Source organism: Herpailurus yagouaroundi, unplaced genomic scaffold (genome assembly GCF_014898765.1).
Source record: "Herpailurus yagouaroundi ecotype Mexico unplaced genomic scaffold, PumYag 181, whole genome shotgun sequence".
Lineage (NCBI taxonomy): Eukaryota > Metazoa > Chordata > Mammalia > Carnivora > Felidae > Herpailurus > Herpailurus yagouaroundi.
In genome coordinates this window covers 21,361,938-21,434,026 of record NW_024412412.1, presented here as the reverse complement: position 1 = coordinate 21,434,026, position 72,089 = coordinate 21,361,938, and the positions used below count along the sequence as shown (strand labels likewise).

The following is a 72,089-nucleotide window of genomic DNA, read 5'->3' as shown; positions in this document are numbered from 1 at the left end:
GACATGCTGTTACTCTAAATCAGTACAACCATTTTAAATTTAAATGAGTATTCCCCTTTTATTACCATAAATCTTTTATTAAAGGTCAAATTTGATGGAAATGAGGAAAGACCAACAGAAAATGGTGGTAAGGATTAGGTGAAGATTCAGCCCTGACGTTTCTCCTCTGTTGCTCAGCCACTGCATTTATTCTGCTTCCAATTTAAAAGTAGTAAATCTCTAGATAATCTTTTGAATGGCTTCCAGTCACTGAAATATATTTTATAGCTTCCATGGAAGTGTAACATTGATTGTAAGTAAGATTTGTGAAACATCCAGCAGCATTAGATCCTCAAATTTAAAATGAGGATTCGTATTCTACAAGGCTGTTTGAGATAGCCTTAGGCCAAATCAGCTGATTTGACTCAAGGCATATCTGCCCCAGAATTATTGTAGACAGACTTTTTCGGAGAAGTTTCACAGACTTGTCCATTCAACTTTCTAACAGCTTTCCCTCAGACCCTGGCCACTATACTCCAAGGAAGCAAGCCAATTGGAGAATAAAACTGTTTCACTTTGAATAATAACAATATTAATAACGGCTTTTATTTTTAACACTTATTAGACGCTAGGCATTTACTATGTACTAAAACGTTCAACAAATATTAATCAGGAAATTGAAAAATGATTATAGAGTTAGAGTCTTCAACTAATCTCCCTCGCTATGGTCTCAGGTCTACCACTTTTAACTAAATAATCTTGGCCACAACATTTAAATTCTCGTGTGTAAAACAGGCTAAAAAAGATAGTATCTACCTCACAGATTGTGAGAAACACAAGAGTGTGTGCAAGACGGAGGCCCCAGACGGCAATGTAGAAAGACAATGAACTCACCTCCTCCCACTGACACACTGAATCTATACCTATGTAGACCAAGTCGTTTGGAAGAACTGAGGGCTGAATGAGCAGCATTTGCAGAACAAAAGGTAGAGGGACCACACAGACAGGGTAGAAGAGTTGGGGACAAGTAATGATGGGAACCCTACCCCCACGGTGGGGAATGCAGTAGAGAGGAATATCACTGAGCAGTGATATCAATGGGCAGACTCACCCACACTGGGACACAGTGGGAAAAAAAAAGACACCTGTTTAAAGGGAAACTAGACTTCTAAGTAAGGAAAACCATTTACTAACCCTAGGGCATCTACCAAACTGGGAGGAAACTGTTGGAATTCTTTCTAGAGTCCAAGACACTGGTGAGTGCCATTTTTTTACATTCCCCTCTATCTTGGGTGCAAGTGGGAGCAGGGCCCAAATGCCTTTTCCAGCCTGCTAGGGCTGCCTCAGTGCATCCCAGGCCTAGCCTACACCAGCTCCAGCCATCTCCACAAGGTGGCTCCAGCACCATGAGCCCCAGGCCTCCCCAGCTGTGCCCACCCCAACTCCAGCCATCCTGCCAAGGTAGCCCCAGCATGGCACACTCTGAGACCAACTTGCCTGTACCCGATGCAGCTGTACCACCAAAGCAGCCTTGGTGCAGCACATCCTGGGACAGACCCGCCACCCATGCCCACTCCATCTCTAGTTGTCCCACCAGGGAAGCCCTGGTACAGCACACCCCAGGACAGTCCCAGACCACTTTTGCTCCAGTCTTAGCCATCCCACCAAGGCAGACATGATCCCACATGAACATGCCCCCCACACACACTTGCTCCAGCACTAGCCATCCAACCAAAGTGCCCTGACTGGGCACACCCTGGAACCCCTGCCTCAACCCGCCAAACTGCCAGGCACATGCAGTCTACACAGGGGATGCTCCTATACAAGGCCAGTCTTTCCAGAACAGAAGTAGTTTTTCCACCTAATTCATAGGAACAAACACAGAATGTCAAACCAGTTCTAAGAGGGAAGCTCATAGCCATACAGGCCTACCTCAAGAAACAAGAAAAATCACAAATAAACAATCTGAATTTACACCTCAAGGAACTGGAAAAAGAAGATCAAACAAAACCCAAAGTTAGCAGAAGGAAGGAAATAATAAATATCAGTGTGAAAATAAATGAAACAGAGACTTAACAACAGAAAAGATCAATGAAACTAAAAATTGGTTCTCGGAATAGTTAAACAAAATGGCTAAACCTCTAGCCTGACTTAACAGGAAAAAGTGAGAGAGGACTCATATAAGTAAAATCAGAAATGAAAGAGTAGAAGTTACAACTGACACCACAGAAATACAAAGGATCATAACGAATAAATCCCTGGAAAGACACTACCTTCCAAAAGTGAAGCATAACCTCCCAGGGCTGAATCATAAAGAAATAGAAAATCTGAATAAGCTGATTACAAGTGATGAAACTGAATTAGTAATTTTAAAGCTTTCAAAAAGCAGAGTCTAGGACCAGATGGCTTCATAGGTGAATTCTACCGAACTTAAAGAAGATAGTAATTATCTTTCACAAATTATTTCAAGATTAAAGAGGAAGAAATGCTTCCAAATTCATTTTACAAAGCCAGCATTACCCTGATATCAAAACCACAAAGATACCAGAGAAAAACAAAATTACAGGCCAGTATCCCTAAACATAACATAAATGTAAAACCCTCAACAAAACATTACCAAACCAAATCCAGTAATGTGTTGGAAGGATATACACCAATGATCAAGAGGGATTTATTCCAGGGATGCAACTGGTTCAATATTCATAACTCAATCAATATGATACATTACATTAACAAAATGAAGAATAAAAATCATATTTCAATAGATAGAGAAAAAGCATTGACAAAATCTAACAATCGTTTGTGATAAAAAGTCAACACAATGGGTTTCGAGAGAATATACTGCAAAATAATAAAGGCCATATATGACAGGCTCACAGCTAACATCAAACTCAATGGTGAAAAACTTTTGAGAAAGCTTTTCCTCTGAGATCAGGAACAAGACAAGGAAGCCCACTCTCATCACTTTTATTCAAAATGGTATTTGGTATTTGGGCAAGAAAAAGAAATGAAAGCATCCAGATTGGAAAGAATGAAGTAAAACTATTGCCATTTGCAGACAACATGATGCTACATATAGAAAACCCTAAAAACGCCACCAAAAACTATTAGAACTAATAGGTGAATTTAGTAAAGTTGCAGGATACAGAATTAACATACAGCAATCTGTGACATTTCCATATACTAATAAAGAACTATCAGAAATAGAAATTTAAAAAATAATCCTACTTATAATTGCATCAAAAAATGGAGTATCTAGGAATAAATTTTACCAAGGAAAGGAGATATCAGTCCTCTGAAAATTATAATATATTATGAAAGAAATTAAAGATGACACAAATAAATGAACCAACATAGTATGTTCATAGATTGGAAGAGTTAATATTGGGGTTTTTTTTTATGTTTATTTATTTTTGAGAGAGAGAGCAAGTGTGAGCACAAGCAAGGGAGGGATGAAGAGGGAAGGGAACAGAAGATCCAAAGCAGGCTCTCTGCGAGGACAGCTTTGGCACTGACAACAGCAAGCCAGATGTGGGGCTCAAACTCATGAACTCTAAGATCATGACCTGAGCCAAAGGTGGACGCTCAACTGACTGAACCACCCAGGTACCCTATTAAGACTTAATATTGTTAAAATGTTCATACTCCCCAAAAAATCTATGGATTCAATTCAATACCCATCAAAATATCCATGGCATTTTTCACAAAACTAGAATAAATATTTCTAAAATTCGTACAGACCACAAAAGACCCCAAACAGCCAAAGAAATCTTGAGAAAGAACAAAGCCAGAAGTATCACACTCCGTGATATCAAACCATATTACAAAGCTATAGTAATCAAAACTATAGTACTGGCATAAAAACAAACATATTGATCAATGGAACACAAGAGAGAGCTCAGAAATTAACCAACACATACATGGTCAACTAGTCTATGACAAACAAGGCAAGAATATAAAATAGGGGAAAACAGCCTCTTCAATGAATGATGTTGAGGAAACTGGACAGCTACATGCAAAACATCAAACTGGGCCATTTACTTACACCACATACAAAAAACAAATTCAAAATGTATTAAAGACTTGACTTTACGTAAGACCTAAAACCATAAAAATCATGGAAGAAAATATAAGCAGTATTCTTTTTGACATCGATCTGTTTGTAAAATATTTTTTGGGCCAACTATTTTCAGGCAAGGACACCAAAAAATTAAAATAAACAAATGAGATTACATGAAAATAAAAAGCTTTTGTAAAGTGAAGTAAGCCATAACCAAAATGAAAATGCAACCCACTGAGTGGGAAAAGTTCACTGCAAATCAAACATTCAATTTTGGTTACCACCCAAAATATGTAAAGAACTTACATAATTTAATTTCAAAAAACCGACCTGATTTTAAAAATGGGCTGAAAACTTACAAACGTTTTTCCAAAGAAGACATACAGGTGGCCAAAAGGTACATGAAAGTGTGTTAAACATCACTAATCAGGGAAATGTATATCAAAACTGCAATGGAGTATCACCTCATACCATACACAGTGTATATATGGCTATTACCAAAAAGACAAAAATAACATCCTGGCCAGGATTGGAGAAAAGAAAACCTTCATACACTGTTGATGGGAATGCAAACTGATGCAGCCACTATGGAAAACTATATAGAGGTTCCTCAAAAAAATTAAAAATAGAACTACCATATGATTCAGCAAGTTTACTAGTGAATATTTATCTGAAGAAAGTGGAAACACCAATTCGAAGAAATATATGCACCCTCAATTCATTGCAGCATTATTTATATTAGCTAAGGTATGGAAGCAACCTCCATATCAAGTGATAGATGAATGATACACATATAAATGTGTATATGCACACATAGGTATATATCCCACATCTTCTTTATGTATAATAGATATATAGATATATATATAGTATATAATAGAATATCATAGGATATAATATATATTATATAGAATTATATGTAATGTATAATAGAATGTATATGACATATAATAGAATATTATCAGCAATAATAATAGAATATTATCCAGTCATTAAAAAATGAAATCTTGGGGCGCCTGGGTGGCGCAGTCGGTTAAGCGTCCGACTTCAGCCAGGACACGATCTCGCGGTCCGTGAGTTCGAGCCCCGCGTCAGGCTCTGGGCTGATGGCTCAGAGCCTGGGGCCTGTTTCCGTATCTGTGTCTCCCTCTCTCTCTGCCCCTCCCCCATTCATGCTCTGTCTCTCTCTGTCCCAAAAATAAATAAACGTTGAAAAAAAAAAATTAAAAAAAAAATGAAATCTTGCCAATTGTGACGACATGGATAGAGGGTATTGCACTAAGTGAAATAAGTCAGACAAAGAAAGACAAATACTGTGTGGTTTCACTTATATGTGGAATCTGAAAAATAAAACAAATGAACCAACAAAACAAAAAAGAAACCCACTCCTAGATACAAAAACACTGTAGGCTGCCAGAGGGGGACAAGATGAGGAGGAAGGGCAAAATAGATGAAGTGGGATTAAGAGGTACAAACTTGCAGTTATAAAATAAATATGTCATGGGGATGTAATGTACAGCATAGGAGTAACAGTCAATAATATTGTAACTGTATGTTGACAGATGGTAACTTAGAGTTACTGTGGAGATCATTTCGTAATGTATAGAAATATCAACTCACTATTACGTACACCTGAAATAAGATATCGGACATCGATTATATTTCAGTTTTAAAAAATGAGGGTGCCCGGGTGGCTCAGTCGGTTGAGGGTCGGACTTCAGCTTGGGTCATGATCTCACAGTTCGTGAGTTCCAGCCCCACATCAAGCTCTCCGCTGTCAGCTCAGAGCCCACTTCAGATCCTCTGTGCCTCTCTCTCTCTTTGCTTTTCACCCGCTCAGGCTCTCTCTCAAAAATAAATAAACATCGTTTTAGAATGCATACACACACAAAGAACATGTGCACGTAAAGGACTTGAAGGGGGCCTGCCTACCCCAGCTTGCAATAAATGTAGCTGTTACTGTGCATGACAACTCTACTCCACATGATTACTGGCCCTGGAGATAGTGTGATGAACAAGATACCCAAGGTTTTTTTACCTCAAGAAACTTACATTCCAATGGGGGGGGGGGGGGAAACACACAAACTAGAAAAGAGTAATTTTGCAAAAGATAACTTTGTATTGTGATGAAGAAAATGAACGTGGTGATTGAATTGGCAAGAGCTAGGGGAGATCAACTGGGATAAAGGAGTACGGGAGGGCTGTAGGTAGAGGGATCATTTAAGGTGGACCGGAGAAATGACAGTGAGCCTCCTGTACCCGGAACCGGCGGGGGGGGTGGGGGGGCGGGAGGGGGGGGTGTGAAAAAAACCTTCCAGGCAGAAGAGGCAATGGGTGCAACAGCCCGAAGCAGATGAAGTAGACGAGGAACCAAATCTCTGACGTCCCTGCTGGTCATGGAAAGGCGTTTAGGTTTTATTCTACGAGCACAAGGAAAACGTAGAATGATTTTTAGGTGAGAGGGTAACACAATCTGACCCGGTTGTTTTGGTTTTCTCAATCACTTTGGCTGCTGTGTGACAGGATGGCAAACAGAGAAAATCAAGACAGGAATAAGAAGGACCAAGAGGGACTCAAAGCAGTGTCCAAGAGAGAGAGAGATGCCAGGCAATTAGGTCAGGACAGTGACGACAGATGTGCAGACATGTCCAATCACAAGATGACTGGGGGTAAAAAGAAAACCAAATAGCAATAATAAACCTGTGGAATGGCTCTGACAGTTATCCTAATTTGGTAGATAAAGCAACTAAGGCGTGTAGAATTTAAAACATGGCCAAAGAGAAGCTGGGGTTCAAGCACAGGAATTTCTGACTCTGCCAGTTTAGATGTTAGATGAAGATGTGTCGTTTGTGGGGGGGAAAAAAAATAGCATTCACTTTAACACTTCCTAAGCCAGCCTGTTCAGAATCCAACTGAACACTTTACAATATTTTGTAAGGATGCGTCTGCTGTGTGTTTGCTAGATGGAGAACTCCAGTTTTGTTTTAAGCTGTGTAAGTTGTCAGAGTTGGAGGGAGGTTTTGTGCTCTTTTCTTTCCTTCCGCCTTTCCTTTAGTCTCTTAAGATGTGCTCTGAAACGAGGCACTGAAGGATAACTCATTACCATTTGGATTTGACTTGAAGTGAGACTGTTTGCATTGCCAGGCTCTCCAGAAAGTAGATTGCTTTCTGAAACGTGTGGACGTCTGCGTGACAAGGGGAACTTGGAGTCGCGTTTATCTGTGACCCTGCTTACCCACACGGGAGAACCAGCATTACAGGGTTATCACTTTGCCATATGCTGATGCTCACCTGCAGCAGAATTCTCGTTGCAGAGAAAAAAATCTTCCGAAGAGACTTTCTTTCAGGGCTGCCTGCATTCCTAATCTATCCACCCAGACAGCTTTCACAATTTGGCACCGCGTCTTCCTGAACACACTCTCATCCCAAAAATCTTTTGGCCAATATGCTTGTCCTCCGTTGTAGAAGTTCATGCGGGCAAGTGCTGAGGAACATTAGAAAGATTCTCTGTGGTCAGTAGCGGAAGAAAGGTGCTTTTCTGAAATACATTTAGGAAAGGTAGGTAACTTGGCCTGATGCTTCCTCTCCAAATTTTCTGGAAAACATGAGTTTTAGGATCTGGTTAGTCGAAAGGAGGACTAGGGGACACAAGAGGGGAGAGTGTGCTGAATTACGTAAAGCTCAAAATGAAGACAGGAGAGGGGGGAATGATCAAGTCCCCTTTAGTAAGAAGTGTGGCGATAACTCACTCGGACATCTTGAGTGTAATTTCACCTCCTTCTTGTAAAAAAACATTTCCAGAGTAACGCTGTTGTTTTCCTCAAAGTATAGTCGACACCCAATGTTACGTTAGCTTCAGGTGTACGACATAGTAATTCAACAGCTCTGGGCACTATAGTAGCTCACAGGTAGCTACCATCTGTCTAAAAAGGAAGGGGTTAGAGGGCAATTTTTTAGGCTGACAATATTTTACATATTTTTTATATCTAAATTGACCGGACTCTCTACTTAGGAAAACATTTGTAGAAGGAAGGCAACCAGAAGGACACGGAACAGAAGGGGTGAACGTTTCACAGGTCTGTGATTCTATTAATTTTGCTAAAGTCTCTTATTTTCCCACTTTCCTCTTCGCTTTACTTCCTGAGTCCAGAGGAAGATTGTAGTTTGTGTCAACACAGAAAAATCCAACGGCAGAAAAACATGCAACTAGAATTGAGACAAAAATTATAGGCAGTAGTGAGCCATACGTAACAGTCAGGAAGGAACACTTAGCCTTGCGTACAATACAATGAACTTCACCCTAACTTTATTACTGGGAAGGGGGTATATTTGCTTTTCGGTGTTGTTGAACTCCACCATAAAATCCTGCAGGGTTTAATTTGTATGGCTCTGGTACAAACCCATTTTTGTTAGTCATCTCAATGTTCTTCAGGAACGTGGTAGGATTTGCAACTTCAGTAATGATTGGAGGATCCTAAATGAGATGGGTCAGTGACGAAGCTTATCTGCAGCTTTGTGATGCTTTCATTTCAGCTATGAATTTCTTTCAACACCTCACACTGGGGGCTCTACCTACGTAAGAGCCTCTGAAATAATTCTCCAACGCTTACCATAAAGGCTGTACAGAGTGTGGCACATTTTGACCGGCACATTATTTCCCCCTCATTGCCATATAGAAAATTGTCAGTGGAAATGAGGAGACAGGATTGGAAAGGGGACACAGTTATCTCTTATTCCCATGACTTCTCTTTCCCTATTATAATTAACGGTGGAAAAATCAAGCCGGTCACCTCCATGTCTAGGGGTATGCTCGTCAGTGTCTAACAGTCCGCTCTCTCAAAATAAAACAACCTTGATGTGTAGAGCTTTACAATTGTTTGGTACAAATACCTGCCTGTGGCCAATTTCAAGCTCCCAACGTGATGACATTGAACACGGAGTCGGGAAATGATGCACAGTCTGCCCTGGGGAACTACCGTGAGCGCTTCGATACAATGTAACAGGATCGTCTCTGCATGGCAACAGGGACAAAGAGGATGGCAGCAAGGACAGGGGTGAAAAAGCCAAACTGTCAGCTCCCATGGTGCTTGCCATTCTAAATCGCCATAATTCTTTTGTAAAAGCCACATTTATCTCTTATGGAACGCACGCCTCAGTCACTGGATAATGCCAGAATGCTGTGAATAGCTATGAAAGTACATAACTAAAAATGTTCATAGAAATAGAAACTCATTTCAATAGCTCATATTTATATTTGCACGTTTTTGCATTTTTTTCTTGCCGTAGTATAAATGATGTGCTATGAAAAAAGTGTTGGTATCTTCATGAGAGTAAGAGAGGCTGCGTTCTCCCTTTCATCCTGAAAGAGCGACATGGTCGGCTCTTGATCTGAAGTGACAGTTTGGTTTGCCATAATATAGTTAAAACACGGACACAAAAAGTCATGTAACAGAACCCACTGGAATAATAAACTGATCGGGGGGGAAAAGACATGAGAAGATCTGCTATTTGGCATTCAATTACAAACGCAACTGCAACGCAAGGAACCCAGCACACCTGAAGCCTTCCCTGCATTCTTCTCATCTAACACCTCGACAGTCCTCCTGGCCTGTTGGAGAAAGCAAGTTGAATCCAGAACAAGGCTGAGACATGGCAATTTTCTGACAATTTGCGTTCAATCACTACTGGGTGTCACGATACGTCTTCTGCAGGGCAAGTGCTTCCCTTCACATGATTCGGAGATCCATTGCCTACAGAGAGTAGGAGAAGGAAAATCATCCGTGAAAGCATAGTCCCTAAATTGCCTACCCTATCTGAAAATGTACACTCCTCCCTTGGTTTAAAGGTAAAAGGCAAAGTAGCGTCATCTTTGTGCAGGTGGCAACACTATGTGACATTTTAAGTCTGATTCTGGCGTCTAAGAATTCTAGTCAATGAAGATAAATGCGGCACCCATGGCTTTGTTCCGTCTCTCAGATCTCCCTGTCAAGGGGGTGGCCACTAGCAACATGTAGCTATTTAAATTCAAATTAGCTAAAATTAAAAAATATATATAAAATTGATTCCCCAATCACATTATCCACCTTGAAGGGCTTAACAGACGCGTATGGTTACTGGCTACCATATCGTACGGTGCAGATACGGAACATTGCCATTACCACAGAAAGTTCCATTTAATGCCATTGACGTGACGAAGCCTCACTACACCAGCACACCAGAAAATGAAGCAAAGAGAAAAAATTGGAAATCGCCCTTTGCTTTAGCCTCTTACTCCATTCTCACAGAAATCATTTTGGCCCAGAAGCATCTTTTGAATAGTCAGATGTCATAAGCATCTTAATCTGGAACCCAATATCCTTAAGCAGGTATTACAACTCCTTCTTTCATATTTAATTATAATGGGAGGAAATGGAGAAAATATTGATCAAGCCATGCTTAACAGTAATTCCCAAGCCTGGCATTTGTCAGCAGGAGAAAGAAGTTTCTGGCTGCAGAGAATTGATTCCTTACTCTCAGTTTGCTTTCCCCCTGACCCTGCTATCATAGAAATCTTTGAGCAAGCAGTATTTTAGTCCTTAGGAGGAACCGCCCCCAAATGCTCCCCAACCCCCTTAGTAGCCCAGATGCTGCTCTACTGAATCCTGACTCTCTCAAGCTGGATGCTAAAGCAAGTTCAGAGAGCCTCCTCTCTTGAGCCTACTAAATGAAGCAGAATTTTCTGTCTTTGACAGGCAAGGTCTCATTATTGTACTTGAGTATGAAAAATTTGCTCAAAGCCCTCTGAAAGAGAAAAAATATTCTAACTTAAAGCCAGAAGTTTCTGAACTGAATTTTACAGGGCCTCAGATGGATTAATCTCTAACTCATTCAGCAACAACTCTGTCCTTGGGCATAATCTGCAGCCTTTCAATACAGTGGTTATCACAGAAGTAAAAATAACAGCAAAACCAGTGCTGTGATAGCTAAAAGGTAATGTTTTGTAATCGTGTATCTGCTGGTCATGGGTTCACTGTCTAGTCAAACAATCTTTGGATAGAAAATAGGTGAGATGGCTAAATAAATAAATAAATAAAGGGAAAAACTTCTTGTGTGCACCTAGATAAGCTCTAGATAAGCTCAGAGCAGCCTAGCTTGACACATAAAATTAGAAAGTGACATTTCAAAAAAAAAATACACTACAAAAACGTACCGTCGTCTGAAATAAAAGATCCTTGTCTGAATTATTTTTTTCACTTCACCCTTTTCCTATGTGCCTACCACCCCAGTCCTTATCCACTGTTTCTTCTTGTCAGGCACCTGTTTGGCCTTTCCTAGAGGCTATACAACCTCCCAGCCAGAATCTGAAAGTGACTGATCACACTGTAATCTCCAAAAGGGATCTCTTACCAGTAACAAATTACTATGAATGTATCACCCATTAAAAATATATAAATTAGGGAGAATTTCACCATTTTTCATAGCCTCCTTCATTACAATTGGAGAAAAAATATAGGGGATTTGAATCAATGGAAGATAAACTAATTGTCTTCTCATTTAAAAAAAATTTTTTTAACTATTGCATCCGATATTTTTTTAGCTCTTATCTGGTTCCCTTTTCTCATTTGAAACTATGTGTTCTCTTATGATTAAGTGAGCAAAAACACTTTTCAAGGGAATCCTACAATATAGTGTTAATTTTATTTCCCTTAAGTCATTTCCACTGCAGAAAATCATGAGCACAGATCGCGGAGTAAGTGTTTAAAAACTGGATTCCGTTTCCTCCCTGAATACCATGTACCTAGGAAAACGTGAGTGTTGTTCATTTACGTAAGGGAAGTTTCCATGTCAGTAGTGGCATGAAGTTCTTTCACCTACTAGAAAGAGGAGATTCTACGTCCCATTGGTTTCTGGTTTTTCTAACCTCTATTGAGTCATGAAAAATCCATGAACAACTTTTATTTCTTCTCTTCTATTTGCTCTGTCATCTGTGGGATTTAGCTGAGGTAAAGAGGCACTTTTTTCTCATTAATCATTGTAAGCTAAGGAATAATTTTATTGCTGTGAATGTTTTGGGCAGAATGCCCATCTCAAAGTGGAAGATGTTAAGCCGACCCATTTTCTCATAAGATGTATGTTTCTACATCTTCAACCAATATGCCTTAGTCTGCTGAAATGCATTAAAGATAGGAAAGATAAATAGACCCACCTAGCTGTTTGAGGTAGTGGATTGAACTATAAGGCATGTGGAAGAGATAGCTTCATGCCCGCTTATAGTCTAATAAATAACTTCAGAAATAGACAGATTCTGGGTAAATAAAATCTTGAAATAAGCCAGAAGGCAAGGAATATAAAAAGCTAACTGATCAAGTTGAAATAGAGATACCTCGCTTCCCTTGGTGACCGAACCTGATTAAGAATAAAGCAAACGTGAAAGGTGCCAGAATGTTGAGTAGAAATACCTCTGAATAAATACAATGAGTATTTTCTTTGGAAATTTTTGAAATCTCAAATTAATAGAGCCCCCAAAAAAGGTTTCATTATAGAAAATCTGGCGTTAAGTTTGCCTCTTGTTAAAAAAAGAAACTGAAGAATCATAATATATCTTTGAACAGAATGTAAACCCTATAAGGGCTGTGTGTGTGTGTGTGTGTGTGTGTGTGTGTGTGTGTGATTCACTGATGCATGGCTGACATACAGAAGGTGTATAATAAATATTTGCCCAATAGAGTTTATAAAACAATTTCCTGTATATGATCTCATGTGATCTCACCTGACCCAGCAGTCTTGAGGAGTAGATACCAGTCACATGCCTTAGCCTGTAGATGGAGACTAATGAAGGACAGCCCCTCAGGTGATATCATAGAAATGGAACTCCACCGGGAAACCAGGGGAAGAACTTTTGGTAAAAGACACAGTCATCAATGGGTGTCAATACCAGTGCCTCACAGATACCAAATCAATGTTGACTGAATGGTGAAGCTCTCTGTAAAGACACAGGCTGACTTAACTTAGCCCCCTTCCATTTACTATCAGAGTGTCTGATTTTGTTTTCTTCATACTTCTTTGTATAATAAATAATTAAATCATTCAGCTATGCATTTACTTGTTTATTGTTTCTCTCATCCCTCTAAAATGTAAATTCCATGAATGAAGGCTCCTTGTCTGCCTTAGTCCCTCAAGAAGTGTCTGGCCCATAGTAGGTACTCTATAAGAGTTGGATGAACAAATGAATCAACCAGTCAATCATCTACCTGAAATGACTGACTAGATTACTCTTTTTTCAATTGCTCTCTCTCTCTGCGTTACTTGGGTAGGGCAACTGTTTTGTCTGTTTTAGTTTGTATGTGTTCTATGTGTGCTGCTTTGCTTTCCTTCTCTTTCTTCCACTGTAATTTGAACTACATCCTTCATGAGGAGGTGAGAAGCCCTCAGAAAACCTAGCAAGATTATGGTAGAATCCAAGAAAAAGAATCATGATTTGGATGGCTCAAGCTAGCTCTTCTCTAATAGCTTGAAATGCTATAGATGAGATCCTGAGGCTCAGAGTGGTAATGAGACCGAACATCGAACAGGTCTCCCAACTAGAAGGCATTGTCTTCCCTCCTATGCCATGCTTTAATCACTTGTCTCATTGAGAATATGAAAAATAAAAGTTTTAAAGAAGCTTACTATGAAAATATACACTTTTTTTATTTTTTTTATTTTTAGTTTATTTTGAGAGAGAGAGAGAGCAAGCAGGTGAGGGGCAGAGAGAGAGAGAGGAAGAGAGAGAATCCAAGTAAGTTCTGCACTTCCAGCACAGAGCCCAACGTGGGGCTCAAACCCCCAAATTGTGATATCATGACCTGAGCCAAAACCAAGAGTCAGATGTTTAACTGACTAAGCCACCAAGGTGCCCTGAAAATATACATTTCTTACAATCATTTCTTCTTTAGTCGAGAAGTAAATTACATGATTTGTTCTTAAGACAACCAGGCAATACAAAAGATGTAAAGCTTTAAAATAATGGGAAAATCCTATCATCACCTCGACTCTTTTGTCATCTTCATTTATTGCTTCCTTTTCTCCTTCCAGGCGATTTTCTGGAAATACTGAAAAGTTTTTGTTCTCATTTTTTTTTTCAATATGGCAGTAGTCTTAAATCTCGAAGCAATAAAAATAGTCACTATAAATTTAAGTAAAGACTTGGAATATTTTTTATAAAAATCTGGCTATGTCTTCTCATTCATGTCACTTAAAGAGTTATTTGTGAATAACTCCTGCTGCTTTTTGAAATGGCTGGATCTCTAGTTGAGGTAATATCTTTCCTTCTTCAATTCTACACATTTCTTCCCCATCCCAGTCAGCACTGTGGTCAATACTCATGATGGGATTTACTGGTCTCACCCCCAATAATTATGACTTTTCTTCCATCTGTGTGTTTCTTCTCTTCTCATATTGTGAAAAACATGTTTTGTACTTACCTCTTGTTCCCTCTAGAGCCTTAGTTCTTTAAAAGCAAGAACACTCTATTATATAGCTTTTGATCTCCAACAGGGCACGGACTATATAAATGAAAGCAAGGGTTAATATACTACAATTATGTCTTCCTGTTTGTTCTATTCATCCCCAATAGTTTAATATGCTTGTGATAATGTGATAATTAGATTTGCATTGAAAATGGAAATTGAGAAAAAGCCTTAGACTAATAATGGACATTGTCCCATTATTGGACATTAGTTGTAACAAGTCTAGGCTAGATCTTAAGGAAATAACCAAACACCCTGAGCACTTTCATCGTCAATCCCATTACATTTAAATGGCTATCTGGGTTCTTTGAAATTTTAATCACCTACAAAGCTGCTGCTAGTATCCTAGAGCCTGCTGGGTGAAATTATTATCCCACAGTTTTTATTCTCCAAGTACTCAATGCTCTTGGAGCAGTAGATCCACATAACTTTCTCTTCCCCTTACAGTCAAAAGTGGCAAAATCTCCAAACAGAAGACTCAAAGATCAGTCGTGGAATTATGCAGTAAATACAGTAAACTCATGAGTTGGTCAAGGGAAAGATTGGCTCCTGACACAAACCCAAACAGCTTTTTCTTCAATCCCAGCATTCTGGGAGAAAAGGAGAATGATAGCTTTGTGCAAAGTGGGTAGACAGTGCCTAGTTCTGGGTGCTGATATACAGACTTAAAAGTGAAAGGGAGGAATTTAGTTTGGGTGTGAAAAAGTTCTTAACTGTAGACATCACTTGACTGGATTATAAGCTAAAGAAAAATGGCAATGTTGAATCCATAGGATTTTAGGTTTTTAAAAGTGGGCTCTCTTAGGTTTTTGAAGTGGGCTCTCTAGGGGCTACCCAGACACAAAGAACCTCCTAAAGAGGAGTTCTGGGATTCTCTAATCATACTTAAACATACTAGTTTCCTAACACGAGATTTTTAGGCGGTGGCACCAGTCATGGGACAAATGAAGAATATCCTCCTGGAGGTTGAAACACAAAAATAGATGTATGCTTCAATCCCAAATGGTTTTAAAACACACTCAGTTTTCCAAAATACAGCCCTGCCCAAGTCCCTCTGGAGTCAACACCACCAATCAACACTCTGTACTCACAAAATACCTGACACTAAGCAAACGTTGCCAAAATGAAGCGCTTGCCCTCTCTGGGTCCACATTCTGTACAGAACGGCACAATCCAAATATTTCACAAGGTCGATCTATATTCATTTTAAAGTGTGAGTTATAAATCACTTTTATTTTTTAAAGTTTACGTATTTATTTTGAGAGAGAGAGAGAGAGAGCAGAGGAGGACCAGAGAGAGAGGGAGAGAGAGAGAATCCCAAGCAGACTCCACACTGTCATCCCAGAGCCCAACACTGGACTCACACTCATGAACCATGAGATCATGACCTTAGCCAAAACCAAGAGTCAGATGCTCAACTGACTGAGCCATCCCAGTGCCCCTATAAATCACTTTTAAAATTAGAATTATAAAACTTTTGAAAGGAACACTGATCACAGCTTTATAAGACTAAAAGCATTTTTCCGTTTGGTCTTTTTTTTTAAATTGCTTTTCTCTTTTGTAAGTACAATACATATATTAACCTTCTGAAGGAATGTCATGGTCACATTTTAAGTGAAGGAGTAAAACAATCCACATCATTTGGTGGGCCACAAGTGAATTAATCCAGTTTTCCCAGAGACAGTCAGGATATTCTCATCCCACTGTTACCAATCAATAACAGAGACCCAAGGGACTCTCATTTAAATGCAAACAGCATGTGAAGCTCTTTTTCTTTTTTTTTTTTTTTTTTTTTTTTTTTTTTATCATTTCAAGTAAATTGTTTCATTAGGAACCTCACGAAGGAGGCGGCTTCCTGTGTTTGTACAGACAAAAGTGCCAGGAACAGATAGATTAGTCAGTGGAGCCCCAATTAACTTACTTCATTATCTCATCCACTCACCTACACAGAAGCATCTACCTTTTGTCTCTTCTGTCCTGCCCTCTCCTTCCTGCTGCTATCGCCTCCCATCAGTGAGAAAAAGGCCAGTGAACAGGTCTCAGTTCATGCTCTCCGAATACCCCCCTCCCCCCCAAGACTGTGTTCACTCCACGATGTGCTCACATGCTATTCAGCAACAGCTGCTGGGCATCATGTTGGGGCAATATTTAAATATTTTGCCTACAGCTGTGGGGTTTGTTGTTTTTTTTTAATCGTATCTTTACAAATCAGTGGCTCTGTTTGGGGCACACTCTCCAAGACATGGACTATGCACTGAAAAATCATTTTCTCCTCTAGAGGTTTAATAGTTCCAAAAATGGCTTTACAGCAGTAAGAAAAGTTTGCCTTTCTTCAACGCTTCCCCCACAGATAACTGAGTTAATGAGTGTTCTTTGCTTGCAGCTATCTTTCCAAAGGCAGGTACCAAATAGGGAAAAACATTCATCAGTGAAACTTTAAGTAAGAGACTAAGCCCATCCGTTGAAAGCTCGGTGATGGGTTCAGGGTGACTGACGTTGAACAAGAGGAACTAAGGGGGCTGGGGGCCATTATGATCACTATTAATATAGGTGACGTTAGCTCTAATAGTTCTTTGATCATTTTTTGGGCTGTAGCTCACAAACTCCTGTCATGAAAAATTCTAAGAATTACTATGCAGCTGACTGTGCAATGAATTTTTTTAATACATGGTTTTTTAGAGCCACTCTTCTTAAGGTAATTCTAGAAACCACACTTAAAAAAGGTAAAAAAAAATCTAAATTAGGAAATGTGATCACAAAATACTGACTCACGTACAGTATTCTCTGAATTCAAATGATCCCAAAGCACATCATAAAACAGTTAAATGAGTGTGGAAATTTATGTAGGAAGACAGATTGGTATCTCCTCACTATAAAAGGGAAAGTGACTCATTTCCCCCCAGGGTAAGCTAGCATCCTGCTACATTTTTCAAATGCTATAAAGTTAACTTACTTCCAGTCCCCAGTGTCTCCAAAAGCTGCAGTCATGGTAGCTGCTTCGGATGAGCAGAACGGAACAGTTGGACAAGACCAGGGGCTCGTAACTTGTGAGGTGATATCTAGAACTGGTCTGACTTAGAGGCATTGAATTCCCACCCTACCGCATCTTCTACTTCCGAGATCCAGTGCCCCTTCCTTCCCCTTTCTTGGAATCTTTTCAAACCCACCCTGTCTTCACCTTCTATACTAATTGTATATATTCTGCCATTTGTCACATTTTTCGCACGTTGTCAAAAGTCCCAAATCCCTTGTGTCATTGTTCTTCCTTACCCAAGTTGTAGTCATTATAAATTAATGAGAGACGCTCAAATCAGGCTAGTAGCTGCTTAACACATGAAAGTTCCATTTGTATCAAATCCTTCCATAGTCCCTGTGTAGAGTACATTTTAGCCAATCCCAGAATTTGCAATTTTTCTGCACAGTGAGGCTATACTACATGCATTTTTACCTTTTATCACTGTTATCTCTGGTTGGCTGCTGAGAAAAGGATATTTTCTTCACTTCCTGAACCCTGATGACCTTGTTCATTTGATATTGGTGGCTAATGAATTCATAATGCTAATAATCTTAAAACAAATACACCTAAGAATCTTTAAGACGCCATGAGCTGACCTTTCAACATGGTTCAATATAGGAGATATATGCCCAGCCTCCGACAGCTCTGGCTGAAGATGTGCAAACATCATCACACAATTAATAAATCCTGTGCCCTTGGGGCGCCTGGGTGGCTCCATTAGTTAAGCATCTGATTCTTGATTTCAGCTCAGGTCATGACCTCATGGTTTGTGGGTTTGAGCCCCATGTCGGGCTCAATGCAGGCAGTGCAGAGCCTGCTTGGGATTCTCTCTCCCTCTCTCTCTCTCTGCCCCACCCGTGCTCGCTCCCTCTCTCTCTCAAAATAAATAAAATAAACTTAAAAGAAAGAAAGAAAGAAATCCTGTGCCCAGTGACTTGGGATTTTTTTTTTTTGGCAGATTCAGGTAAACTTTATAGCATTTCAATGATACCCCAAAAAGCCAAAATCCCTCTACAGGAAATGGGGATGACAACAATCATCAATTAGCAACATATGGCAGGAAAGGACAGTCGAGTTTTTGCTCATTCACAGTAGAAGCAGAAGAGGGTTGACTGACACTAAGAAGATTATCCCTGAGTTTCAATACAGCAGGCAAATGAATATTGCTGATAAATGCACTATCAACCTTCTTCTTACAGCTCTGATAGTGACTTTAATCCTGACCTTGAAATGGCTTCTCCTATACACACAAAGCCTTTTTGAAATGGCATTTTACGGAAAAAGAAAAAAGAGAAAAAGAAACAATAATTGATCTAGTGATGAACTTTTATTCGGGTGGCCACTGTGGACCAGGCAAATAAGTGCTTAATCCTTAGAACACTATGATGAGAACAACTATTAACTTCCACATACAGATGGGGAAACTGAGGTTTGCTGCAGAATCAGGTCTATCTGCTACCGGGGCCTGAACTCCCATGCCTGTCTGAGTTTGCACCCCCATAGTATGCGTTTCTTCCATCAGCATTTAACTGTCCAGGCATTTGACAATTACTGATAATTCTAAAAAGCAGTTCTAAAAATAGTGCAGGGCAAATGCCAGCAGGTAATTGATTGCATTCAGGCTCTAAGAAAAAGGAAAATTACAGAAAGTTCCAGCCTTCTCTATAGGAAAAGCAGGCCTTGTAAAAGACTATGTAATGACATTTACAGAGACCTTAAAACTTCTTTCACACAGATAGTAAAGACCTTTCTTGCTAGTTTTCTTTAGAGCCAAACATTCTAAACATCCTAGTGGGCTTTTTTATAAGGACACACATGTCTTAACGGGGTCGGTTGTTCTGTTTTGTAGGAAATGGAACGCGTTAGCTAATAAAATGAAGGAATTAATTCATCCACTACTCTCTCTTTGTGATTAACAGAGATACTTACAATTTAATCTTAAGTATTAGGATTTCTAGAAAGAGGTGTTTTCCCACTCGACTTTTTCAAGTCCTATATGTGTCCCATATTTTTACTGAGACTCTCTTGCAAGGTCACCCTATTGTCAGATCCACTGGGTATTTTCAGGCCTCACTCTCTACAGCCTTCAACACTGTTGACATCTTCCTCCATTTGGAATAGCCCCTTTCTTTGGTACCAGGACATCACAGCTCCTTGTTTCCTATTTCTCTGCCTCGTTCACACCATTTCTCCTGGGGGCTCCTGCTCTTTGGCTCATCCACCAAATGTTGGATTTCCTCAGGCCTCTTCTCTGTGGACCCAGTCTGGGCCATCTCATCCATTCATGTTGTTTTGGGTTCCACATTTATGCAGACAACCCTGAAATCTCTATCTTGAGCTCAGAATTCTATTCAGAAGTTCAGATCCATACAGCAAAATGTCTACCAGATCTCTTAGATATTCATCGGACATTTTATTCCACAGTTCCCAAAATTCAGTTATCAATTCCCCACCCCCAAAACTTAACCTTCCTCTGGTATTCTGTATCTCAGTAAACAGCCCACCATGTACCCAGCTACCAGAGGAGAAAGCTGGGTATTACAACCTTTGTCTTTCTCTCTCATCCTTCATATCAAATCAACCATCACCTGCTCTGTATGTACTTCTTAAATACCACTACGACTCATATCTGTCCTCTACCCTGCGCATCCTATCACTAACTCAATAAAAGATATCATCTCTCCTCCAGAAGACCGCACCCCCGTGCAGCCAAGATCCTCTTGCTACGCGGCCTCCTTCAGTCCATTCTTGGGAAAACCATACATCATCAAAACAAAATTTTATGCTTGAAAACAGGCACTAATGACATTTACAGAACAATAAACGGAAATTAGATCCATCCTGGAAAGCTAGCACATGTGGTCATACTATCAGACTGCAGTTAGAGAGATGTCTTTGTAAAACACGTCCTTCACCATGTCATGTCTCTGCCTACAAGGTGTCATTGGCTCCCCAGGGCCGTCAGGAAGGAAGCCAAACTTCTTAACAAGGCTCTTCATGGTCTAGTCTTGCTTGGCTCTCATGCTTTGTATCTCACCCTTATTACCTGTATGCACCACACTTCTACCACAGGTTTAATTCCCCCCAATTCACCTACTCTCTCTTGATCCTGCGATGCTTGGGTGCTCATGAGTCTTCCCAGAAGCTTTGCCTACTCTCTACTACCATGTTTCTATGTACATGTCTCCTAACCCTGAGAACTGGCTCACATGCCCCCAGGGGGCTGCCAACACACCTAATACTTATCCCTACCCATGTGGTGCTGTAATTGCTTAGTTTCTTGTTTTATTGACCACGAGACCATGTTAGTGCCATAAGTTTCCTATCTATAAGGCACTTAAGAGCAAAAAAAAAGTAATTGAGGGGGTAGAGGGAGGGCGACTTCTCTTGAAGCTGAATTTAAATAGTAAGCGTACCATTTTCACTTATATTTACCATTTACTGTTTACTGCATGTGGGGGGATTAATAAATACTACAAGGAGACAGAGGGTCCAAGATTTCTCATAAGCCAGAGGTTAGTACCACTAATGTGCTAAACCAGAGGTCTCAAAATATTTTTGATTGAAACCTCATGCACTTTTCATATTGGTGGATTTTATGATTTATAAACTATACATATGTTCTATTGTGCTAATGTATGATGTATGTTCTAAGAAACAGAAATAAAGAATTTTTTTCTGAAAAGGTAAATAGAGGTTCTAAGTTTTCCTGTACCTCAGTTGATCATTATCTGTTTATTCTGTTTTGAAGATCATTTTCTTTTTTTTTAATTTTTTTTAATGTGTATATCTGAGACAGAGAGAGACAGAGCATGAGTGGGGGAGGGGCAGAGAGAGAGGGAGACACAGATTCTGAAGCAGGTCCAGGCTCCGAGCTATCAACACAGAGCCCCATGCGGGGCTCGAACTCACAGACCACGAGATCATGACCTGAGCCGAAGTCAGACGCTCAACCGACTGAGCCACCCAGGCGCCCCAAAGATCATTTTCTTTTTTTGTTTTAATTTTTTTTTCAACGTTTATTTATTTTATTTTTGGGACAGAGAGAGACAGAGCATGAACGGGGGAGGGGCAGAGAGAGAGGGAGACACAGAATCGGAAACAGGCTCCAGGCTCTGAGCCATCAGCCCAGAGCCCGACGCGGGCCTCGAACTCCCAGATGGCGAGATCGTTACCTGGCTGAAGTCGGCCGCTTAACCGACTGGGCCACCCAGGCGCCCCCCAAAGATCATTTTCAAGGATGGCTTTTGAAGACAAACTGTAATGAGCTAGTTGCTGTAACACCAGAGCCAGGCCTAGTACAGAGCCTGGCACATAATAAGTCCTCAGTTATTGCGTGAAAGAAAGTTTGGACCAGGGAATTGAGTTTACTATAGGGTGATATCTAATTCCCAAATAGTCACAATTATTAATGCTATTGGGAGGGACAGTAAGAAGAAATTCATTTCTATAAGTGAGATTAACCAATATATTTGTGAATAATATTCCATTTTATATATTCTCCTTAAGATTTATGTCTTAAGTGAGTGGGTTTTTAAACCCATTTCATGCCATTAATTCATCATCACTGATGTCAGAAAAAAAAAAAAAACAAAACATTGTTCAGGTCAGACAATGGGAAAGGAAGGCCTCAAAGGCATACTGAGAAAGATAAATAAGGTTTATAGGCTGCCCCAAATTAGCCAGGATAAAGAAGATGTGATATATCTATATCTGTATCTATAACTATCTATATCATCTAACTATGATGGAATATTACTTAGCCATAAAAAAAGAATGAAATCTTGCCATTTGCGACAACATGGTTAGAGCTAGAATGTACTATGCTAAGCAAAATAAGTCAATCAGTGAAGGAAAAATACATGATTTCACTCAAAGGTGGAATTTAAGAAACAAAACAGATGAACATATAGGAGGAGGGGAGAAAAGAAGAAAGGGAAACAAACCACAAGAGACTCTTAACCATAGACACAAACTGAGGATTAATGGAGGGACATGGGTGGGATACGGACTGGATGGGTGATGGGTACTAAGGAGGGGACTTGTGATGAGCACTGGGTATTGTACAAAAGTGATGAATCACTGAATTCTACTTGTGAAATCAATATGGCACCGTATATTAACTAACTAAAATTTCAATAATAATTTTAAAAAGCCAGGAAAAATTTTTTTCTTAGTATCCACCTCACTTCCAAATAATAACATTAAATTGTACACGATATGCAAACAACATAGTGTCCTTGAGAGAAAAGGACCAGACCTGATGGAGTCTGGTTGCATTCGGTGTGTGATAGATTGTGTGTGCTAGAGAGGAAAGTATCATAGGTCACTGGCAAACACAAGCCCCATAACTTGAATTCTGATGCTTTGATTCAGGAGCATTTGACTGGTTTTGTTTTTTTTTTTTTTTTTCAGAGTACTAGAAATGAAAGTCACACATTCTTAATCTTTTCTGAAACTTTGAGACAAGAGGCTGGCATGACCTAGAGGCTGGAATATCTAATGAGTTTGAGTTTCTCTCTCTGGATTTTATAAGAACCTTTCACCTTCAGATTTATTCTACTAATTTTTACAAGATTTCCACATACGATAAGATTTAAGCGTACAGATTCAATAATTTCTAGTCAATGTACAGAGTACTGCAACCATCACCACAATCCAATTATAAAACACTTCCATCACCACAGAAAGGAACTTCGTGCCTGTGTGCGGGTATTTCTCATTCCCACTGCAACTCCCAGGCAACCAGTAATTTACTTTCTGTCACCATAAATTTACCTTTTCTTTGAAATGAAGTTATACAACGGGTAATCTTCTGTGTCTGGCTTCTTCCACTTAACGTGTATTTGAAGTTCATCCATGCTATAGTTCATATCACTGTTTCATGCCCTTTGATTGTTCTGTACCACAGCATTACAGGGATGCACGATTTTTTGTCTATTCACCAGTTGATGGACTTTTGCACTGTTTTCCTTTCTCTGGCTAATATAAATGATGCCGCTAATGAACATTTACGTACAAGTCTTTGGGTAGATATATAACGTCATTTCTTTGGCTAGATAAGTATGAGTGATATTGCTGGGTCGGATGGTATATTCATGTTTCTTATTTCAAGAAAGTGTCAAACTGTTTTTACAAAGTGGCTGCACCATCATGCCACCTAACTTGAAGTTTCCTGAGTACCAGATAAATGTCACTGTGCTTTGAACAAGTCCAGAGTTCCCAACCCGAGTGGACTCTAAACTTCTGCCAGTGCTTACTAATTACCGCACCTCCATCATTCCATAATTTTCAATGACCCTATATATTGCCAAAATGAGGATTTGATAAAATTAAATTCTGTTTCCTCGGAGCCATTAGAAAATTCAAATACAAATGGACCATTAAAAGCTACCATCCTTTTTTCATAAATCTGCTTGAAAAATGTCAGAAACATTCATATCACTATTAGGTTTGCTGTGAGTTACATCAAAATGGTAAAGCAATGAAGACTAATGAGGAGTATGGGCATTGGGGAGATCCTTCGGTAAATCATCTATGTCAAGAGACAAAAGGGAGTCCTCAGATTGAGTCTTTAGAGGAGTGTGACATTTCTGTGGAAAACAATGTTTCATGCGAGATTGTAAGTAGCCCATGAAGGATAAAGGGAAAAAAGGAAACTAAACACTGTTCACAGATCAACACACCTCCCCTCCTTAAGTGAATTCTCCATTGTCACCCTCAAAGGAGCTGAGATATAACCATGACTTCTTAAGCAGAGTTCGTAATACCAGGACTGATGCATTCAACTTTTCACAAGGGGAAAAATAGAAATTTCACTTAGAAAAAAAAGAAAGAAAAAAAGAAAAATCTATATTTAATGGAAGAACAAGGCCCCCACCTAGTGGATAATTCAAGAATTTGGTTTTTTACAGTTTACATTGGGGTTTACACAGTAAAATGGCATAATAGATCTATAGAGAGACAAAACAGAAATGTCAATAATTAATTCCTATTTACATTTGAAGCCTACAAAAACCTGGAAAGATTCCCACAATCTTTCAGGGAAACAGGGAAAGGGCACAGTCACCAATAACATGTTTAAAAGTAAATGTAGGCGATAGAAGGTAGAGAAAGAAGGCAAGCTTCAGAAGGATGGAGAACATTTAGCTAAATGATTAAAAATGTGCATGACTGAAAGCAACAGTGACTTTCCATTGTAAATCCTCAACACCACATGAATTGTCACAGAACACAGGCCACCAGTGTCTGGGTTATTTCCCTCACCAGTCCTGTGCACAGGCCAAGATTTTGTGGGGTCAGGAGACAAAAAGTAACTGTGCTTCTAAATTATGTCATTATCAGAGGCAATTATAGGATTCCCTAACCCTATACAATAGTTTCCAAATTGTATGACTTTTATTGAGCATATTAAAATTCTAGACAATAACAGATTTCAGGTTTATAACTCTGCTATATAATGTATTTTTTAAAACCTCCGCACTAGTGTAGAGATTAAACAAAAATTATGCTAATTTTTGAGGATTCACCTTGTTCTAGGCACTGGTAAAGACTTGATATAAATTATTTATATAATCCCCAAAACAATCTGAAGCTCTCCCTTTATACAGGTGAAGGAACTTCAAAACACACAGCATCAAGTGGCAGACTGGAATTTGAGCCAGCAAGTCAAACCCCAGCCACGCTCCCAATCTCTGAATGAAAAGAGGAATAAGTTAGTAAAATATAAAGTAAATGCATATTTCTCAATGTGGTCAAGGATATATGTACATCTTTTTCTTATAACATTTATTTGATAATTTTCAAGACATCATTAACATCCCAATTCAATGTTAGAACAAGAACTGAAGTAATCCTCTGAAGTCCCGGGCTCTAACTTTGTCTTTGACTTCACTCCCCTTTTAACCTTAGACAATTGCTTTAAGCTTTGTGATGAAATGACTTGCCTCTTTTTCTAGTGTTCCTAGTATAGAAGCCATTTGGTGTTGTATTGAAGCCAATGGGACACAGTAGGGTCATCTCTAACATGGATAAATATGTTCCCATTCCCACTGCAAGGCAATCATAACAATATAAAACAGGAGCCCAAACTTCCATTTGTTAGAGGAATACACTTGAGAGAGCATTAGGATCATTTGGTACAACATCCTTGGAGTCTCCATTTTCTTTCCTCAACAACATTGACTAGAAATCAGTGCTCGCCCATGGTAATGCCTTTAGGGCAACAAACCTTGGTTTCGCAGGATTATCTCATGAGTGCAAGAGAGTTAACAACTTTGGCCCCCACCTTTAAAATGCCAATACAGCTCTGCACATTCCCAAGCTCACCTCTACCTGAAACAGCACAGCCTCTTGGTAAAAAGCATGATAAAATTGCTTCAGGCCCTGGAATCTTCGCCCCTCAGTTTCCTCTAAGTTTACAAAATATAAAGAGATATCACCAGAGAGGAGAAACCACAAACCATATGTGCTTTGAATCAACCAGTCAACAGACATATATGATTGCCCAGGGGGGCCGGTCAGGCGGAGGTGGGGGGGGGGCGGGGGGAGGGTTCACTTTCCCTAGTATGGAAGACAGGATCCAAAGCAGAGTGCAGCACACAAATTGTGAGTGGTTCCTGTTGTGATCTTTTTAGTCTCACTCCTGGCTTTTTACAGATTTAGAAGTTAGCTTTTGAAATATGGAACTATGATTTTTGGTCCTTAACATGCAGTGGTAATTCATCAGACACAGGAAAATGCAAAACAAGATTTACAGGCATGGTGTGCGTGGGTTGGGGAAGGGGGTGGCAAAAATGCTTGTACATGTAAAAGGTAGGATAGTTCAAAGATAGTCTGGGCTGGCCAAAAAGTAGATGGATGCCTTTCCTATTTTTCTATAACTTAACCTTAATTTCAATACCCTACTCCACATAATAAAAGAAATTTGATCTAATCATTAAAATCAAATACCAGGGTTTTCTCAAGCATTTTTTATTTAAGCTCAGTATTTCCCCCTCTTTTATTCCTTCTCCATTTAGGGACATGGGGAGTGTTGACAGACTCATAATAATAACCGTAATTACTATTATCATAATAGCTAAAATTTGTTGAGCACTTGTGGTAGAATCCCTCTCTCCTCCTCTCCTGTCTTCCCATCCCCAGGCAACTGAACTGCTTTCTGTCATGATAGATTAGTCTACAGTTTTGTAATTTTATATAAATGGAATTATATACTATGTACTCTTTTGGTTTAGCTTCATCCACTTCATCTAATCATTTTGAGATTCATCCATAATGTTGCACATGTCAATAATTCATTCCCTCTCATTGTATAGATATTCTATTTTATATCCATTCAACCATTAACGAAACTTTTGGTCATTTCCAGTTTTTAGCTATCACAAATAGAGCCACTCTGAATATTCACGTACAAGCCTTTTTAGGTACATGTACTCTGTTTCTCCTGGGTAAATACCTAGGAATGGAATGGTTGGATCATATGGTGGATGTACATACACCTTTTAAGAAAATGCTAACCTTTTGTCCAAAGTGGTTTTATCATTCCCACCGGGAGCATATGAAAGTTCACATCTTTACCAACACTAAAATGTAGCCAGACATTATAAACTTTAGTCATTCAAGTGGGCGATTAGTTTAATTTATATTTTCCATGATGGCTAATGACCTTGAGATTCTTTTTATGTGTTTATTTACCATCTGTATAATTTCTCTGAAAAAAATATCTGTTCAGATGTCTATTTCTATTTTCTACTAAACTGTTTTCATTTTATTAAGTTGTAAGACACTTTTTATACTCAAAATACAGGTCCTTTAACAGATGCACCTCTTGCAATATCTTCTCCCAGTTTTATTTACTTAACCGAGCACAAGATTTTAGTTTTGATAACATCTACCATATTGATTATTTTTCTCTTATGAATTGTGTTTTGGTGCTGTATTTGAGAAGTCTTTCCCAAGGCCAACATCACTTAAGCTGTCTCCTCTGTGATCCTCTAGAAGTGCTAGGGTGTAAGCTCTTAATATTTAAGGTTTTGAACAATTTCAAGGGAATTTTTGCTTACATTGTAAGGTAAGAGTTGAGCTTCAGTTTTTTGCCTGTGGCTGTGCAATTGTTCTGTACCATTTGTTGAAAGGATTGTCCTTTCACCACTGAATTTATATCGTCACTAAATTCCATTTATCTGTTTGTCTATCTTTACACCAATACCACACCTTTGCCCCCAGTTTTACTGAGATATAATTAGCATATAATATGAAGTTTAAGGTGGACCATGTGATGATTTGATACATATACACATTATGAAATGCATACCCCAGTAAAGTTAGTTAGCACATCTTTCACCTCACATAATTATCATTTTGTTGTTATTGTCATTATATTACATAATTAAAGCTCTACTCTCATAGCAGCTTCCAAGTATGCAATACAGTATTGGTTACTAGAGGCTGCATGCTATATATTAGACTCCTGGAACTTACTCATTAATAATTATGGTTTCGATTTGCATGTCCCTGATGATAAGTGATATTAGCTCCTTTTCATGTACTTGGCCACCTTTATGTCTTCTTTGCAAAAACATCTGTTCAAGACCTCTGCCTGTTTTTTAATTGGATTATTTACTGATTTTTCTTCTTGCTTATTATTCGCCTTTTCAGATTTTGTATTTCTTCTTGATTCAAATGGTAGGTTTTATGTTTCTAGGAAATTCTCCATTTTTTCTAGGTTGTTCAATCTGTTGACATAAAATTGTTCGTAATAGTCTCTCATGATTCTTTGTATTTCTGTGGTATTATTTGTAACTCTTCTCTTTCATTTATAACTTTATTATTTGAATACCTTTTCTTTTCTTGGCAAGTCTAGCTAAAGGTTTGTCAAATTTGTTTATCTTTTCAAAAAATCAACCCTTAGTTTCTTTGATCTTTTCTACTGTCTTTTTAGTCCCTATTTCATTTATTTCTACTCTGATCTTGTTATTTCCTTTCTTACCCTAACTTTGGACTCAGTTTATTCTTGTTTTTCTAGTTCCTTCATGCGTATAGTTAGTTTGTCTATGTAAGACTTTTTTTTTTAATTTTTTGTTAATGTTTTATTTATTTTTGAGACAGGGAGAGACAGAGCATGAACAGGAGAGGGTCAGAGAGAGGGAGACACAGAATCCGAAACAGGCTCCAGGCTCTGAGCTGTCAGCACAGAGCCTGACGCGGGGCTCAAACTCACGGACCGTGAGATCATGACCTGAGCCAAAGTTGGCCGCTTAACCGACTGAACCACCCAGGCGCCCCAAGACTTTTTTTTTATTTAATATAGGCATTTATCACTATAAAATTCCCTCTTAGTACCACTTTGCTGCAGCCAATTAAGTTTGGTGTGTTGTGTTTCCAGTTTCATTTATTTCAAGATAGGTTTTTATTTCCCCTTTGATTTCATCTTTGAGCCATTGGTTATTCAGGAGTGTGTTGTTTAATTTTCATATGTTGCAAGTGTCCCTGTTTTCCTCCTGTTACTGATTTCAGTTTCATTCTACTATGGTCCAAAAAAGATACTCGGTATGAATACAAGCTTTTTAAAATTGATGATACTTGTTTTGTGATCTAACAAATGATCTATCCTGCAGAATTTTCTATGTGTGTTTGAGAAGACTGTGAATTCTACTACTGTCGCATAGAATGTTCTGTATATGTCTTTAGGTCATTTGGGTCTAAAGTATCGTTCAAACCCAATGTTTCCTTTATGATTTTCTGGCTAGATAACCTACCCATTGTTGAAAATCTGGGTATTGAAGTTCACTACTATTATTGTAATGTCTATTATTCCTTTCAGATTTGTTACAATATCACACTTTCTTGATTACTGCAGGTTTATAGGTAAGTCTTAAAAGCAGGTAGTGAAGACCTCAAAATTTCTTCTTTTTAAATTTGTTTTTCTTTCCTTTTTTTTTTTTTTTTTTTTTTTTGGTAATATCTAGATCTTCTACATCTCTATGTAAACTTTAGAACAATGTTTTAAGTTTCCAGAAACAAACTTTCTGTGATTTTTAAGTATGATTGTGTTGAACATATCAAGCAATTTAAAAAGAAATGATAATATTGTATCTTCTAATCTAAACACAGTATATTTCTCCAATTATTTGAGCCTTCTTTAAATCATCTTAGCACCTGATAGTGTTCCAGGTATAGGATTTATACATCTTTTGTTACATGCATTCCTAATTATTTCAATGTTATTTTTAAAGTACTTACTAAATTTTTATTTCTGATTGCTTATTGCCCAAATGTAGAAATACAATTGAATTTTGTTTAATGTCATCTGTAAATAAAACTAGTTTTACTACTTCCTTTCTTATTTATATGCCATTTATTTGTCGTTATTTCCTATTGCATGGGCTAGTACCCTATAGTACAAGATTGAGTAGAAATGGTGAAAGCAAACATCTTGATTTGTTTCTATTTTTTTGAGAGAAAGCATTCAGTCTTTCATCATTAAGTTACATGTTAACAACAGTTTTTTCATAGATGCCCTTATTAGGTTAGGAAAACTCCCTTCTCTACTGAGAATTTTTATTGGAAATGGATGCTGGGTTTTGTCAAAGCTTTTTTTCACATCTAAAGAGATAATCATATGGTTTTTCTTTTGTAATCTGTTAACGTGGTGGATTAGGCAGATCACATTTTTTTTCTCACTAAACTTTTGTTTTAATAGGTCTCAAAATTCTGTGACAGATTTTAGATCGTTGTTTCTATTAAGAAGTACTGATTTTAAAAACTAATAACTTAAAACTGCCACATACATACGTACATACATACATACACACAAATAACAAATGGTCCACAAAACATTCTCCTTTCCTTCTGAAGGTTTTACGAGGCATTGCTATCATTAACCAGTCTTTTACCATTCAACTTAAATGGCCAATTGACACAAACAGTTCTGAGACCTTCCTTCCACCACTGATGAAGACGGGGTGACAGGTATTGGGGATAATATTCGTTTAGCCTTCAGAGTCTTCTGGGCAGACTTGGTGACCGTGCCAGCTCCAGTTGCCTTCTTGTCCACTGCTTTGATGACACGCACAGCCACCATCTGTCTCACGTCAAAACAGCAAAACAGTCCAGAGGAGGATGGAGAAGCTTTCAACACACATGGGCTTGTCAGGAACCATATCAATGATGGCAGCATCAACAGATTGCAAGAACTCAGGACCATCTTATAGCTTTTTGTCCTGAACGACGATCAATCTTCTCCTTCAGCTCAGCGAACTTGCAAGCACTGTGAGCTGTGTGACGATGCAGCACAAGTGCATAGCCAGCACTGACATGGCCTGGATGGTTCAGGATAAGCACCTGAACTAGGAAGCCAGCCGCTTCCATTGATGGGTCACTTTTGCTATCACCAGCCACAATGCCATGACAAACATCTTTGACAGATACATTCTTGACATTGAAGCCCACATTGTCCCCAGGAAGAGCTTCACTCAACACTTCATGGTGGATTTTTTTTAATGTTTATTTATTTTTGAGAGATACAGTGTGCGAGAGCGGGGAGGGGCAGAGACAAAAGGAGACACAGAATCCGAAGCAGGCTACGGGCTCTGAGCCGTCAGCACAGAGCCTGATGCAGGGCTCGAACCCACAAACCTCAAGATCACGACCTGAGCTGAAGTCCAGCGCTTAACCGACTGAGCCACCCAGGCACCCCCGTGGTGCATTTCAATAGACTTCACTTCAGTTATAACATTGACTGGAGCAAAAGTGACTACCACGCCTGGTTTAAGAACACCAATCTCCATGCGGCCCACAGGAACAGTACCGATACCACCAATTTTGTAGACATCCTGGAGGGGTAGGCATGTCAGTTGGATGAGTTGTTGGCAGAATGCAATCCAGAGCTTCAAGCATCGTGGTTCCACTGGCATTGCCATCTTTACAGGTGACTTTCCATCCCTTGAACGAAGGCATGTTAGCGCTTTGCTCCAGCATGTTGTCCCCATTCCAACCAGAAATTGGCACAAATGCTACTGTGTCGGGGTTGTAGCCAATTTTCTTAATGTAGGCGCTGACTGCCTTAACGATTTCCTCATATCTCTTCAGGCTGTAGGGCGGCTCAGCAGAATCCATTTTGTTAACACTAACAATGAGTGGTCTTACACCCAGTGTGTAAGCCAGAAGGCATGCCTCAGGGGTCTGCCCATTCTTGGAGAGACTTGCTTCGAATTCACCAACACCAGCAGCGACAATCAGGACAGCACAGTCAGCCTGAGATGTGTCTATAATCGTATTTTTGATAAAATCTCTGTGTCCTGGGGTATCGATGATGGTCACATAATAATTGCTGGTCGCAAATTTCCACAGGGAGATGTCAATGGTGCCACCATGTTTATGTTCAGCTTTCAGTTTATCAAAGACCCAGGGATACTTGAGAGAGCCCTTTCTCACCTCAGCAGGCTTCTTCCCAAATTTTTCAATAGTTCTCTTGTTGATTCCACCACATTTGTAGATCAGATGACCAGCAGTGATAGACTTGCCCGAACCTGCGTGTCCAATGACGACGATGTTGATATGAGGCTTTGCCTTTTCCATTTTGGTTTAAGTTTAGCAGTGTTTTCTACGACACCTGTGTTCCGGTGGCAAACCTTCGTAGGCTGAATTTCAAGTGTTACACCGAGGTGGACTCCTGCATAAACATCATTTGATCATGACATATTATTATTTATAAATATTTTTGGATTTGAGTTACTGAAGATTTTAGAGAATGTTTGCGTTTATCTTCATGAAGGCCATTGGTCCGTAGTTTCCTTGTAATATTTTTGTCCAGTTTTGGCATCAGCATCGTATTTAGATAAATTGGGAAGAATTTTCTGGATGAGTTTTATAAAATGGGTATTATTTCTTGAATATGATTAACATACATTAACATTTTAAATCTTAACCTCTTTGAAAACAACATGAGGTAGGACATTATTATTACCATTTTATAGAATGGTTAATCTACTTGCTCAAGGGTCACAATTTATAAGAGTCACAGTCATGGAGCCAGAACTAGAACCTTGGCTGTCTGATACCAAAGCCCAACTCATAGCTACTTCACTATACTGATTTCTGTTACAGCCAAGTAAAATGAAATAATTTCGCTTCAAATGTAAATAGCACATATTTTCTAATTCCTTTTTAAGTCCCATACATGAAGACTGAGAACATGGTAGAGACAGTGGAAGTCTTTTACTTAGGAAATATCTAGTCTTTGGAGGAATAACTGTGTGATGGGTTGTTAAAATGGGAATTTTTTTTTTTGGCCCCAAATTTTGCTGAGGTTATAAAAGGCCCAGAAACAAAATAAAAGGTACAAAATTTGCAGAAGGGATGGTCATAAACTCTTTTGCAGACTTAGCTTACAATCAGCCAACAGCAAGAAACAGTTGGCAATTGAAGAGCCTGGAACAAGGAAAGTCGGAGAACCGTGTCATTTTTTCACCCACCAGCCCTTGTTGTAAGTTGAGAGGAGGAGGTTTGAGAAGACCATAGGTAGAGCCAGAAGTTTGCTCCCAATTGTCTAAGAGGCATTTGACGCTCACCTGAGGAGAGCAAATGCAAAAGTCAATGCTGTGAGCTGCCTGCAACGTCAGGACAAAGAAAGAGAAAAGGCAAGGAAGCAACTTTTCTTCCCTTGATGCATGAGAGTGAAGCAGGCTGAATCCTCTCAACAGATGTATCCAAAAAGGAGACCCAGCCAGGGTGAGCACACCACAGCAGTGAGAGGCTACGGCTCACACCAGCAAGAAAAGGCTCGGAAGGTGAGTCAGAGAAGGTTAGCTAGAGAGTGCATCATCCACTCATAAAACTGCAAAATGGGACATCCAAAGAACGCACAAACGTGCACCCAAACATGAATCAGATTTGGGCCTCCGTCAAAACTTCCAATGCCATATCTACTGGCTAGTGTCTCATTTAAGACCTGAATTAATATCCATAAATATGATTTGTCTTAATGTAGGCACGTATGCGTGTGTGTGCATGTGTATGTGTGTGTACGTGTGCTCACGTAGGTGTGTGAACTTTGTCAGGGTTTTGATAGTGGTGTTATATTGGCTTTGTCCAAAAATTTTTCCTTCACGGCCCAAGTACAACTATGCTTCTTCTGATGTTATTACCCTAGATAAAAGTTAAAGGAGGCCCAGGGAAAAACCTGTATTCTCCTGGTAATGCTCTTTCCTACCCAATCTTACCTTTACAGAATTACCATTCGCTACAATAAAGTAACTAACAGGCCAGTGCCAAGAAGCAGTATGTTATTGGAATACGTTTTCCACCCACCCCCCACCTTCTTTTCCTGAGAGATCAACATTATGCCCTCATTCCGTTTCACCTCAAGAAGTCCAGTCTTCTTGGGCATCCCTCCCTATCCAGACTTTCCATCTCATATGGCTTTGTACATCTACATGTAAACCCAATACTTCAATTCTCCCCAACTTTCTATATTCCTCCTCTAAAAGTCATGTTCACTCATCAACATATTCTATTATATCTTCAGCCTCTTTTTTTAAACATGTATTTCCCCTTTTTGCTCCTGATTACAGGCTGTTTCCTGAGGACTCCAATTTCCTGCAGCTCTCTCAGGAGATTTTTCTCCCACTCCATACATACCACGAAAACTAGAGGTCAATTAGGTGTAAGACTTGCTCCTCCTTGCTGCATCCAGACAACTTATCTTTACTTCCTAAAACTTGAAAATTTCGAGTACATGCCATAGAAACATGATACCGTTCATTCGCAGAGAACTTTACCACCTAGATAGTGTTTTTCTTTCAACCACTAGCCCCATCAACAATTAGACTGACACTATGCCTATATAGATTCAACACTTTGACCACCCCATTTTCCTGACCTCTCTGCTTTCAATAATTTTGTCTTTCATTTTACCTCTCCTACTAATAACTACATCATCTCCAGTATCTGTTGCAGTCAACCCATTCCTTGATCATTACATCCTATCTTTAGAGCGCACCCTCTAGAACCATCACTCCAACAATCCTCGTTCCAAGAACTCACTGCAACTTCCAATCCGCTGACCGGACCACTTTTTTATGCTGTATCACACATCTCATGCCCTCACTTCCTTACTTACCCAGCTTACATTCTATGAGCAATCTTAATAATCACTAACTCCTACACCTTCCAGTCCTAGATCTTCTTTGCCTTCATTCTATTCAGCTAACAAAACATCAATCGTGCTTAAATTCAATTCCAAATCCAACCCTGAGTTCTATGTGCTGATTAATCTCTTAGTTGGTTGGATTTCTTTATTATCAAGAACTCATGGATGCTATACTCCCTGAGCCCTTGCAGTTTTGAGTCGATTCATCTGTAACATTTACACCTTAACTGAAATGTCTCAGGTATATTTTTCTTCAGAAATTTACCCTCTGCCTCCCACAACATTTCAAATATTCTTCCACTGTCTTCTGGCTATTGTGAAAAAATTGTCCTGATATTTGAGGTGAGTTTTTTCCTGGAATCCTGAGTAATCATTTAATTTTCCTTGAGGATCAGTAACTTCACCTTGATATAGATTAGCATTGACTGTTCTGGAACATGCTGTACATTTCTTTTTTTTTTTTTAATTTTTTTTAAATGTTTTATTTATTTTTGAGACAGAGAGAGACAGAGCGTGAATGGGGTAGGGGCAGAGAGAGCGGGAGACACAGAATGGAAGCAGGCTCCAGGCTCTGAGCCATCAGCCCAGAGCCCGTCGCGGGGCTCGAACTCACAGACCGCGAGATCGTGACCTGAGCTGAAGTCGGACGCTCAACCGACTGAGCCACCCAGGCGCCCCATGTCCATTTCAATTTTCAGATGTTATAACATTAATTTCATTTCAAGAACTTTTTAAAATTATATTTTGGAATATTTTCAGTTTTTTTTTAACTCTACAATGGTATTCATTAACTTTCATATATATTATATTTCTCTAATTTCTTTTAGTCTCATTTTTCTTCTTCATAGTATCTGAATTATTTTCCTAGCCTCTTTACCACTGGTTCAATTTTCAACACTATTCAACACTATGACATTATTTTCAATTAGTTCCAAAATTATGTCTTTTTATATTCAATTTATTTATCTAACTCTCTCAAATTATCTTCTTTAATATTCTTTTCATCTCTGGCTTATGGTTTCATGTATCCTATATTCTCTTTAATTTCTTTGAAAATGCAAATCATTAGTTGTGAATATTTCTCCTTTAATACTAGGGTATGTAATCATTTAGAGTGCTCTGCATGGGAAGTTTATTTATCTTATTTTTAAAATACCCATAAGAATTTCTCATAGTTGTTATCCTATCTTTTCTCATTTCCACCATATTAGTTTGGGTAGGTCTTCTTTTTTTCCCATGTGTGAACTCTCCTCAAATCCCTTCCTATCTTATCTGAGTCTTTCATGGCACCATTGTAAAGACTGGGCTGGATTCACCCTGCTCTTCATTTACCTGTAAACAGGAGGTGATGAGAGGAAGGAAAGGCAGCCATGGGCAGTATGGATTGGTGATGTCGGTCCCTTCTCCATGTTCTTATCCATTTCATAAAATCCTGGTCTGTATTTTCTTTTGTCCAGTCACAGGTTGACCTATTCCCTTCATTTAGAGTGAGCTTCTGCGCCTTCATTTCACAAAGTATTACCCACTCTGGGTAGGTTTTTTTCTCCCTTTTTAGCGGAATGTTAAGTTCCTAAGTGCAAATGAGAGGCTTTCAACCTATCCTTTAATCTGTTCCTGCTCTGCAAATGCCATAATAAAACATTATGAGGGATTAAATTAGTAAATCTGGTTAGAAATGATCTCAGAATGAAATACAAGCTGGAAAACCGGAGATGGCTATATTCCCCTTCTCAACTCTATATGCTCATAAGTTGAACTCAACTTCCTGAAAATGATTTTAATGCTGCCATTCCTTAATAATAATGACTGCAGAGAAACTTCAAGGAGCTCTTTTTTCTTTCTTTCTTTCTATTCCATCCCACTGACAAGTAGGCAACATATTCAGTATACCAAGATCTTAAGCATTCCTTCCAAATTAATAATTTTTCTTTCTTCTTACCCATTTAGGAGAAAAAATAAGTTGCTGAGTCCAAAGTGCTACCATTCTAAATGAATTTCTTCCAATTTAAGCACTAGAGAGATTCTTATCAAATATGCAGTGCATACAAATTTATATCACGGTTTCCAAAGATTTTATAGCTGCAATTTGAAAGTGAAGTTTTGTCCTATTAAAATTAAAACTTTAAAGCCATAAGGAGAAAACATCACTTTCCAGTGCTTCAATTACCACTTTGTACAGATGACTTCTAAATTTAAATCTCTTTTAGGAATCAGAAACTTTGGCGAATTCCTACACTTTATGTAGTTATTCTATTCTTACTTCAAACTCATGGGGCCAAAAGAAAACTTCACATTCTCCCCCATTGAATAGGTACGTTTCCCTGCTTCCTCATCTGTTAATGCCATTACCAACCTATTAGACCAATGGGACCAATTCTGAAAGCCATCTCCCTTTCTTCCTTTATCAACAAGCTCCTCAGTTATTCAGTCATCTGGTTCTGTAGACTTCTCTCTACCATTTGAATCAGATTGAGTTTCCATCCATTCACATATACCACTGGGAAGTTCAGGCCTTTGGCACTTTCCTCCCATTATCGCAACAACCAGACTCATGATTATAAATAAAATTTCCTTGAACTTGATCCATTTAAGTTTACTGTCCAAAAACACAGTTCCGATCATTCAATGGCCCTCCACTACCTACTCAGCCTCTTTTCATTATCTTTAATATTCCCCATGATGTAGGTCCAAACAGTCTCTCTGTCATAACCGTCTCCTCACAAAAGCATACATGGCTGAACCCCAGTTGTTCATTATTTTATACCGTTAATGACACTGCTTCTTTGTTAGGAAAACCTGTTCACTCTTTCCTCTCTTGCTTCATCTCTACTTGTTCAATCCTATTCAAGCTTCAAGGCCGGGATCAAATAGTCACTCTACTACAAAGTTGTCCCGTAAGGAAATAACCTCTCTATATGACATTTTAGTGCCAGCTAATTATTATTCCCACTTTATAGTTATATTTGTATCCTCACCTCAATATTCCTCATATATTCTGTCCCTATCTCTTTATAAAATCCTTGAGCATGAACTTGGTGTCAAGTTTATTTTTATGCTCTCAAAGTCAGAACGCAAGGCCATGTCAACAATAATTTCTCTATAGTCGGAAAGAGCACTGAGAGCAACAACCAGATACATTTTTTTTTATCAGAAATGTATCACTACCACTTAACGTAGTGCCTGTCACTATTTTGAATGAATGTTGAATAAATGGATAAGTGTTGAATTGATTTTTTTTTCAAGACTTCATTGTTACCTTTAGTTTTAAAGACATCTGAAATTCCCTGTTTTGTCAGAAAAGGCAGCAATGAATCAAGTTCAGGGAAATTTAGTTATATGCGTTGCCACAAAAATTGTGTCTTCACATAATGACATCCTTTGCTAAGAATAATCCAATAGTGAAAACACATCTTTCTTTTGTTATCATGAGCACCACATCTAAGTCAAAATTTTGTTCAAATACCAAGGTCACCTCTACACTTGATTGCCAATAAAAATTCTTAGATCTATGAAACTGTGATATTTATATAAAATACCCATGTGTGTTCATACCTTTAAAGTTGGTGGTGGTTCCAATGAAGGAACCATCTTGGGGTTACTAATTGTGGTAGTTTCATCATTTACATAGATTTGGTCTTCAAAAGGAGAGAAAATGAAAACGTCTTTTACTTTCTTTTCTTGACATATTAATAACATTTGTTTAATTCTTTCTAATTTCAAAGCATATTCCACACATTATGTTACCAAAATAGCCCCAAAGTATCTAAAGCTGACTCAGTGAACAATAGTCAGTTAGAGTAAGTAGCATTCAAGAATTCCTCTGGGTTGTAGTCTCCTCTGTAAATGACAGACTTGTATTAAATGACCTCTGAAGATCCTGCCAGTTCTAATTTTTCATTATTTTTAGTGCATAATTGGTCTTTTTTTCATTAATAATTTTTCATTATTTTATTTGTCAGTTCAGTCTGGAAACGAATCAAAAAGGAAAGTGCCCAAATGTTTGAAAGTGATAGAATCGTCAAGCAAAAATTACAGGCACTGCCTTGCTGTAACTTTTTTTTTTTTTTTTTTTCAAATAATGCCACACTTAGGAGGTGTTTGCATTCCTTCATGGCTCAATAGACCTGCAGGTTTACTGCTTTATAGATCAAATCTGGCCTGAGGTTTGTTTTTGTAAACAAAGTTTCATTGGAACTCAGCGATTCCCATTCATTCGCTATTGACTGAATACTTTTGCCTGGCAGAGCTGAGTAGTTGAAAAAGAGACATTTTGGGGGCGCCTGGGTGGCGCAGTCGGTTAAGCGTCCGACTTCAGCCAGGTCACGATCTCGCGGTCCGGGAGTTCGAGCCCCGCGTCGGGCTCTGGGCTGATGGCTCAGAGCCTGGAGCCTGTTTCCGATTCTGTGTCTCCCTCTCTCTCTGCCCCTCCCCCGTTCATGCTCTGTCTCTCTCTGTCCCAAAAATTAAAAAAAAAAAAAAAAAAAACGTTGGAAAAAAAAGAGACATTTTGCCTAGCAAAACCTAAAATATTATCACCTGACTCATCCAAAAAAAGCCTGCTAACCCCTGCTTTATAACAATAACCCATTTCCATGTACTATTAAAAATGTTAATTCTTGAGAGCAAAGATAAAGTTATGTTAATTTTTATGTTAATTATGTTAATTATGTTAATTTTTCCAAAAAAACATAGTTATGTTAATTTTTCCAAAATTGACAAAAAATTGTCAATTTGTAAATTATGAATGAGTTAAATCATAAAAAGTGATTTATACTTAATTCTGTTTCTATTAAATCTGATACAAAAATTTTCACAGTTTTCTCATATAATGATGTTTCAAAAAACATACTTAGAAATAAAACTGCCCCCAAACATCTTTCCTTTCTCGTTTCAGTAACCTGGTAAATCCTGTACCAATTTGGTAATATTTCGATTGACCAGTAGAGGGAGCGCTTGATTCAACATAATTATATGCACACAATGGCTGCGTGCTTCATTTCGCCCAGAAAAGGTCAAGCACTGCGTGGAGGAAATTTAACAGAATTAGTGAGTTGGTTTTCTATTGTTGTGTTGGTGGTGAAAGGGAATAGAAAAGCACTAGAAGATTCCGTATTACACTTAACCGACGGTAATGTTTCTTCCTGAGAAGAAAATTGTTCATCTACTCTTATCTTGTCTCATCTCGGCGTTGGTTTGCAGGGACCTTGAATATTTTCAAGAAGAGATAGCAACAATTTGGCTACGGAAAACAGGATATTTTTTTCCACCAAGATGATACAGAACATCTTGTGATAGTGGCTACTCTTTCTCCGCCTTGCATCTCTTTGCATTGTTGCCTCCTTGTGTGCTGATGCCATTAGTATTGAGAGAGCCATTGTCCATTGTAAGAAAATATAAAAGAAGATCATTAGAAGTTCAGATTTCTGTAGTGCTCTCTGGGTTTTTTGATCAACACAGAGGCTGTCTGAAAAGAGAAACATTTCCAAGGAGAATGTGCTGCGGCACTAAAGAATGCTAGGACCCTAAAAAGAGCTTGAAAAAAACCCACCTACCAGCAGGCTAGACAAAGGGTACAGGTTGGGGCCTTTTCTTTGAAAGACCTGATTAATGTGAGGTCTTGTTACCTGCTTTATCACTGTTTTGTTATGAGTGAAAGGTTTCAGCATTCTTAATTTGTCTTGGGGATGGGAAAAGGGAAGGCAAACTTGCCTGATGGGGGTCTGAGGGTGAAGTCGATCCATTTGCCCTCAGTGAAAAATAACAGACACGAAAGACACAGTATGTTGTACAAATTCATACTGAAGGTTTTTTTCTAAAAAAGCAGCCTGAAGGCACTGATCGCTTACCCACTTACCTGGAAGAATAAGATGTAGTCTCTGCTGGTTGCTAAAACTAAAAGTTATCCATTATGCTAAAGCAAAAACAGATTCAAAGAACTGAACGGTGGACGCGGGGGGGGGGGGGGGAAATCTGTTGTAGAAAATTGTGGGGAAAATAAAGAACACTCACAGAAAGATAAAAATGAGGTAATAATTCTGTGAACCCCGTTACCATAATTTTGTTATTTACTAGGTTATTCTAAGTCACACTTAGGTTTAAGGTCTCTAGGAATATTCCTCTCATAATATGTACAATTTAAAAATTAATTCCATAACACTTAGTCATATCAACTGTGAAATTGGAAGGTGTATACCATGCTGTGCAGATTTGGAGATGTTTAGACAAGAGGCAGGATGTGGGCCTTTCACAATGTTTTATTTCTGGCCCCCTGAAATTTAAGTCTTGAGAAAATCTTAGGAGACAAATGCCATAGTTCATGGTAAATGTCCAATATGTATTGCCAAGGGATGGAGACAGAGCATAGAGGGACGTACTCCTGTGGGCGGAGTATTTCATGAATACTGTTTAGTGAAAACTAATAGTTAATGGAAGCTGGTACTTCTATTATTGTATTAGCTAGTCATAGTTTTATTTATTTTGAAATTTTTTTAGTGTTACTTATTTTTGAGAGACAGAGAGAGAGACAGAGCACAAGTGAGAGAGGGGCAGAGAGAGAAAGAGAAGGAGACACAGAATCTGAAGCAGGATCCAGGCTCCGAGCTGTCAGCACAGAACTCAACGCGGGGCTCGAACCCACAAACTGTGAGATCGTGACCTGTGCCGAAGTTGGACCCTTAACTGACAAAGCCACCCAGGCGCCCCCATCGTTTTAAAGTAAAAGATATAATTGGGTTGGTACTAAGTGGAAAATACCTACAATAAGTAAGCAAATGAAACGTTGTGTGAAAAAGCATAGCATCTGATCCAGAGAATCATTAAAGAAATGGTCTCTAGTTATCATTATCATAGTATAAGTACAATTTGGTTTGATGGGATTCATTTTGGCAATCTTTTTATTAGCGTTTTTGTTTCACACGTAATATAAATTATCCTTATCTCTTCTTCCTCCTCATGGCCAGACTTTGACATAATGTAAGAGACAGAGTGATTGAAAATACAGATACATATGCAAACATTTATTTATATCTATTTATATGGATACATACAACTTTTGGCCGCAGAAGATTAATTGTTGCTTGAACACATTAGCTTAGTGGTTGAAAAATAAATGGTTTCTGCTTTCTTTTGCAAAATTTAGTATGTCCGAAAACTGCAACTCGCTTGACAAGACGGCATGTATGTTGGGTCGTAAGCTCATTACAAGAGGCACGTATGTCTTCCTCATCTTTCTATTCCGCAAGCTCAGGACAGCCACTTGTAGAAAAGTTTCTTTTCAAAAAATGTTTGCTAAATCATGTACAGATCATGTACAACTAAATTTTTAAATCACTTCCCCTGCTCCCATCAGTTATTTTTAAGAAGATATAAATTCCCATGCTCCCAAAGCACGTAACTTCCCCTGTAATCAACATAATCAGCATGTTGCCACCTCTCTGAGCCTATCCTGGAAAGCATTTGAGCAAAGGGAACCTGTCCATTTAAATTTTGCCACAGCGATCTCTCTCTCGCTCTCTTTCTTGGAGCCAAATTTGATGAGATCAAAACACTAAGATAAACAAATATTTGCTCTACTGAGAATATTTAGGACCATGCCTATTTGCCTTGACTAGCGCTATGGAAGCTCCTCGATACAGGATGGATGATATGGGCCCAAGAGCGGTGGTTTTAACTCCACACTCAGCCTGACCTGGTCTCTTTGAGGCTCAACTTCCTTGTGTGAAAAACAATGATCTCTCTCTATATATTTCCTGAGGCTCCTTAGAGCCCCTTTTCCATCTAAATAGAAGCCAGTCACCGTTGGGGAGCATGTCACTGTGCCAAAATGGCAAGGCTTAGAAAGTTGGAAATCATTACATATTACGCATTGAGCTCTCAGCTCACCTACAAACACTTGCTTTAACTTCGGTCGCTGACTCCTCTCATATTTTCTCAGAAACCCCACAGAAGACAAGCTCTCCCTGAGTTGTATTTTCATTTTGCTAGTTGATAAGCAGTTATTTGTGGCAGGCATTTGTTCAAAGCACTTTCCAAACCATACCTGACTTGATCCTATAAGCTCGATGCCACCCCTTGAAATATGGCCTATGGTCTTATTCTACCTAAAACCTTTTCTTCATTGTAAAATATTTCAGCGTTCACTCCTAAACTAAATGGGGGAGCAAGGGCAGGAGTGGTTAACTGTGGGGGAAAGCTTTAAATGCACCATAGAACATTTGCTGGAGAATATTCAAAAAAAAAACCATGTGGAATTTTATTTAAGAGAAAAGAAAATAAATACCTTCCACCTCGGCAGGGCCATGTGATCGTCAGAGGACATTTCCTGTCAGCAAGGCCAGATCCAGGAGAAGAATCCAGATGTCTCTCTGCAAAACCAAATACCATGTTGCATCCCTTTCATTTTTACTGAAGCTTTGAAGTAAATAGGAATAGAAGCAGCCCTAGCAAATTACCTGAGGACTGAAACATTTTTGACATAAGTCTTAAGAACAGAGCAACATATTTCTTGCCCTCCTTGAGAACACTAGCTTCGTTTCATCTCAGAGCCCCAAATGACGGAAACGATGACGGACTGATTGGACAGCAAGCCTCACTCCCCTGATGCAGCTACAGACCACAGTCACCCAGCTGCTGCTTTCCAGACTCTTGAGACCTGATTTGCATATATATATTTAATTACCTGGGTGCACTGGAACCGCTGTTAGAACATTTTAATATTACAATGGCATGAGGATTCACACAGCAGGCTTGATCAGGTAGACTGCCTTGCTCAGAAAGCCGGCCTGAGTGACCCTGAACAGAACATTCTTACACGTGCATTGGAAAGCTCACGAGTTAACTCCTCTAAAGCGCTTAACATGGTACCTAACTCATAGTAAACCCTCAACAGATAATATGCATTCCTATTACTATTCCCCCAGGTTATTTATAGGAATTGAGCTAAATTTCTCTTAGCCACGTGGCAAAGGCACTGTTTCCCAGACTATGTTCTGAAGCCCACTATTCCCTAAAGCTCAGAAAAAAAGAATTCCCTTCATCGAATCATCCCGGAAACCGCAGCATTTGCCTTGAAAACTCAAAAGGCACTGAAACTGAAACGCTAAAAGCTTTGAAAGGTCTGCAATTAAGAAGTTTCGGGTTAACTTTATGAGTCTCAAATTTCCAAGACCACTTGAGCCTTTGGTTCCATCTCTGATGACACCATTTCATTCTTCTTTACCATACACGGAAATCAAACAGTTTCAAAGGAGCTTACTTTGGAAGCACTGGGGTATAGTAGGTCTTTGCAGAACAAAGTTAGTTAAGAATCTTGAGATAAAGAGATATCCTGGATTATCTCGGTGGGCCGCAAGTCCACATTTACAGGAGAAAGATAGAGGGAGGTTTGAGACACAGAAAAAAAGAGGAGGGGGCAAGCTGGCCACAGAGGCAGAGGTGGGAGGGCTGTGGCCACAAGCCAATGAATGCTGACAGCCAACAGAAGCTGGAAGAGACAAGAAATGGATTCTCCCCTCGAGCCTCCAGAAAGGACACAGCCCTGCTGACTACTTGATTTCAGCCTTCAAGTTTCCAGAACTGTGAGAGAATACATTTGTCATGGTAAATCCACTGAGTTTATGGCCATTTGTGATGGCAGCCTTAGGCAACGAATACACCCAGCTTCACCATTTACAAAAGCCCACCCTGGCCTGTGATCTGTCACAACAGTGCCGCAAGAATCCAATGTATGGATCCAGTGTATGTGTGAAAATACACAATTTAAAGTACTCTTGCACCTATAACAGTATCTCTATCGTTACTATGTGGAATCTACAAACTGTTTTTCCTCCAGCTGAAAGAGTGATTCCAACTTCCGTTTGCTTGGCAACTTTTCGGTTTTCTCTTACTTCTTTGTTTTTTGTTGTGTTTTGTTTTGCTCTATGATAACTAGATCGGGCGTTCTCATCTCCTCTCATTCAGAACCCACCATGGCAAATAGTGGACTCCTAAGGAAAATCTCAGCAATATCAGACATATAGCAGAACTGATCCAAAAGAGAATAGCTCTTCTTCCAAAACAAACCAAGGCTTAAATCAACATATACAAATGTAAATTGAAACAAGCCCACTGAGATAATGGGGAAGATTATGATAAACTAATACTCACCTAGATTGCAATGAAACACCTCTGCTTAGTAAACTACTTGCTCCAGAGACAGTTAGCATTATATTTCAGTTTTAATAAAAGATACACTGGACATATTTCAATGACATCTGTCTCTCTGGATTCTGGAAATAAATCTATTAGCCTTCCTCAAACTTTTTTCCTGAAAACCACAAAAGCTCAAACCATAAGAACTACGGCTTTTCAAAGGAACCGAATGCAATTAGAGAAGCCGCCTTCTACACAGGGAGGCACATGAGAGCCCTCTTTGTCAGAGACTCACTTCCTTAACTACCTGGAGAACAGAGGCTCAGAGATGGCACACCAAGAAGCATATCGAAAGAGCCAACTTCGATACTCTCACTTTCTTTTTGAAACTGTGTCCTTTTCCTATTCACCTCAGCAATTGACTTTACCTACTCCCAGCAGTGATCAAATTTCTCTTTCCTTTTAAAGTACGAATCTTCATTTGATAGAATCTACACTTGACTGGATATTTAGCTCAGAGTGGCAAGCAATGAGAGTTTCCAAGGGGTCGTTGGCTGTGGTATTCACATTTAAATTTATTTCTAGAAACTGACTCTTCTCTCAAACCATCCTAAATGTTATTGAAAACTCAGTAATTTTATGGGGAGCCTTGCAGAAACTGAGGAGACCTACCGTTCTGACTCCTTTTTTCCCCTACGCTCTCTTCACAACAGCTGGTACCCTCTAGTAGTTCTGACAAGGCTTTCCCCTAAAATCTTTTCAATTCTTTAAGTGGGTAGTCTGGGAGAATAGTTTTGGTTTTTTCGTTTTTGTTTTTGTTTTTGTTTTTCCAATTTGTGTGTGGCTTGCTCTACACTTACCTCAGTTTAGTCCACACATCCCTGTAAAACTTCCATAATGTCCAATATGCGACATTATTCCAAATCTGCGGTTTACGAAGGTAATTCTATGACGATGTATCCTCTTAACATATCATAGGCTCTTGGAAATTGTAACAGGTGAAGGTCATGGGAAAGGCTTTCAATGGCACAAGCCATCAGTCTGACAAATTCTTACAATTCTCCCTACCGAAAGCCAGCCTTTCAATATCCATCTTACGAATTTTTAAACCCCAAATATGTGTCCAGGAAATTAGAATGTATCAGTGAATTAAAGTAACAAAAATCTTTGTCCTCAAAAAAGCTTACATTTAAGTGAGTAATAGTTCACGCTTACTGTGAGTGAAGTGCTATTTTTAGTATTATATATATATATATATATATTAACTCATTTAATCCTTACAACAACCAACATCCTGCTGAGATTGATATAATTAGTCTGCCCTCTTAAAAGAAAAGAAACCCAGGACAAAACAAAGTTAAGGGACTCGCCCAGAGTCCTAAGAATGAAGTGTTGGCTTTAACTTTCAAAGGAAAATGAAATGCAAACATTTACAAAGGAATATAAGAGGTGCTCAATGCTTAGTTCAGTGCATGATAAAATCTGGTGAAAAAATTCATCTTCCCCGACTATTAGGGGATGCCTTAGTTCATGTGAGCTGCTATGACAAAATACCACAGACTGAGTAGCTTATAAACAATAGAAATCTATTTCTCACAGTACCGGAGGCTGGAAATCTGAGATTAGGGTGCCAGTACAGTGGGGTAAGGACCTCTTCTGGGTCTCAGATTTCTTTTGTGCCCTCACATGGCATGTGCTTCAACGTATGAATTTGGGGAAGCCATAAATATTCAGAAGACAGCAAATGACTTTTGTTATGTAGCTTCTTTTTACAATCCACACAACAAGTTGGTAATATGAGCATGATAATATTTTCCAGATGTAAAATGATAAAATCCATATAAAAATTAAATTTTCATTTCTAGAAGAAAAGTGCAATTGATGGTAGCTTTATTACTGAACTATTGTTTTTAATAATAAAAAATCGTGTTAGTACTTCCACAGTTCATAACTATATGTACATTATGTCATTATGTGACTAATGTCTTGCTATAGCCACTTTCTTGCATTTAGATATGCCTCTAGAGTAGCAAAGGCTAAACACACAAAGCCTTGTATATTATTAATTTATAAGTCTAGCATTTACCTGTAAGTTGCTTTGTAAGCATGGTGAGGATATTGACTACAGTATACAGAAACCAAATATATGCACATTAACTTTCATTCCTGCTTTGTCAAAGATGAGTTGGCCATACGTTTGTGGGTCTAGTTCTGGGGTTTCTATTCTATTCCATTGGTCTATGTGTCTGTTTTTGTGCCAATACCATGCTGTCTTGATGATGACAGCTTTGTAGTAGAGGCTAAAGTCTGGGATTGTGATGCCTCCTGCTTTGGTCTTCTTCTTCAAAATTACTTTGGCTATTCGGGGCCTTTTGTGGTTCCATAGGAATTTTAGGATTGCTTGTTCTAGTTTCGAGAAGAATGCTGGTGCAATTTTGATTGGGATTGCATTGAATGTGTAGATAGCTTTGGGTAGTATTGACATTTTGACAATATTTATTCTTCCAATCCATGAGCAGGGAATGTCTTTCCATTTCTTTAAATCTTCTTCAATTACCTTCATAAGCTTTCTATAGTTTTCAGCATACAGATCCTTTACATCTTTGGTTAGATTTATTCCTAGGTATTTTATGCTTCTTGGTGCAATTGTGAATGGGATCAGTTTCTTTATTTGTCTTTCTGTTGCTTCATTGTTAGTGTATAAGAATGCAACTGATTTCTGTACATTGATTTTGTATCCTGCAACTTTGCTGAATTCATGGATCAGTTCTAGCAGACTTTTGGTGGAGTCTATCGGATTTTCCATGTATAATATCATGTCATCTGCAAAAAGTGAAAGCTTGACTTCATCTTTGCTAATTTTGATGCCTTTGATTTCCTTTTGTTGTCTGATTGCTGATGCTAGAACTTCCAGCACTATGTTAAACAACAGCGGTGAGAGTGGGCATCCCTGTCGTGTTCCTGATCTCAGGGAAAAAGCTCTCAGTTTTTCCCCGTTGAGGATGATGTTAGCTGTGGGCTTCTCATAAATGGCTTTTATGATCTTTAAGTATGTTCCTTCTATCCCGACTTTCTCAAGGGTTTTTATTAAGAAAGGGTGCTGGATTTTGTCAAAGGCCTTTTCTGCATCGATTGACAGGATCATATGGTTCTTCTCTTTTTTTTTGTTAATGTGATGTATCACGTTGATTGATTTGCGAATGTTGAATCAGCCCTGCATCCCAGGAATGAATCCCACTTGATCATGGTGAATAATTCTTTTTATATGCCGTTGAATTCGATTTGCTAGTATCTTATTGAGAATTTTTGCATCCATATTCATCAGGGATATTGGCCTGTAGTTCTCTTTTTTTACTGGGTCTCTGTCTGGTTTAGGAATCAAAGTAATACTGGCTTCATAGAATGAGTCTGGAAGTTTTCCTTCCCTTTCTATTTCTTGGAATAGCTTGAGAAGGATAGGTATTATCTCTGCTTTAAACATCTGGTAGAACTCCCCTGGGAAGCCATCTGGTCCTGGACTCTTATTTGTTGGGAGATTTTTGATAACCGATTCAATTTCCTCGCTGGTGATGGGTCTGTTCAAGCTTTCTATTTCCTCCTGATTGAGTTTTGGAAGAGTGTGGGTGTTCAGGAATTTGTCCATTTCTTCCAGGTTGTCCAATTTGTTGGCATATAATTTTTCATAGTATTCCCTGATGATTGTTTGTATCTCTGAGGGATTGGTTGTAATAATTCCATTTTCATTCATGATTTTATCTATTTGGGTCATCTCCCTTTTCTTTTTGAGAAGCCTGGCTAGAGGTTTGTCAATTTTGTTTATTTTTTCAAAAAACCAACTCTTGGTTTCGTTGATCTGCTCTACAGTTTTTTTAGATTCTATATTGTTTATTTCTGCTCTGATCTTTATTATTTCTCTTCTTCTGCTGGGTTTAGGCTGCCTTTGCTGTTCTGCTTCTATTTCCTTTAGGTGTGCTGTTAGATTTTGTATTTGGGATTTTTCTTGTTTCTTGAGATAGGCCTGGATTGCAATGTATTTTCCTCTCAGGACTGCCTTCGCTGTGTCCCAAAGCGTTTGGATTGTTGTGTTTTCATTTTCGTTTGTTTCCATATATTTTTTAATTTCTTCTCGAATTGCCTGGTTGACCCACTCATTCGTTAGTAGGGTGTTCTTTAACCTCCATGCTTTTGGAGGTTTTCCAGACTTTTTTCTGTGGTTGATTTCAAGCTTCATAGCATTGTGGTCTGAAAGTATGCATGGTATCATTTCAATTCTTGTAAACTTATGAAGGGCTGTTTTGTGACCCAGTACATGATCTATCTTGGAGAATGTTCCATGTGCACTCGAGAAGAAAGTATATTCTGTTGCTTTGGGATGCAGAGTTCTAAATAGATCTGTCAAGTCCATCTGATCCAATGTCTCATTCAGGGCCCTTGTTTCTTTATTGACCGTGCGTCTAGATGATAAATCCATTTCTGTAAGTGGGGTGTTAAAGTCCCCTGCAATTACCACATTCTTATCAATAAGGTTGCTTATGTTTATGAGTAATTGTTTTATATATTTGGGCGCTCCGGTATTCGGCACATAGACATTTATAATTGTTAGCTCTTCCTGATGGATAGACCCTGTCACTATTATATAATGTCCTTCTTCATCTCTTGTTACAGCCTTTAATTTAAAGTCTAGTTTGTCTGATATAAGTATGGCTACTCCAGCTTTCTTTTGGCTTCCAGTAGCATGATAAATAGTTCTCCATCCCCTCACTCTCAATCTAAAGGTGTCCTCAGGTCTAAAATGAGTCTCTTGTAGACAGCAAATAGATGGGTCTTGTTTTTTTATCCATTCTGATACCCTATGTCTTTTGGTTGGCGCATTTAATCCATTTACATTCAGTGTTATTATAGAAAGATATGGGTTTAGAGTCATTGTGATGTCTGTATGTTTTATGCTTGTAGTGATGTCTCTGGTACTTTGTCTCACAGGATCCCCCTTAGGATCTCTTGTAAGGCTGGTTTAGTGGTGACAAATTCCTTCAGTTTTTGTTTGTTTGGGAAGACCTTTATCTCTCCTTCTATTCTAAATGACAGGCTTGCTGGATAAAGGATTCTCGGCTGCTTATTTTTTCTGTCTAGCACCCTGAAAATCTCGTGCCAATTCTTTCTGGCCTGCCAAGTTTCAAAAGAGAGATCAGTCACGAGTCTTATAGGTCTCCCTTTATATGTGAGGGCACGTTTACCCCTTGCTGCTTTCAGAATTTTCTCTTTATCCTTGTATTTTGCCAGTTTCACTATGATATGTCGTGCAGAAGATCGATTCAAGTTACGTCTGAAGGGAGTTCTCTGTGCCTCTTGGATTTCAATGCCTTTTTCCTTCCCCAGTTCAGGGAAGTTCTCAGCTATTATTTCTTCAAGTACCCCTTCAGCACCTTTCCCTCTCTCTTCCTCCTCTGGGATACCAATGATGCGTATATTATTTCTTTTTAGTGTATCACTTAGTTCTCTAATTTTCCCCTCATACTCCTGGATTTTTTTATCTCTCTTTTTCTCAGATTCCTCTGTTTCCATAACTTTATCTTCTAGTTCACCTATTCTCTCCTCTGCCTCTTCAATCCGAGCTGTGGTGGTTTCCATTTTGTTATGCATTTCATTTAAAGCGTTTTTCAGCTCCTCGTGACTGTTCCTTAGTCCCTTGATCTCTGTAGCAAGAGATTCTCTGCTGTCAGCTATACTGTTTTCAAGCCCAGCGATTAATTTTATGACTATTATTCTAAATTCACTCTCTGTTATATTATTTAAATCCTTTTTGATCAGCTCATTAGCTGTTGTTATTTCCTGGAGATTCTTCTGAGGGGAATTCTTCCGCTTGGTCATTTTGGATAGTCCCTGGCGTGGTGAGGACCTGCAGGGCGCTTCCCCTGTGCTGTGGTGTATAACTGGAGTTGGTGGGCGGAGCCGCAGTCAGACCTGATGTCTGCCCCCAGCCCACCGCTGGGGCCACAGTCAGACTGGTGCGTGCCTTCTCTTCCCCTCTCCTAGGGGCGGGATTCACTGTGGGGTGGGGTGGCCCGTCTGGGCTACTTGCACACTGCCAGGCTTGTGATGTTGGGGATCTGGCGTCTTAGCTGGGGTGGGTAGGCAAGGTGCACAGGGGCAGGAGGGGCAGGCTTAGCTCACTTCTCCTTAGGTGATCCACTTCAGGAGGGGCCCTGTGGCAGCAGGAGGGAGTCAGATCCGCTGCCGGAGGTTTGGCTCCGCAGAAGCGCAGAGTTGGGTGTTTGCGCGGAGCGAACAAGTTCCCTGGCAGGAACTGGTTCTCTTTGGGATTTTGGCTGGGGGATGGGCGGGGGAGATGACGCTGGCGAGCGCCTTTGTTCCCCACCAAACTGAGCTCTGTCGTCTGGGGGCTCAGCAGCTCTCCTTCCCTTTGTCCTCCAGCCTTCCCGCTTTCTGAGCAGAGCTGTTAACTTATGACCTCCCAGACGCTAAGTCGCGCTTGCTGTCGGAACACAGTCCGTCAGGCCCCTCCGCTTTTTGCAAGCCAGACTCGGGGGCTCTGCTTGGCCGGCGAGCCGCCCCTCCGGCCGGCTCCCTCCCGCCAGTCCGTGGAGCGCGCACCGCCTCGCCGCCCTTCCTACCCTCTTCCGTGGGCCTCTCGTCTGCGCTTGGCTCCGGCGACTCCGTTCTGCTAATCCTCTGGCGGTTTTCTGGGTTATTTAGGCAGGTGTAGGTGGAATCTAAGTGATCAGCAGGACGCGCAGTGAGCCCAGCGTCCTCCTACGCCGCCATCTTCCCTCCTATGCACATTAACTTTCAACGAGAATTGCACGCAACAAAAATTTATGACTGAGCAAAGGCGCGAAGACAATTTAATGGAGGAAGAAAGTCTTTTCAACAAATGGTGCTAAGACACTTGGATATCTTCATGCAGAAGGATGGATCTGAACCCTTACCTCACTCCACACACAAAAAGTAACTATCATAAACATAAACGTAAGTACTAACACTTTAAAACCTTAGAAGAAAATGTAGAAGTCAATGTCGGTCACATAGGACTCTGTAATGATGTTTTTGAATACATTAAATACATGAGGAAAAGAAGCATTAACAATTTGGACTTCATCAAAATTCACAACTTTTGTGCTTCACAATACACCAGCAAGAAAGTACAAAGACAAGCCACACACTAAAAACACGTTTGGCATCACATATCCCATAGAGAATTCTATCTAGAATACAGAAAGAACTCTTACAACTTCATAATTGAGAAGATACACAACCCAATAAAGTAGCCAAAATATTTGAATAGGTATTTCATCCAAGAAGATATAGGAATAGCCAATATGCACATGAAGAGATGCTCAACATCATCAGCCATTCTATACCAGTAAGAATATAAAATGGTGCAGCCACTTATAGAAATTTTCCATCAACCCAGGGCAGCCCAAGGAATTGCCTTCTCTGCATTTTGGATTAGAATCAAAACACTATTTCACCTACAACCTCAGCAAAAAAAAGACAAATATCCCCCTTCCCTTATTCCATGGCCCATGAAAGGCAGCCCTAATTGATCACTGGACTCTTCCCCCAACCAACCTAAGCACAGCTTCACAAGTTTTTCAATGGGGAATGTTTACAAACATTTCTACTTGTCATTTCTCGTTATTTTTACTCCTTTTAGACCTCCCCTCAGCAGGAGGGAAGGGGGGAATTTCTTGCCCACACCTTCAAATTGGACTGCAGAAGCCATCATACAAGGAATGTCTTATACAAAAATCATATTCTAAAGTATTGGTTTATTTTTAGTCAAATAGTAGTTCACTTCTTAGTCAAACATGATGTTATAAACCTTAAAAAAGTGTGTTGTTTTAAAAGATATAAGGAAATAAATTATAACATTCATAGGTTAACTCCCTACAATAATTCTGGGGGGGTAATTATCATTATTATGTTACATTATACTATGCATGTATATATGCATATAATTACTTCATTTTAATATTATCCAAGGAAAGGAAAGAATATACAGACTTTTAAAAAAGATTTCCTGGTATGAAATCTCACTGCTTTCAACATCTTTATACAGTAAAATTTTTATACAGTAAATAATACTCTTTTGCTGGTGGTGGTAAGTTGGTTCAGCCACATCAGCCTTTGGAGCATCACTACTTTGGCAAGCCATTTCACACCCTTGCTAACAGTTGTGAAAGCAAACTCTTCCTTAATTCTAGTTCCTCACCTCTTGTGTTTAGGTTATGCTTATCACCGAACCTCCCACAGGTATCTCACAGGAACAAATTTCTTTCATTTCATCCTCAACCAAAATAGAACCCATAGCCTTGAAATCACCTGCTGGGTACTTTGTTTTCAACTGCCTTGAATCTCACACTATACCCTCCATGGCTAAGTACGAAGTCACGTAAGGCAGACCAAATTTCCTGGAAGGATTTTAAATGCTGTTGTATTCCACAATATTGTAAGTCAAATCGGCCTAATGGAATATAATACACTGTCAAAGTAATAGAAAGTAAGATAAAAGTCTTCATTAAGGATCAAATTTCTATTATCTTACCTACTTGGTGTGTCCTTTTAAGATGCACTTAATACACTTGTATCTGTTGATAAGAGCAACCCCGGATTATAAAAAAAAAAAAAAAGAGTAGTGATTGTCCCCATTCAAATGATACCTCAGGCACCTGTTCCCCACAGACAGCATAAGCATGAGGTAACAGATCAATTTGAGATCTGGCTGGGTGTGCCCAAATCGCATCTTTCCAGGGCACTGTGTGCCATGGGTTCGCACCTTTGTAAAATATTCTCTCTACTCAAGATGTTTTGGTGGTCTGCCTCCCTCCGGGTCGTTAATATCGACATGACAAAATACGCAATTAGGCTCGCCTATCTTAGCCTAGTTCTTTTGACAAGAAACAACACTGTGAACTTCTCTGTGTTAACATGAACAGGTGACAAAGGGGGTCAAATACCTAATCACAGCTGCCAATATTAGAAGAGTTCCTTGAAACACAGAAATCTAAAAGCCAGCTATTTAGCTCAAGCCCCAGGGAGAGGAGTTAGCTTTTCTAACTCCTCTTTCTGGGCAAGCCACAAGCGCTTTCTCTCTATATAGCTTGGCAGCCCATCAAAGCGCAAAATTCTTTAGTCGGTGAGGCACTAAAGTTGAATAATTGCTGCCCTGAGTCTTTCTCAAAGTCATTGGAAAGATGACCGTTGTAAGATAGGTTTGCTTCTGGTAAACGATCTATATTAAAGAGCAGTCTGCAGAACAGCAGGGACTAGCTGGCCACAGTTACCTGCGGAGGCAGCGAGTGGCAAGGGATTGGCTGAAAGAACAGCCGCTGCCTCAGTGACCAGGGCTCTGCTGGACCTCCATAAGCAATATGGTTTGGCTTGCACCGCTGCTGGCCTTTGCTAGCAAATGTCAGGTCGCTACTGCTCTGCGTGGACCCGTGGAACAATTGCTTTTACAGGCAGAGATAACCATCTGGTCACTCAAAACTAAGTAGGGATAACCCTGGGAACACCGGGAGATTGCAAGGGGAAAAAAGATATTAGCCCCACCCTAAAGTAATTTCATATCTAACAGACGAGACGGAAGAACAATTATTTCTAACCCTAGCAGCAGGCACGGAAATGTACAGCTCGTAGCGAGAACTCCAGGTGCATTTTCTTATTAGATAAACGCAAATGCTGCCGGGTGTCAATTGGGTGATCAGTGTTCAAGAATCTAATCTCTTCCTGCCTCTGTTTTCAATTGCAAAATTAGAGTGCTGCCCTCTAATGCCATTGTGAGAAGTAAAAGAAAGAATTAGCCTCCCCCCAGAAAAGTGAAAAGCTTTGTCCCTGGTACTTGATAAATTTTAGCTTGTTAAATTTTTTCTAATAAGGCATGAACAGCAGAAGCACAAGACCACACAGAGACACTTACGTGGCGCTCTGGAATGGGGTATTCATTCATATAATGGAAATGATAGGCCTGTAGAATGAACACACCATGCCAGCTGTCTGGGAAGGCTTCGAGAAGTAGACATGGTCTGATGGAGAAAAATGGACAAAATTTCTAAGGGGAGCAGAGGGAGGAAAACCTTTTCAAGGAAGAAGGGGAAGTGGTTAATCCAGCAAGCACAGAATGAAACCATGAAGAGGAAGTTCATCTGGTGAAACGGCAATGACAACACGTGATCAATGCTAGATTCAGAAGATCTTATTCTGATATTAACTACTGTATTGATGAAATACAGAAATGGAACTGGAAATAATCCAAGCCTCTTCCAGAACTATCTTATGACTGTAACATATTCTTAACATGAAATTCTTATCACAGTACTTTTGATCAAGAATTCAGAAAGGCTCGTTAAATAGGTTAAAACTGCATCATTTTAAAAGCCTGCTTCGATTTGCTCTTGCGTAATAGCTCACTTAATTCCATGACTTTTATACCACTGCTGAAGTCAAACAGTTCAGAATTCCATTTAACCTCTCTGCTCTTATCTAACTCTCACATTCCATCGGTCACGTCCTTCTGACTGTATGTCCATAAATTCTAATACAAAACTTGGTTTCTTCCTACCCAAAGGATGTCCTTCTTCTAACTTCTAATTCAATTCAGATTGTATTTATTAATGCTTGTAGAGGACTTCAAGTTCCAAGTGTGAAGGACCACAACACTACCAGATAATCACCCAAGATGAGGAATAGAGTAAAAAATTAAAAAAGAGAGAAAATGTACTCCAGGAACCTGATAGATAATATCAGATAGTCCAACATAAGACAAAAGCCTGAATCCCAGGTGGGGTTTTTTTTCTTTTTACACAAAATTTTACAATAGACAAAACCGCTCTTTTCTAGAGTAGATTAATGGCTATATTAGCCAGGTTTCAGAGGTGGACAAGAGCAAAGGGGCAGAAGGAAAGATTTGGGGGAAAGGGAACTGGATTAGGTCTAGGTTGTGGTCTGCTTACACGACTATATATAATTACTAACATTCATTAAACTGTACATGTACAATGAGTGATCATTATTGTAGGTAATGAATATCTTAATTTAAAATAACTGTTAAGAATACTCGCCGAGGGATCAATCCCTAGACTTGGGATTTAGCATCAGGGATACAAAAGTGAGTAAAATACCACACCACCCCTTCAAGATCACAACGGAGACAAGGATGTCAACATACAAACATCACAGTTACAGGATCGTGCAGAGGGGTCACTGGTGACAAGGAACAAGAGAGCCACAAATTCGTCTTACAACCTTTCCCAAAATGCATGTGAGAACCCAAACTAGAGATGTAGAGTAGATTCTGGTAAATGAAACAAATATGCATGGCAATGGACTACAGTCGCAAGTTTATTAATGGAGAGTAGCAGGATGGCACAAACTTACTCCTGGCAATTCAAGGAAGGTGTACAAGATGGAGGCCATCCTGTGGCGGCAGATTGGGATGGGTACATTGCATAGAGTGGGCGATGGAGGGATAGAATTCAGATGTGTTTACTTGAGAATTAGTGAAAGCATGAGATGTGGGGTGGTTGCTGCTCTCTGTTTTCAATCAACTGCTGATCCAAAAATACTCTCCGAACCACAAAGTCTCAATTTTGACTTTAAATTAAAATCGAAGAAGTAGCATTTTTAACATACCAGACCAAAATTTTCATGAAATTCTCCAATCTCCATTTAAGAGTCTGGGTCAGCTATTAAATGTTGGCAAACAATTTTTCATGAGTATTTTCACATTTCTGGACAATCTGAGCTTTCTGAGCAAAGGGCGTTGGTTAAAGGGTGATTGAGAACAAAAATGCCAGAAACTAGAGATAATATATTGCTGCAGAGAGATTTAGAGCTATCTCCCCTGGAGCCATTTGCTTATATTGCAGGGAGTCTGGAGACCTTTTCCTCCACCTCCCTGGAGAAGAGTTGTATACACTGCAGAGTAAAGATTTCCTTCTCCCTTCTTGCAGAGGGCAGGATGGGTTGGGATGACAGTCTCTCTGCATGAGCTCAGAGTCTCAGAATTTCAGAGTTCCTCTCCTGGGATATAATCCTACTTTAGTACAGGGTAACGTCAGGCGTTCACCATGATGCCCCACACAGGTGGGTGCTCTGGAAACCAGTGCTAAGATAATAAATAAACTAATAAATGATCTGTTTTCTCATCCAGAGTCTTCATATTGCCTGCCAGAATATGAATATATATGCTTTTATGTATAATGCATATTTGTATATTATAAAAATATAATAAATATGTGTACAATAAATATATGCATATTAATATTTTTTAAACATGTTAAAGGTGTTGTACTGCCTATTGTAATTCAATCTCCCTACACCTCTCTTACACCTTTTCCCCAGGACATTTTACGTATCAACATTACAGTTTCAGAGCAAGGCTTGTAGTCACTGAAACCAATCATTGGATTTATTTGTCTTGTAGGTTGGTTTAGGAATATTGACCTTAAATCATCAGCACATCTCTCTGAAAGCAGAGACAGGTTCAGGAATGAGTAAATGACCCAATGAAGACGAATGATGTAAAGAGAGTTTTGCTGGGGAATTATGAAAACTCCCCTTTCTTTTAAGAAAGCCACAGAAAGATACGCACTCTCTCCTACTTGGCTACTTTTGGTAATCCTGCAGTTTAAAGGGGGACCAGCATTAGTATGAAGTAGAAACCACTGAAGGAAATTCAAGTAACCAGGAAAAACCTGAGTCTTTGATGACTTAAGCATCAACCAACTGCAAAGGCTGTCCTAATTCTGAACTTCCTATTTTGTGAGCCAATTAATTCCATCATTGCGTTAACTCACCTGATTTGAGTATTACATTACAAGCAACCGAATGCATTCTTTTTTTAATGGTTATTTATTTATTTTTAGACAAAGAGAGAGTGGGAGATGGGCAGAGAGAGGGAGAGAATCCCAAGCAGGCTTCACACTGTCAGTGCAGGGCCCGATGCACGACTAGAATTCACGGACCACGAGATGATGATCTGAGCCAAAATCAAGAGTCAGCCGCTTAACCAACCGAGCCACCCAGGCACCCGGACCTGAATGCATTCTGACACATAATTAATAAAATATCTATGGGCAATTAATTCAGAGGATCTCTTTTGCTAAAACAGGTTGTGTATGATGCAAATTTTCCTGTAAGGTTAATCTTATCTAAAGAAGAATATAATTATACTAAATAAAGGAAAAGTATAATTGAGAAGGAAAATGATTTTAACGAATAAGTGAAAAGATTACAACAAATACATTGATAAGTAAATAAATAAAATATATACATATACACATATTATTGGTTACCCAGCAAACACCTGCCAAAAAGAAAGTTGTCTTTTCTTCCTTAAGGAAGGAAATTTATGCGGCACCTGGGTGGCTCAGTCGGCTAAGCGTCCAACTTCGGCTCAGGTCATGACCTCACAGTTCATGGATTCAAGCCCCGCGTCGGGCTCTGTGCAGACAGCTCAGAGCCTGGAGCCTGTTTGGATTCTGTATCTCCCTCACTCTCTGCCCCTCCCCGACTCATGCTCTCTTTCTGTCTCTCAAAAATGAATAAACATTAAAAAAAAAATTTTAAGACAGATTTATATACAGTAATTTATAGATATCGGTAAATTTAGATATTGGAAAAATTTTGAAGTGTTTTATGAGAAGAGAAAGGGAAGTTAATCAAAGTTAGAGCATTAAAAACATATTTAACTAATTGTAACTAAAACAATAAAGTCAAAAAAATCAGAGCAATGGAAGAACAGTATGGCCCAGTAGGAAAACCTAGTATATACAAAAATTACTATGAGCTTAAAAGACAAAATATACAAATAATGGGTAGAATATTCATTCAGTCAGTCAATAATTGTTATATACCAGTAATGTCCCAAAAGCTGGTGATTACTGGTGAACAAATTATAAAAGAATCCCTTCTTTTATTGCGTTTCATTTACCGTTTATTACTTGAGGAGCATATTGGTTACTTGCAAAACAACTCATTTTGAAAATCACCTTATAGATATTGCCAAAGTAAAACATGGGATAAGAGGCCAAAAGTTATCCTTAAATGAGACACTCAATTATATCTGAATATATAATATTAGGATAATGAGATAACTGGATATTAACTGATATTAAGAAATTATTCACAGGGCACCTGGGTGGCTCAGTCGATTAAGCGTCTGACCTTGGCTCATGTCATGATCTCACGTTTGTGAGTTTGAGTCCCATGTCAGGCTTTGCGCTGACTGCCTAGAGCCTGGAGCCTGCCTCAGTTCTATGTCTCCCTCTCTCTCTCTGTTCCCCACCCCCACTCACATTCTGTCTCTCTCTCTCAAAAATAAACATTAAAAAAATTTTTAAGAATAAATTATAAAGGAAATTATTCACTATTAGTACATTGAAAGGCATTGGGATTCTTTAAAAAGTCAAGATTTTATCTTTAATAAATATATGTTGAATATTTATAGACAAAATATATGATAGAGGGAATATAATTCAAAATTGCCCAGTCGAGGAGAGACAAGATGCAGAGGAAGAATACATAAAATAAGACTGGTCAAGAGTTGATCACTGTTGAAGCCGAGTTGTGAGTATGTGGGGTTCATTGTACTATTTCTTCAGTTTCCAGAATAAGAAATTTTTAAAGGCAAATTATACCATATTAATTAACCAAATTTCATAGCTTGAACTATCAGGTATAAGGCAAAATAAAAACCAAACAAAAAAGGTTCAGTGTAAATCAACATGGAAAAAATTTGGATAAAGTGATATCCAACATGACATCACTTATCAGAAGATGAAAAGTGTATTTAGCTACCACAATTTTCATTTCTATATCAAATACAGTATTTTCTTATCCAAAAGGATTATCATCTCCTTTTTCCCAAGTACTTTGCAGTATATCTCAATCAACAGGAGCGTTTCAATCATGAATTCTGCTACAATGTTAGGAAACTTGAAAATGGGTTAATATAGTGTAGACTGAACAGAGAGGTTCTTGTATCTCAGTAACTAATAACTGCAATGAAATAATTTAGTCCTATTGACTAAACTGTCTTCCTTGAGCCTCTTGAAAATAAATAACTTTTTTGATAGCCCTATTGTCTAATTATTCAAGGTCAAATTTTAGTCATCTTTAAATTCTGTTTCTAGCCCTTCAAGCCCAGTTTGAAAGTTTTATGACTCTACCCTAAAAATACTTTCACACGATCTGTTTCTATCAACAATGTCAGAAGCTTAATGCAGTCCTCCTTGATATTTGTAAAGCCTCTTTTCCTTTCAATATCATTACATACTTCCCCTGGATGACTGATCCTAAGGCACAGATTAAATCATATTACTCTTTGATCCACATTTAGATATGCTTTCCTATTACCTTTCCAAGGGAAGTGTAATAAACAGAGGAAGAAAAATAGGAACAGCATGAGAAAACATGAATTTGAATCCTGACTACATAATATACTCACTGTACTTTGGGAGAAGACAAGTGATAATTCAAAGAAAATAATATAAATGAAAATGTTCTGTGTATCTTTTTTTTTTTTAATTTTTTTTTCAACGTTTATTTTTTTATTTTTGGGACAGAGAGAGACAGAGCATGAACGGGGGAGGGGCAGAGAGAGAGGGAGACACAGAATCGGAAGCAGGCTCCAGGCTCTGAGCCATCAGCCCAGAGCCCGATGCGGGGCTCGAACTCACAGACCGCGAGATCGTGACCTGGCTGAAGTCGGACGCTCAACCGACTGAGCCACCCAGGCGCCCCATGTGTATCTTTAAATTAATGGTGAACCAACATGATATTGATTATATATGTATATAAAAATAACGCATCAGCTTACTATGTGTCAGATGTTGTTCTAGGTACTGGGTATATATGTCCATGAAAAAAACAAAAATCCCTGCCATTGTGGGCTTTATATTTTAGCAGAGAGAGAGAGAGAGAGAGAGAGAGAGACAGTAACATGAGAAGCAAAATAAATAGCAAACATGGTAAATCATACATTATCAGATGCAGTAGAAGGTAGTAAATCGTATGGAGAAGTATAGCAAGGTCAAAGGATTTTGGAGTGCCATGGTCAAGGCAGGCCTTCCTGAGAAGGTGACTCGTGAGCACAGGTTAAGGGAAATAGGGAAGGCCCCTGAAGAAATGTGTTAGGGGAGAGAAGGCAGACATAAGGTCACAGAGTGCTGATGCAATAGATACAGCTTCGGACCAAACACAGAGCCATGTGAGCCATTTACTCTGGGGGAAATGCAGAACAACTGGAGGTTCATGAGTAGGTGTGACCTGTCCTGTCATACATTTTTGAAAGACCACTATGTTGGCTTTATTGAAAATCAACTCTAATGGGTCAAGGCTGAACGCAGGGAGATAAGTTAGGAGGCCACTGCAGTCACCCAATGGGAAGATGATAGCTTGCCACAAAACGGCGGTAAGTAAAAAATGAAATCTAAAAGCTTTCCTCAAAGATTTATGTGGGGAATGAGAAAAGGTGAGGCTGAGTAATTGGACGATGGATTTGCCATCAACTGAGATGAGTACATTTGCAGGGACTGCAGATCGGGAGTCCAATATTGGGCTGTTAAATTGGAGATTCCTAGAAGACACTGGAATGGAAATGCATTTCTCTCCCAAATTATAAAACAGTGACCAGTATCATACTAGGCATCTTATATGCATCATTCTATTTGAGATGATTCTCACACTTTTATTCATAATTTTTACCCAGATGTTAATCAACTTGCCCGAGATCACTGAACTAATGGAAGGCAAATCTGGAATTTGGACCCATTCTTCTTTCTGCCCCAAATCTGTGCCCTACCCTCTAGTCCACACAGCCTTATTACTAATAAATGTGAAAATGATATCAGAGTGTCATATTTCTTAGAACTTATTACCTGAGCAAAAATTTGCCAGCTATTAAAGTAGGACAGTAGCTAAATTGGAGTGAATTGCAGAAAAGTACCTGAACACCAAACAGAAGAACAACTTTGCAAAATTCGCCACACGATGCCCCAAAGGTACAACAGGAAATCAAAATTTGGCATCACGCCAGCCTTAGAGCTTTCATCATTTTAATCTGCAAAGACTATTATTCCAACTTTAAGTAGCTTATGTGATTTACCCTTCGTAGGTCAGACCAAAAAGTCAGTAGTGATTTGGAGAAAGACTCTACCATTGTGCTCAAAGACATTTTATATTGGCAGGAAGTAACCGTTTATGCAATTATTTAGTGTAATCCTTACATTCCTATTGGTATAAGTTAGAGAAGAGAAAAATGTATATATGATGATCATGTTCCTTAGTGTGAAAGTGGACAAAATGCCGTCCCCAATGCTTCTTTCTGCTGAAATGTAATCAAGCCACTGAAGGACCTACAACTAAGAGAAAATGAAAAATACTTCTCTTACAATGAACCAAGAAGCTTGAAATAGGGACATTTTTTCATTACTTTTCCACTTTATTTCTCTAGCCCTTTATTTCTCCTTAAAATAGTGTACATTTACACAACTAAACAAAGGCACCACTGCATTCCTTTAAAGAAATTAGAAACTAGAGTGATAATCCTAAATTCAGCATTGCTGTCTCTATTTTATAAACCATTGTAATGACCATTAATTTTTTCTCTCTTCCTATTTGAACTGGCCTGCCAATAAAAACTGTTAGCTCTTGAATGGAAATAAAAAGAAAAGGCATACTGTTTCTTCTATATTCTATTTCTTAGCTTAATATTTCTCTAAGTAGCTAAGTCATTAAAAAAATCAGAAGGACTTTGTTAGTATAAGCAAAGATTAGAAATTTTAAGGCCCACATGTATAATGTAATTTACATTACACTTGAATAGTACTTTTTGTTAATCTTAGTGATTATATCATATCTATCCAAAATGCTAAAAGAATTATAGTTTTTAAGGCATCAATCCACTTTATACAGTCCAGGGAAAAGACTGAGTACAGATGACAAGTGATTCTTAATCCTGGACACACTGGGTGTGTTAGTCAGGGCTCTCCAGAGAAACAGAAGCATTAGGAAATATATATGGAGAGAGAGAAAAGAGAGAGAGATGGGAGGGAGGAATGGGAGGTAGAAAGAGATTTATTTTAAGGAATTGAGTCATTCTATTATGGGAACTGGCAAGTCTGAAATTTGCAGGATAGTTGGTCAAGCTGGAGACTCTGGGAAGGGGTGACATTGCATCTGGAGTCCAAAGGCCAACTGCTGACAAAATGTCCTCTTCCTCAAGGGACCAGGGTCTTTTCTTTTAGGGTCTTCAACTGATTGGATGAGGCCCACCCACATTAGGGAGTGTAGTCCTTCTTTACTCAAAGTTTACTGACTTAAATGTTAATATCATCTTTAAAAGAGCTTCACAGGGACATCCAGGCTGGTGTTTGACCAAATAGCTGGGTACCATTGCCTAGCTAAGTTGGTATATAAAATTAACCATCACAGGAGATTTGGAAGACTTCAAGATACAACAGAAATTATGTAGATGGCACATGAGTGCCATGAAGAAGAGTAGGCCCTTTGGTTAGATGCACCAGTGAACAACAAAAAAACTAATGACTTTCATCCCTGTTAACAATTTACATGGTATTAACTAGACCAGTAGATCTTAAAGTGTGGCACCATCACGGGACCTTGTCTTGGGCCCCATCGCAGACCTACTGAATCTGAAACTTGAGTGTAACCCCAGCAATCTTGGTTTTAACAAGCCCAGTGGGTAATTCTGATACTAGAGTCTAAGAGCCAGTGAATGAGACCATTGCTTGCATCGCTACAGAATTCACACATTTCTATTTGTCTGTTTTTAGTTTATTTTTATATTGCTATTGGTGCTTACACAGTGCCTTCTTGTTCACCAACAATCATTCACGGAGTGCCTACTACATGCCAGGCTCTGTGCAGAACTTTTTCTGTGGTAACAAGGTACGGCAAAGAGAGGGGAGGATCTGGGCCACTTTGTATGAGATTCTATCTGCCATGTTAAGGTTTGTTGGTTGGTCTGTTGAGATGCTGACAACTTACCAACTTTTTAAAAACAGAAGTTCAATCATCAAAAAATAATTCTAATAGCATCATGAGGAAGTAGGGTAACTGAGAAGTGATAGAAATGCCCATTGGAAGAGTTGGGGAGCAAATAGAATCATCCACACAAGAAAGTAGAGAGGAACCAAGGAGAGCATGATGATGGTAGAACTATGCTTAGTGGAATCAAAGCACTGAATGGGTAAGGGGCATGAAGAAGAGAACACAGAAGACACTAAGGTTTGTCTCAGAAGCCTGGTCATGTGGATGTACACAGGCATATGCACATACGATGTAAATCAGAGATGAAAGATAAATACCTCTGTATAAGTAATAGATTGGGGGTCCTTTGGTATAAAGAGAGTGAAGTCATGGGAGCACATAAAACTGTACAGTTTACAGTATGTAAACCATGACTTTCAACCAGCCTGAATAGTGGGGAGGGGAGAGAGGCCATGATTTTCATCAGTAATATATTTGTCCAAGCATACTCACATACCTGATGCACACCAAAACAGGCAAGTTTCCCAAGGTCTGGGCTGAGGAGATGTACAGACATCGTGTCGCCGCATTGCAGAGTGCACAGGTTAAAAAAGGTAAATTCCTGCAATAAAAATAAGAAAACAAGGAATATCAAGGCAGAATCGTATAGAAGAACAACGACTCCAGCAGAGGAAAAGAAAGCGATAAAGGAGGCGAATTTTCTCTTTAGCTTAGTTTTATTAGGACACTAATAGTTTCCATTTTTCCAGCAGCTATACAATCTACAAAAATTGTTTTCCCTGGAAGAACAATATTGAAAAGAAATGAGCCTCTGGTAACGAAAACAAGAAGGAGAAGGAGGAGGAGGAGGAGGAGGAGGAGGAGGAGGAGGAGGAGGAGGAGAAGGAGAAGGAAGGAAGGAAGGAAAGAAAGAAAAGGAAAGAAAGAAAGAAAGAAAGAAAGAAAGAAAGAAAGAAAGAAAGAAAGAAAGAAGGAAAGAAAGAAAGGAATATTTGTCTAGTGATCAGGGGCATCCCCTGAGAACTATTTCAGCAAACATTTACATGTGTACGGACATACGGAATGATTCAAACATACCAGGGACAAATACATGCTCTTACTGTTAAGATGAGTCATTTGTATTTCATCATAAAGAATGAACTGCTTTGCTAACAGCTACAGCAGTGGCAATGAAATGAAGAGGTTTGCGAAGAGAATAAGAAACGCTACTGAAGCCCAAAATTTCTCAGATGTTGGTCAATGAATTTTTAAAAGTAAACTGAAAAAAGACACATTGGTTCTAACTGTACCATGATCAGGGCACATATGGTTGGACATTCTGAGAATGGAGGAGAATAAGAAAATTTGGGCTATTCTGAAAAATTATGCCTGGTAAATTCTATAGCCCACTGTGTAAGTTGAGGGAAACAATAGCTCTGGAACACAGATGAGTTGGCTGATTTTAAAACAGAAGGTGATGAAGACAAAAGCCAGGTTTTGGAAAACACAACAAGGTTGGAGGAAATATAATGTAACAATGCCCAAATAACATTATCAAAAACAGAAGTAAATAATTAAGTTCTCAACTAAAAAAAATTTTTTTTTCAAAAAGATCTTCAGAAATCAATTTTCAATTCAAATTCCTTTTTGATTATTTCAACATTTTTATTTCAATTTAACAAAAATCTTATGAAAAGTAAAGAAAAGGGGAATATTTTTAAAGAGACAAGTATGTTTTTCTTCTTCCTGATGTTCTACAAGATCATTTTTATCAAGCCCATTTTATATGGACCCAGGTGTACATATATATATACCTATATCTAAAGATATAGGTATGTATATATCTTTATGTAGTTATATAGATATATATACTCTATGTACCTAGATCAATAGATTAGAAAGATAGAGACAGAGAGAGAGAGAGAGAGAGAGAGAGAGAGAGAGAGAGAGAGAGATGCACATATATTCAGGTGCCAAATTATAACAAAAGCAACATACAGATACACATTTCAGGTACTAGTTATTGAATGTTGGACCAATGTTCTGACCTGACACAGATGAGAAAATACTGAATAAAAGCTTAGATCTGTGCAAAACGTTGTTTGTAATTATACTGTGATAAAAATAATTGTAATCACTCAGTGATTTAAGTGACTAACAGTGTTTATGATCAAACTATTTAAAATAAGTCATTTTGTTTTATAGCTATTCTCAGTATCTAAACCAGTGACATAAATATTATAGGAGATCAGAGGTAATTGTGGGAAAGAAGAAAATTATCTTCAAGCTTATAGAAGCATCTACTGGCAAAAACTGATAGACGCAATTCTTAACTATTTATTGAAACAAGAACCTCTCTATGACATGTCTTTACTAAGTCACTAAGATTCAGGCTATAAATTTAGGTGTTTTGTAAAATGTTTTTACTTTATTAAGTTTTTTATATAGACTTTCCTTCCTCCAGAGTTCTCAGTAAGGTTTTACAATTAATCATTTTGCAAACATACAACATTATCCTGTTTTCAGTCTTGACATAGAGTATACGGTACCATAAATATCATTATTTCTATTCGAATTTATGATTATTCAAACATTTATGTCAGAGACACAAAAAATGGAATGAAAAAAATGTGATCAGTGTGGACTTCTTATGCATGAAATATTCTGCATTAAATTATTCTAACATGGGGTGACCTACATAGCAGCCAAGAACTCTTTGAGCTATTAAAAAAAGTTTTTTCTTTCAATAATCGCTCAAGAATTTAGAGTTCTACATTTAAGTAACCTTCCAAACAGAATTTTTTTCTTAGTTCAATGGGAATACAAGCATAATCTTAGAAGGCTACAAGAAAAATATATTTACATAAAGGGAAAGGAATACGCTCAGTAACAAGATCAATATTTAGAATTAAACTACAATGTAATGAAATGAGAATTGTTTTAGTATTTATTTACATCCTCAACAGCACAAAACCTTCCTGGTTTTCTTTGGTCTTGCAGTCAGGGAAAAAAAAACCTATTATTTTTATATTGCATTTTTTAATAAAAAATATTCCAAAATGTAAGCTGTTCAAAATATACAGCAGTACTCTTTGGTTACATAAAAATCGTTATTGTTTTTACACTAAAATCCACCTAATACAAATTATTTTCTACATTTTCTGAACCAAGTCTCTCATAAGAAGCAAAGATCTAGGATTACCATTCAACATGGATGGATATGTTTTGAAAGAGGCTAATCTTACTTGAGTCAAATTAAATAGGGTCAGACATGAAAGTCCACATGAATAGTCTATTTCCTGTTCCGTCTCAGCAAAGGAGCAGCCTAGAGAGGCTCTGAGTCTGCAGCTGTCATGCTCCCCAGCCCTTGCCTGATGAAGGAGTCTTTTGTTCCACTGATAAGTGATACATTGTGCGCTGCTCAGGTGCCCAGAACAAAAAGTGTAGGGCACACAATGGGCCTCTCTCCAGTCAGTTTTAAGAAGATGAAGAATAAAAGTAAAACTAGCTTTACCTGAGATGTGTTTCTTTCAGTGAAACTTGCCTTGCCCATTCTAAAGGAAAATATCATTTTGTCTGTTTTTAAAAGCTTACTCTATAGTTTGCTCCTCCCCCACAGCCCCCCACTCCCCCCGCTTCTGGGACAAAAGCAACGGGAACAGAAGGTCTTTTTTATTAAAATGCTTAAGTTGGGTGAATTGCTGGGTTTTGGAAGGGGCTTGCTGGAATGACTCTATCTCAGATAAATTGCCCCAATGTGTCTAAAAACAACCAGCCATTTAAATAATCATTGATTTTATTTAGTTCTCTGTGTAGAAAGATTATTAAATCTCTTCTATAGGTTCTTAAACTTACCTAAAACATTTTACTTTTATTCAACGTATTTCTAAGTGTAAAAAAGTATAATGTAAATAAGTCATTTAATAAATATGGATAAAATACATAAATAATTTATAATAAATAAAAATCTCCAAAAATAATTTAAAAATCAGTGTAGGACCGGGGCACGTGGGTGGCTCAGTCAGTTAAGCGTCCAGCTCTTGATTTCAGCTCAGGTCATGATCTCACAGTGGGGGAGAGTGATCCCCGCATTGGGCTCTGCCCTGTCAGGGCAGAGCCTGCTTTGGATTCTCTCTCTCCCTCTTTCTCTGCCCCTCCCCCGTTTGCACGCACGCATGCACTCTTTCCCTGTCTCTCTCAGATAAGTAAATAAACTTAAAAAAATCAGTGAAAGATATATAATTTAATGAAATTATATCTTCAAGAAAACATTGGTATTTTTCCAGAGATATTCTCCAGCCACAGTGTGAAACGTATTGGGGAGTAGTGGGAGAGGGAATCACCTCCTTTTCCAGTCTCCTGTAAATAGATGAAAAAGTCCCAACAAGCGTATTTTGCGTGACCCAAATGGAATGTGCAGCTATAAGCCACACTGATCATCTATGGCTTGACAAGTATACTTCATCAAGGAAAAAACTGCACTGCATCACTGAGGGTTATGGAAACAATCGCATGGGTTAACGCTGTTTAGATGTCAGTATCTGAGCTTTTCTCATCCACCTTCCATATCAAGTTATTGCATTTTTGGATTGACAACTCCATGATTATGCAATCACTAAGATCAACAAAGTTTTTCACATAGCATTTCCATGCTTTGTATGCAAAGTATTTTTTGGATAATAAATAATGGGTCTCTAACATGTGACTTAATATGATGCATTCGAATGGTTCTTTAGCCTTTAGGTGCACCATTTACATTGTTTACTGAGTTACAAAATTAATTAAGAGTGCACATGCATTTTAAACACAGCATAAATGTGCATAAAATGTACACTGTATATGTAGGTAATTGTTAGGCAGGATTATGTTATCTGTTTTGTTTGTCTATTTTGTTAGCCTACAAATATCAAGAGCCTGGAACAAGGACTGGTAATCGTGGTGCACAGTTTGCTTCATTAATTAAATAATGAATTGGCAATGAGATGGTAAATACAAATCTTGAAGTTACAAAGAAACTTCCATACCTTCTGCTTAGTGAAATCCTGAATATTTTTGTATTGACTCTATTTATTACTGTATTCTAAATTTTTCCCAAGGTAAATTAAATATTGCTCATTTCTTTTGCATTTGATTGCAAGTTTTACAGTAAATTAGGCACATCACAACTGGTATTATATTTGTCTTCTAGAATCCATCCCTCTAGAGAGCCAGAGAATTAAAGAAATTAGAATTCTAAAATGTTCACCACTTCTATTTCTTCTTAAGATTGTAAATAATGAATATATTAGTATATCAACCTATGAAATGAATACAGACCTTATTCATTTTTGACAGCATTGAGAATGTCAAAATCAAAAAAGTCTCAAACTTACTCAATGTTGCTTTAAGTTTGGGCAACAGAGTAAGAAAGGAAAAAAGAAAAGCAGTAGTTCATATGTTTACTGTCTCATTTTACTAGGACCATCGAGGTCAAATGCTTGTCAATGTCTTACATTCAGATAACAACAAGTTGGGATTTTCTTAGACAAGTTTATTTCTTTTGGTAATCCAAAGGCCAAAAGCTGCCCACTATGGTCATTTGGAAGCTCTTAAGTGACCCTGGATGAACCATTTCTTTCACATCTTTTTCTCAAGTCACGTACATGGTAAAAGAAAGCCGAATGCAAGTTAAATCCTGCTGGAACAAGAGTAAAATCCAAAATCGATATCAAAGATTTTATTTGAAGTTCATCTCTTGAAATAAAAATTCTCCATTCCGAACATCCCAGCTAGCTCTCCATTCAATCTTAGGAATAGAACAGAAAATCTTAGGGTAGAATAGAAAGCAAATGCAGAATTTAATAGTGATCTTGTACGTTTTAATAAGATACATGCATGTGTATGAGGAGAGACTAAGGGAAAGAACAGAGAGTTCAATCAACTTTTACAAAAAGCATTGTTTATTTTTCACTCCTGCAATGATATGCCTCATTTTAAAAAATCCATAACTCAGAGGCTAAAAAACTTCACACTACTAAATAAAGAAGTTAAGTTTTCAAGTATCTTTGAGAATTTTGTCACCAGCTTGAATCACCTTGTGTTTCCTCGTTCTAACTACATTTGCTTCCATCATCTTGGAATCACAGAGACATTGCTCTATGGTGCTTAGTTTTTATGTCCAAATATGTAGGAAACCAAACCATCCAAACCCACGTGGTTCAGATGGGAAAGGCAACCCATGCAAACATGAAAAGCAGATCCAAGAGAAGTCTTGAGTCTTTCCTCAAGACACTGGACTGTAAAATCTGAAAACCGACAAACTGGTAGGTCCTAAGTAACTATTGAATGTCTCTATATTTCAGTTTCCTTTTCTGTAAAGTACATGCCAAAAAACTCCTGGTTTTAAGGATTACATGAGATGCAACATGAAAGTAGGCTTTGTAAACTTGTAAAAAAATTGTAAATATTTAAGAACAGTTTATTTTTAATGACAGTGCTTCCATGGGGATAGCATCTGTTCCAATATTGAGTTCTGGCTAGTTTTATTTACAGATAACTCACATTTTTATATTAGATATTTAATTATTTCTTTCTCCCCACCAAGAGGACTGGGGTAATTATATTTAAGCCAAAATGTGACTTTTGCTTAAGAATTATTTTCTTGGTAGCAGCTCACTCAATGAGGACATTTATGTTAATGATGAATTGGTAATTTTTTACATATTCAACCAAGCAGTCAATCAATCGACAAAAATGGGGTCCCTACTGGAAATACCCAGTCCTGGCCCTAAAGCCTAGAAGTGACAAAGTAACGTCAGTGAAAGAGTGGGAGAGAAAAAGGTAACAGAGAGCAGAGCACTATGGGGGAAAGTAATTTTATATAGGTACCACTGATTATACCAATGAGTAGAAATCCTATTGAACGAGTTTTTGAAAGAGCAGCCTTAGAACAGGAGTCCAAGTAAAGCCACCAACACTGGAGTGCTTGTTTGCAGTTTAAGCTCTAAAGTTCCCATTACGAGCCTAACCCACAAGTGCTGGAAAGATCTCACCGCACTTTGATCCGGCTTGATGTTTGTCAGTCAATAAGTATACACCGAGGGCTGGATCCCGTCCTAACAGGTGGAGACAGTTTTAGACGAAACAGACACAGCCCTTTCCTCTGTAGCTGATGGTATAGCTGAGAAGCCAGATAATCGACAATTCCAAAATAATTAAATCACTGAAACTGTGAAAAGTGCTGGAAGAATATGCAACATGCTCTGGAAGTATGTACCATAAAGAACTTGTCAGATTTCAACATTCGTGTTTTTATTTGACAGCATGCAGACTGCTTTGTGTTCAGAAAAATTAAGTACCAAAATAGAAATACGCTTCAACACCATCACGAAAGCTGCATCGTTATCTTTGGGGTAAAACACCCCCACACAGGCTACCTGTGAATGACTGTTTTATCATTGTCAGCAGCCCCTTCAGGAAGGTAACTTTTGTTTAGTCCTTTCAACTTGTCACTTTTCTCTAGTTCAAAGTCTGACAGGTAACTTTGGAAATCGGAACAGTTCAGGCAGGACTCCATGGGCTTTAACCAACCTGTTGTATTTTCTAAGTGGCTAATAAGTTATCCTTTGATCTCTGAAGGAGTTCATCAAGTAGGAGGCAGTGATTAATCACTGGATTTCTATCTGGGTTCCACACTAAAAAATCACCTAAATTACTTAAAACCCAGTTTATAAATTGTATCAACTTAAAATTGAACCCAAGGGAAATATTTGTAAACGTCTGCCTCCAAACCATATCATAATCCTTCAGACAACCATGAACTTTACTAGGAAAGAAAAAGTATCAGTTACATTTTAGAAAAACACACAAACAACAATCTCTAATGTGATAAAAAAAAAAAAAAAACCATAGATTAAAGAGGGAAGTAAAGCAATTTTTAAGTTAAGGGGATTTAGTAAGTAGAACAATTTAGAATGGTCGCCAAACTAATCAGAATGGTTGGAGGAAGTTTGTTAAACACCTCTATATGTAAAAGGAGTCTGTTTCGGGGACAGTCTGTATTATGGTCAGTCAAATACAAAACCTGTGTTCCAGTCAATTTACAGTACAAATACTCTTTTAGAGATTTGGCTAGGTGCCAAATCATGATATACCTATAACTATGCCTGCTTCTTTTAAAACAAAGCTTTGAGGGGCGCCTGGGTGGCTTGGTCTGTTGAGCGTCCAACTTCAGCTCAGGTCATGATCTCACGGTCCGTGAGTTCGAGCCCTGCG

General features: G+C 38.7%; 1 long non-coding RNA gene and 1 pseudogene across 1 annotated transcript; both read right to left on the bottom strand.

Moving 5' to 3' along the window:
* Positions 1 to 30,213: 30,213 nt before the first annotated feature.
* Positions 30,214 to 32,462, bottom strand: LOC121039739 (elongation factor 1-alpha 1-like; annotated as a pseudogene).
* Positions 32,463 to 41,538: 9,076 nt separating this feature from the next.
* Positions 41,539 to 64,458, bottom strand: LOC121039964 (uncharacterized). The gene is made up of 3 exons (XR_005795063.1): positions 64,354 to 64,458; positions 42,973 to 43,057; positions 41,539 to 41,963 (listed from the first exon to the last, which is right to left on the bottom strand). It is a non-coding gene; the product is annotated as an uncharacterized LOC121039964 (long non-coding RNA).
* Positions 64,459 to 72,089: the final 7,631 nt, after the last annotated feature.